The 70,853-nt window shown below is 43.1% G+C and overlaps 2 protein-coding genes across 4 annotated transcripts; one reads left to right on the top strand and one right to left on the bottom strand.

Moving 5' to 3' along the window:
- Positions 1–18,584: 18,584 nt before the first annotated feature.
- Positions 18,585–56,495, top strand: LOC134399012 (ATP-binding cassette sub-family C member 2-like). 3 transcript variants are annotated; one of them, XM_063126756.1, is made up of 28 exons: positions 18,585–18,664; positions 21,824–21,885; positions 22,885–23,026; positions 23,665–23,819; positions 25,499–25,676; positions 25,764–26,018; positions 27,185–27,250; positions 28,996–29,133; positions 30,258–30,404; positions 32,146–32,230; positions 32,334–32,400; positions 34,276–34,402; positions 35,455–35,631; positions 37,188–37,355; positions 37,771–37,957; positions 39,733–39,805; positions 40,974–41,016; positions 41,695–41,914; positions 44,810–44,964; positions 45,693–45,848; positions 47,623–47,822; positions 48,450–48,576; positions 49,626–49,727; positions 50,098–50,241; positions 52,078–52,236; positions 53,103–53,269; positions 54,876–55,070; positions 55,998–56,495. In XM_063126756.1, the coding sequence occupies exons 1-28, from the start codon at positions 18,596–18,598 to the stop codon at positions 56,119–56,121; spliced, it is 3,888 nt and encodes a 1,295-aa protein (XP_062982826.1). In that variant the 5' UTR covers positions 18,585–18,595; the 3' UTR covers positions 56,122–56,495. The 3 variants fall into 3 exon arrangements, with proteins under 3 accessions (XP_062982826.1, XP_062982827.1, XP_062982828.1); XM_063126757.1 differs by lacking the exons at positions 53,103–53,269; positions 54,876–55,070; positions 55,998–56,495 and adding an exon at positions 52,770–52,899; XM_063126758.1 differs by lacking the exons at positions 18,585–18,664; positions 21,824–21,885; positions 22,885–23,026; ... (12 more) ...; positions 39,733–39,805; positions 40,974–41,016 and adding an exon at positions 41,528–41,605.
- A 4,102-nt stretch (positions 56,496–60,597) lies between these two features.
- Positions 60,598–68,603, bottom strand: HSPA13 (heat shock protein family A (Hsp70) member 13). The gene is made up of 5 exons (XM_063126759.1): positions 68,424–68,603; positions 66,972–67,312; positions 65,748–65,961; positions 65,033–65,200; positions 60,598–64,682 (listed from the first exon to the last, which is right to left on the bottom strand). Exons 1-5 carry the CDS (start codon positions 68,446–68,448, stop codon positions 64,003–64,005), a joined length of 1,428 nt encoding a protein of 475 aa, XP_062982829.1. The 5' UTR covers positions 68,449–68,603; the 3' UTR covers positions 60,598–64,002.
- Between the last annotated feature and the right edge of the window lie 2,250 nt (positions 68,604–70,853).

The raw sequence follows: 70,853 nt of genomic DNA, 5'->3' as shown, positions 1-70,853 counted from the left end.
TGTCCTGCAATAAGCACTTCTCTCCCCCTGAAGGGAAGAATGGCTAGTAAAGTGTGGTGTCCTGCAATAAGCACTTCTCTCCCCCTGAAGGGAAGAATGGCTAGTAAAGTGTGGTGTCCTGCAATAAGCACTTCTCTCCCCTTGAAGGGAAGAATGGCTAGTAAAGTGTGGTGTCCTGCAATAAGCACTTCTCTCCCCCTGAGGGAAGACTGGCTAGTAAAGTGTGGTGTCCTGCAATAAGCACTTCTCTCCCCCTGAAGGGAAGACTGGCTAGTAAAATGTGGTGTCCTGCAATAAGCACTTCTCTCCCCCTGAAGGGAAGACTGGCTAGTAAAGTGTGGTGTCCTGCAATAAGCACTTCTCTCCCCCTGAAGGGAAGACTGACTAGAAAAGTGTGGTGTCCTGCAATAAGCACTTCTCTCCCCCTGAAGGGAAGACTGACTAGAAAAGTGTGGTGTCCTGCAATAAGCACTTCTCTCCCCCTGAAGGGAAGACTGGCTAGTAAAGTGTGGTGTCCTGCAATAAGCACTTCTCTCCCCCTGAAGGGAAGAATGGCTAGTAAAGTGTGGTGTCCTGCAATAAGCACTTCTCTCCTCTTGAAGGGAGGAATGGCTAGTAAAGAGTGGTGTCCTGCAATAAGCACTTCTCTCCACTTGAAGGGAGGAATGGCTAGTAAAGTGTGGTGTCCTGCAATAAGCACTTCTCTCCTCTTGAAGGGAGGAATGGCTAGTAAAGAGTGGTGTCCTGCAATAAGCACTTCTCTCCCCCTGAAGGGAAGACTGGCTAGTAAAGTGTGGTGTCCTGCAATAAGTACTTCTCTCCTCTTGAAGGGAAGACTGGCTAGTAAAGTGTGGTGTCCTGCAATAAGCACTTCTCTCCTCTTGAAGGGAAGACTGGCTAGTAAAGTGTGGTGTCCTGCAATAAGCACTTCTCTCCCCTTGAAGGGAGGAATGGCTAGTAAAGAGTGGTGTCCTGCAATAAGCACTTCTCTCCCCTTGAAGGGAGGAATGGCTAGTAAAGTGTGGTGTCCTGCAATAATCACTTCTCTCCCCTTGAAGGGAAGAATGGCTAGTAAAGTGTGGTGTCCTGCAATAAGCACTTCTCTCCCCCTGAAGGGAAGAATGGCTAGTAAAGTGTGGTGTCCTGCAATAAGCACTTCTCTCCCCTTGAAGGGAAGAATGGCTAGTAAAGAGTGGTGTCCTGCAATAAGCACTTCTCTCCCTTTGAAGGGAAGAATGGCTAGTAAAGTGTGGTGTCCTGCAATAAGCACTTCTCTCCCCTTGAAGGGAAGATTGGCTAGTAAAGTGTGGTGTCCTGCAATAAGCACTTCTCTCCCCTTGAAGGGAAGAATGGCTAGTAAAGAGTGTTGTCCTGCAATAAGCACTTCTCTCCCCTTGAAGGGAAGACTGGCTAGTAAAGTGTGGTGTCCTGCAATAAGCACTTCTCTCCCCTTGAAGGGAAGAATGGCTAGTAAAGAGTGGTGTCCTGCAATAAGCACTTCTCTCCCCCTGAAGGGAAGAATGGCTAGTAAAGTGTGGTGTCCTGCAATGAGCTCTTCTCTCCCCTTGAAGGGAAGACTGTCCAGTAAAGTGTGCTTTCTTGCAATAAGCACTTCTCTCCCCTTGAAGGGAAGACTGGCCAGTAAAGTGTGAAGGCTGGCAATAAGCATTTCTCTTCCCATAAGGGGAAGACTGGCTAGTAAAGTGTGGTGTCCTGCAGTAAGCACTTCTCTCCCCTTGAAGGGAGGAATGGCTAGTAAAGTGTGGTGTCCTGCAAAAAGCACTTCTCTCCCCCTGAAGGGAAGAATGGCTAGTAAAGTGTGGTGTCCTGCAATAAGCACTTCTCTCCCCCTGAAGGGAAGAATGGCTAGTAAAGTGTGGTGTCCTGCAATGAGCTCTTCTCTCCCCTTGAAGGGAAGACTGTCCAGTAAAGTGTGCTTTCTTGCAATAAGCACTTCTCTCCCCTTGAAGGGAAGACTGGCCAGTAAAGTGTGAAGGCTGGCAATAAGCATTTCTCTTCCCATAAGGGGAAGACTGGCTAGTAAAGTGTGGTGTCCTGCAGTAAGCACTTCTCTCCCCTTGAAGGGAGGAATGGCTAGTAAAGTGTGGTGTCCTGCAATAAGCACTTCTCTCCTCTTGAAGGGAGGAATGGCTAGTAAAGAGTGGTGTCCTGCAATAATCACTTCTCTCCTCTTGAAGGGAAGACTGGCTAGTAAAGTGTGGTGTCCTGCAATAAGCACTTCTCTCCTCTTGAAGGGAAGACTGGCTAGTAAAGTGTGGTGTCCTGCAATAAGCACTTCTCTCCCCTTGAAGGGAGGAATGGCTAGTAAAGAGTGGTGTCCTGCAATAAGCACTTCTCTCCCCTTGAAGGGAGGAATGGCTAGTAAAGTGTGGTGTCCTGCAATAAGCACTTCTCTCCCATTGAAGGGAAGAATGGCTAGTAAAGTGTGGTGTCCTGCAATAAGCACTTCTCTCCCCCTGAAGGGAAGAATGGCTAGTAAAGTGTGGTGTCCTGCAATAAGCACTTCTCTCCCCTTGAAGGGAAGAATGGCTAGTAAAGAGTGGTGTCCTGCAATAAGCACTTCTCTCCCTTTGAAGGGAAGAATGGCTAGTAAAGTGTGGTGTCTTGCAATAAGCACTTCTCTCCCCTTGAAGGGAAGATTGGCTAGTAAAGTGTGGTGTCCTGCAATAAGCACTTCTCTCCCCTTGAAGGGAAGAATGGCTAGTAAAGAGTGGTGTCCTGCAATAAGCACTTCTCTCCCCTTGAAGGGAAGAATGGCTAGTAAAGTGTGGTGTCCTGCAATAAGCTCTTCTCTCCCCTTGAAGGGAAGACTGTCCAGTAAAGTGTGCTTTCTTGCAATAAGCACTTCTCTCCCCTTGAAGGGAAGACTGGCCAGTAAAGTGTGAAGGCTGGCAATAAGCATTTCTCTTCCCATAAGGGGAAGACTGGCTAGTAAAGTGTGGTGTCCTGCAGTAAGCCCTTCTCTCCCCTTGAAGGGAAGACTGGCCAGTAAAGTGTGAAGGCTGGCAATAATAGGTCCCCTCCCTCTGATGGCTGTGCTTTCCTCTTTCGTCTTTACAGCAGAACTTCCAGGCATCCCTTCTTTGGCACCTGCATTCACTTTCTCTTCAATCCATCCAGCAAGTGGACAGCAGAGAAATGGCCAGGGAAGTCTTGGTCTTTGATTTCAGAGGTGCAGCAGACCATCATCCTGGGACAGAGGACTGAAAATCTACATTTTATTTATTAATTTATTGCACTTATGTACCGCTCCCATAGCTAGGGCTCTCTGGGTGGTTTACAAAAATTCTAAAATTAAGGTAAAAACGAGTATACAAAATTTTAATTCTAAAACACAGAACATACCAACATAAAGCTTTAAAAACCATTAATATACAAATGAAAGGAAAACAAAACACAAAAATAAGTGCAATCAAAGCCAGTGTAATGTATTGCTTAGAGAGTTGGACTGACTTACCTCGAAGGTTTTTTTTGAGGATAAGTTGGAGAGGAAGATGCCGATGTAAGATGCCTCGCTTTCCTTGGAAGTATTAAAAAGCAAAGCCCACCCAATGAAGGGGAGTGAGGGGGGGGACACTGGCCAGTAAAGAGTGGTGTCCTGCAATAAGCACTTCTCTCCCTTTGAAGGGAAGACTGGCTAGTAAAGTGTGGAGTCCTGCAATAAGCACTTCTCTCTCCTTGAAGGGAAGACTGGCTCGTAAAGTGTGGTGTCCTGCAATGAGCTCTTCTCTCCCCTTGAAGGGAAGACTGTCCAGTAAAGTGTGCTTTCTTGCAATAAGCACTTCTCTCCCCTTGAAGGGAAGACTGGCCAGTAAAGTGTGAAGGCTGGCAATAAGCATTTCTCTTCCCATAAGGGGAAGACTGGCTAGTAAAGTGTGGTGTCCTGCAGTAAGCACTTCTCTCCCCTTGAAGGGAGGAATGGCTAGTAAAGTGTGGTGTCCTGCAATAAGCACTTCTCTCCTCTTGAAGGGAGGAATGGCTAGTAAAGAGTGGTGTCCTGCAATAATCACTTCTCTCCTCTTGAAGGGAAGACTGGCTAGTAAAGTGTGGTGTCCTGCAATAAGCACTTCTCTCCTCTTGAAGGGAAGACTGGCTAGTAAAGTGTGGTGTCCTGCAATAAGCACTTCTCTCCCCTTGAAGGGAGGAATGGCTAGTAAAGAGTGGTGTCCTGCAATAAGCACTTCTCTCCCCTTGAAGGGAGGAATGGCTAGTAAAGTGTGGTGTCCTGCAATAAGCACTTCTCTCCCATTGAAGGGAAGAATGGCTAGTAAAGTGTGGTGTCCTGCAATAAGCACTTCTCTCCCCCTGAAGGGAAGAATGGCTAGTAAAGTGTGGTGTCCTGCAATAAGCACTTCTCTCCCCTTGAAGGGAAGAATGGCTAGTAAAGAGTGGTGTCCTGCAATAAGCACTTCTCTCCCTTTGAAGGGAAGAATGGCTAGTAAAGTGTGGTGTCTTGCAATAAGCACTTCTCTCCCCTTGAAGGGAAGATTGGCTAGTAAAGTGTGGTGTCCTGCAATAAGCACTTCTCTCCCCTTGAAGGGAAGAATGGCTAGTAAAGAGTGGTGTCCTGCAATAAGCACTTCTCTCCCCTTGAAGGGAAGAATGGCTAGTAAAGTGTGGTGTCCTGCAATAAGCTCTTCTCTCCCCTTGAAGGGAAGACTGTCCAGTAAAGTGTGCTTTCTTGCAATAAGCACTTCTCTCCCCTTGAAGGGAAGACTGGCCAGTAAAGTGTGAAGGCTGGCAATAAGCATTTCTCTTCCCATAAGGGGAAGACTGGCTAGTAAAGTGTGGTGTCCTGCAGTAAGCCCTTCTCTCCCCTTGAAGGGAAGACTGGCCAGTAAAGTGTGAAGGCTGGCAATAATAGGTCCCCTCCCTCTGATGGCTGTGCTTTCCTCTTTCGTCTTTACAGCAGAACTTCCAGGCATCCCTTCTTTGGCACCTGCATTCACTTTCTCTTCAATCCATCCAGCAAGTGGACAGCAGAGAAATGGCCAGGGAAGTCTTGGTCTTTGATTTCAGAGGTGCAGCAGACCATCATCCTGGGACAGAGGACTGAAAATCTACATTTTATTTATTAATTTATTGCACTTATGTACCGCTCCCATAGCTAGGGCTCTCTGGGTGGTTTACAAAAATTCTAAAATTAAGGTAAAAACGAGTATACAAAATTTTAATTCTAAAACACAGAACATACCAACATAAAGCTTTAAAAACCATTAATATACAAATGAAAGGAAAACAAAACACAAAAATAAGTGCAATCAAAGCCAGTGTAATGTATTGCTTAGAGAGTTGGACTGACTTACCTCGAAGGTTTTTTTTGAGGATAAGTTGGAGAGGAAGATGCCGATGTAAGATGCCTCGCTTTCCTTGGAAGTATTAAAAAGCAAAGCCCACCCAATGAAGGGGAGTGAGGGGGGGGACACTGGCCAGTAAAGAGTGGTGTCCTGCAATAAGCACTTCTCTCCCTTTGAAGGGAAGACTGGCTAGTAAAGTGTGGAGTCCTGCAATAAGCACTTCTCTCTCCTTGAAGGGAAGACTGGCTCGTAAAGTGTGGTTTCTTGCAATAAGCACTTCTCTCCTCTTGAAGGAAAGACTGGCTAGTAAAGAGTGGTGTCCTGCAATAAGTACTTCTCTCCCCCTGAGGGGAAGACTGGCTAGTAAAGTGTGGTGTCCTGCAATAAGCACTTCTCTCCTCTTGAAGGGAAGACTGGCTAGTAAAGTGTGGTGTCCTGCAATAAGCACTTCTCTCCCCTTGAAGGGAAGACTGGCTAGTAAAGAGTGGGGTCCTGCAATAAGCACTTCTCTCCCCCTGAAGGGAAGACTGGCTAGTAAAGTGTGGTGTCCTGCAATAAGTACTTCTCTCCTCTTGAAGGGAAGACTGGCTAGTAAAGTGTGGTGTCCTGCAATAAGCACTTCTCTCCCCTTGAAGGGAAGAATGGCTAGTAAAGAGTGGTGTCCTGCAATAAGCACTTCTCTCCCCCTGAAGGGAAGACTGGCTAGTAAAGTGTGGTGTCCTGCAATAAGTACTTCTCTCCTCTTGAAGGGAAGACTGGCTAGTAAAGTGTGGTGTCCTGCAATAAGCACTTCTCTCCCCTTGAAGGGAAGAATGGCTAGTAAAGTGTGGTGTCCTGCAATAAGCACTTCTCTCCCCCTGAGGGAAGACTGGCTAGTAAAATGTGGTGTCCTGCAATAAGCACTTCTCTCCCCCTGAAGGGAAGACTGGCTAGTAAAGTGTGGTGTCCTGCAATAAGCACTTCTCTCCCCCTGAAGGGAAGACTGACTAGAAAAGTGTGGTGTCCTGCAAAAAGCACTTCTCTCCCCTTGAAGGGAAGACTGGCTAGTAAAGTGTGGTGTCCTGCAATAAGCACTTCTCTCCCCCTGAAGGGAAGAATGGCTAGTGAAGTGTGGTGTCCTGCAATAAGCACTTCTCTCCCCCTGAAGGGAAGAATGGCTAGTAAAGTGTGGTGTCCTGCAATAAGCACTTCTCTCCCCCTGAAGGGAAGAATGGCTAGTAAAGTGTGGTGTCCTGCAATAAGCACTTCTCTCCCCTTGAAGGGAAGAATGGCTAGTAAAGTGTGGTGTCCTGCAATAAGCACTTCTCTCCCCCTGAGGGAAGACTGGCTAGTAAAGTGTGGTGTCCTGCAATAAGCACTTCTCTCCCCCTGAAGGGAAGACTGGCTAGTAAAATGTGGTGTCCTGCAATAAGCACTTCTCTCCCCCTGAAGGGAAGACTGGCTAGTAAAGTGTGGTGTCCTGCAATAAGCACTTCTCTCCCCCTGAAGGGAAGACTGACTAGAAAAGTGTGGTGTCCTGCAATAAGCACTTCTCTCCCCCTGAAGGGAAGACTGGCTAGTAAAGTGTGGTGTCCTGCAATAAGCACTTCTCTCCCCCTGAAGGGAAGAATGGCTAGTAAAGTGTGGTGTCCTGCAATGCGCACTTCTCTCCCCCTGAAGGGAAGAATGGCTAGTAAAGTGTGGTGTCCTGCAATAAGCACTTCTCTCCCCCTGAAGGGAAGAATGGCTAGTAAAGTGTGGTGTCCTGCAATAAGCACTTCTCTCCCCTTGAAGGGAAGAATGGCTAGTAAAGTGTGGTGTCCTGCAATAAGCACTTCTCTCCCCCTGAAGGGAAGAATGGCTAGTAAAGTGTGGTGTCCTGCAATAAGCACTTCTCTCCCCCTGAAGGGAAGAATGGCTAGTAAAGTGTGGTGTCCTGCAATAAGCACTTCTCTCCCCCTGAAGGGAAGAATGGCTAGTAAAGTGTGGTGTCCTGCAATAAGCACTTCTCTCCCCCTAAAGGGAAGAATGGCTAGTAAAGTGTGGTGTCCTGCAATAAGCACTTCTCTCCCCCTGAAGGGAAGAATGGCTAGTAAAGTGTGGTGTCCTGCAATAAGCACTTCTCTCCCCCTGAAGGGAAGAATGGCTAGTAAAGTGTGGTGTCCTGCAATAAGCACTTCTCTCCCATTGAAGGGAAGAATGGCTAGTAAAGTGTGGTGTCCTGCAATAAGCACTTCTCTCCCATTGAAGGGAAGAATGGCTAGTAAAGTGTGGTGTCCTGCAATAAGCACTTCTCTCCCCTTGAAGGGAAGACTGGCTAGTAAAGTGTGGTGTCCTGCAATAAGCACTTCTCTCCCTTTGAAGGGAAGAATGGCTAGTAAAGTGTGGTGTCCTGCAATAAGCACTTCTCTCCCCTTGAAGGGAAGAATGGCTAGTAAAGAGTGGTGTCCTGCAATAAGCACTTCTCTCCCCTTGAAGGGAAGAATGGCTAGTAAAGTGTGGTGTCCTGCAATAAGCACTTCTCTCCCCTTGAAGGGAAGACTGTCCAGTAAAGTGTGCTTTCTTGCAATAAGCACTTCTCTCCCCTTGAAGGGAAGACTGGCCAGTAAAGTGTGAAGGCTGGCAATAAGCATTTCTCTTCCCATAAGGGGAAGACTGGCTAGTAAAGTGTGGTGTCCTGCAGTAAGCCCTTCTCTCCCCTTGAAGGGAAGACTGGCCAGTAAAGTGTGAAGGCTGGCAATAATAGGTCCCCTCCCTCTGATGGCTGTGCTTTCCTCTTTCGTCTTTACAGCAGAACTTCCAGGCATCCCTTCTTTGGCACCTGCATTCACTTTCTCTTCAATCCATCCAGCAAGTGGACAGCAGAGAAATGGCCAGGGAAGTCTTGGTCTTTGATTTCAGAGGTGCAGCAGACCATCATCCGGGGACAGAGGAGTGAAAATCTACATTTTATTTATTAATTTATTGCACTTATGTACCGCTCCCATAGCTAGGGCTCTCTGGGTGGTTTACAAAAATTCTAAAATTAAGGTAAAAACGAGTATACAAAATTTTAATTCTAAAACACAGAACATACCAACATAAAGCTTTAAAAACCATTAATATACAAATGAAAGGAAAACAAAACACAAAAATAAGTGCAATCAAAGCCAGTGTAATGTATTGCTTAGAGAGTTGGACTGACTTACCTCGAAGGTTTTTTTTGAGGATAAGTTGGAGAGGAAGATGCCGATGTAAGATGCCTCGCTTTCCTTGGAAGTATTAAAAAGCAAAGCCCACCCAATGAAGGGGAGTGAGGGGGGGGACACTGGCCAGTAAAGAGTGGTGTCCTGCAATAAGCACTTCTCTCCCTTTGAAGGGAAGACTGGCTAGTAAAGTGTGGAGTCCTGCAATAAGCACTTCTCTCTCCTTGAAGGGAAGACTGGCTCGTAAAGTGTGGTTTCTTGCAATAAGCACTTCTCTCCTCTTGAAGGAAAGACTGGCTAGTAAAGAGTGGTGTCCTGCAATAAGTACTTCTCTCCCCCTGAGGGGAAGACTGGCTAGTAAAGTGTGGTGTCCTGCAATAAGCACTTCTCTCCTCTTGAAGGGAAGACTGGCTAGTAAAGTGTGGTGTCCTGCAATAAGCACTTCTCTCCCCTTGAAGGGAAGACTGGCTAGTAAAGAGTGGGGTCCTGCAATAAGCACTTCTCTCCCCCTGAAGGGAAGACTGGCTAGTAAAGTGTGGTGTCCTGCAATAAGTACTTCTCTCCTCTTGAAGGGAAGACTGGCTAGTAAAGTGTGGTGTCCTGCAATAAGCACTTCTCTCCCCTTGAAGGGAAGAATGGCTAGTAAAGAGTGGTGTCCTGCAATAAGCACTTCTCTCCCCCTGAAGGGAAGACTGGCTAGTAAAGTGTGGTGTCCTGCAATAAGTACTTCTCTCCTCTTGAAGGGAAGACTGGCTAGTAAAGTGTGGTGTCCTGCAATAAGCACTTCTCTCCCCTTGAAGGGAAGAATGGCTAGTAAAGTGTGGTGTCCTGCAATAAGCACTTCTCTCCCCCTGAGGGAAGACTGGCTAGTAAAATGTGGTGTCCTGCAATAAGCACTTCTCTCCCCCTGAAGGGAAGACTGGCTAGTAAAGTGTGGTGTCCTGCAATAAGCACTTCTCTCCCCCTGAAGGGAAGACTGACTAGAAAAGTGTGGTGTCCTGCAAAAAGCACTTCTCTCCCCTTGAAGGGAAGACTGGCTAGTAAAGTGTGGTGTCCTGCAATAAGCACTTCTCTCCCCCTGAAGGGAAGAATGGCTAGTGAAGTGTGGTGTCCTGCAATAAGCACTTCTCTCCCCCTGAAGGGAAGAATGGCTAGTAAAGTGTGGTGTCCTGCAATAAGCACTTCTCTCCCCCTGAAGGGAAGAATGGCTAGTAAAGTGTGGTGTCCTGCAATAAGCACTTCTCTCCCCTTGAAGGGAAGAATGGCTAGTAAAGTGTGGTGTCCTGCAATAAGCACTTCTCTCCCCCTGAGGGAAGACTGGCTAGTAAAGTGTGGTGTCCTGCAATAAGCACTTCTCTCCCCCTGAAGGGAAGACTGGCTAGTAAAATGTGGTGTCCTGCAATAAGCACTTCTCTCCCCCTGAAGGGAAGACTGGCTAGTAAAGTGTGGTGTCCTGCAATAAGCACTTCTCTCCCCCTGAAGGGAAGACTGACTAGAAAAGTGTGGTGTCCTGCAATAAGCACTTCTCTCCCCCTGAAGGGAAGACTGGCTAGTAAAGTGTGGTGTCCTGCAATAAGCACTTCTCTCCCCCTGAAGGGAAGAATGGCTAGTAAAGTGTGGTGTCCTGCAATGCGCACTTCTCTCCCCCTGAAGGGAAGAATGGCTAGTAAAGTGTGGTGTCCTGCAATAAGCACTTCTCTCCCCCTGAAGGGAAGAATGGCTAGTAAAGTGTGGTGTCCTGCAATAAGCACTTCTCTCCCCTTGAAGGGAAGAATGGCTAGTAAAGTGTGGTGTCCTGCAATAAGCACTTCTCTCCCCCTGAAGGGAAGAATGGCTAGTAAAGTGTGGTGTCCTGCAATAAGCACTTCTCTCCCCCTGAAGGGAAGAATGGCTAGTAAAGTGTGGTGTCCTGCAATAAGCACTTCTCTCCCCCTGAAGGGAAGAATGGCTAGTAAAGTGTGGTGTCCTGCAATAAGCACTTCTCTCCCCCTAAAGGGAAGAATGGCTAGTAAAGTGTGGTATCCTGCAATAAGCACTTCTCTCCCCCTGAAGGGAAGAATGGCTAGTAAAGTGTGGTGTCCTGCAATAAGCACTTCTCTCCCCCTGAAGGGAAGAATGGCTAGTAAAGTGTGGTGTCCTGCAATAAGCACTTCTCTCCCATTGAAGGGAAGAATGGCTAGTAAAGTGTGGTGTCCTGCAATAAGCACTTCTCTCCCCTTGAAGGGAAGACTGGCTAGTAAAGTGTGGTGTCCTGCAATAAGCACTTATCTCCCCCTGAAGGGAAGAATGGCTAGTAAAGTGTGGTGTCCTGCAATAAGCACTTCTCTCCCCCTGAAGGGAAGAATGGCTAGTAAAGTGTGGTGTCCTGCAATAAGCACTTCTCTCCCCCTGAAGGGAAGACTGGCTAGTAAAGTGTGGTGTCCTGCAATAAGTACTTCTCTCCCCTTGAAGGGAAGACTGGCTAGTAAAGTGTGGTGTCCTGCAATAAGCACTTCTCTCCAACTGAAGGGAAGACTAGCTAATAAAGTGTGGTGTCCTGCAATAAGCACTTCTCTCCAACTGAAGGGAAGACTGGCTAGTAAAGTGTGGTGTCCTGCAATAAGCACTTCTCTCCCCTGAAGGGAAGAATGGCTAGTAAAGTGTGGTGTCCTGCAATAAGCACTTCTCTCCCCTTGAAGGGAAGACTGGCTAGTAAAGTGTGGTGTCCCGCAATAAGCACTTCTCTCCCCTGAAGGGAAGACTGGCTAGTAAAGAGTGGAGTCCTGCAATAAGCACTTCTCTCCCCTTGAAGGGAAGAATGGCTAGTAAAGTGTGGTGTCCTGCAATAAGCACTTCTCTCCAACTGAAGGGAAGAATGGCTAGTAAAGTGTGGTGTCCTGCAATAAGCACTTCTCTCCCCTTGAAGGGAAGAATGGCTAGTAAAGTGTGGTGTCCTGCAATAAGCACTTCTCTCCCCTTGAAGGGAAGACTGGCTAGTAAAGTGTAGTGTCCCGCAATAAGCACTTCTCTCCCCTGAAGGGAAGAATGGCTAGTAAAGAGTGGAGTCCTGCACTAAGCACTTCTCTCCCCTTGAAGGGAAGAATGGCTAGTAAAGTGTGGTATCCTGCAATAAGCACTTCTCTCCCCCTGAAGGGAAGAATGGCTAGTAAAGTGTGGTGTCCTGCAATAAGTACTTCTCTCCGCCTGAAGGGAAGAATGGCTAGTAAAGAGTGGTGTCCTGCAATAAGCACTTCTCTCCCCTTGAAGGGAAGACTGGCTAGTAAAGAGTGGTGTCCTGCAATAAGCACTTCTCTCCCCTTGAAGGGAAGAATGGCTAGTAAAGAGTGGTGTCCTGCAATAAGCACTTCTCTCCGCTTGAAGGGAAGAATGGCTAGTAAAGTGTGGTGTCCTGCAATAAGCACTTCTCTCCCCTTGAAGGGAAGAATGGCTAGTAAAGTGTGGTGTCCTGCAATAAGCACTTCTCTCCCCCTGAAGGGAAGAATGGCTAGTAAAGTGTGGTGTCCTGCAATAAGCACTTCTCTCCCCTTGAAGGGAAGAATGGCTAGTAAAGTGTGGTGTCCTGCAATAAGCACTTCTCTCCCCTTGAAGGGAAGAATGGCTAGTAAAGTGTGCTGTCCTGCAATAAGCACTTCTCTCCCCCTGAAGGGAAGAATGGCTAGTAAAGTTTGGTGTCCTGCAATAAGCACTTCTCTCCCCTTGAAGGGAAGAATGGCTAGTAAAGTGTGGTGTCCTGCAATAAGCACTTCTCTCCCCTTGAAGGGAAGAATGGCTAGTAAAGTGTGGTGTCCTGCAATAAGCACTTCTCTCCCCCTGAAGGGAAGAATGGCTAGTAAAGTGTGGTGTCCTGCAATAACCACTTCTCTCCCCCTGAAGGGAAGAATGGCTAGTAAAGTGTGGTGTCCTGCAATAAGCACTTCTCTCCCCTTGAAGGGAAGAATGGCTAGTAAAGTGTGGTGTCCTGCAATAAGCACTTCTCTCCCCTTGAAGGGAAGAATGGCTAGTAAAGTGTGGTGTCCTACAATAAGCACTTCTCTCCCCCTGAAGGGAAGACTGGCTAGTAAAGTGTGGTGTCCTGCAATAAGCACTTCTCTCCCCCTGAAGGGAAGACTGGCTAGTAAAGTGTGGTGTCCTGCAATAAGCACTTCTCTCCCCCTGAAGGGAAGACTGGCTAGTAAAGTGTGGTGTCCTGCAATAAGCACTTCTCTCCCCTTGAAGGGAAGACTGGCTAGTAAAGTGTGGTGTCCTGCAATAAGCACTTCTCTCCCCCTGAAGGGAAGACTGGCTAGTAAAGTGTGGTGTCCTGCAATAAGCACTTCTCTCCCCTTGAAGGGAAGACTGGCTAGTAAAGAGTGGTGTGCTGCAGTAAGCACTTCTTTCTCCTTGATGGGAAGACTGGCTAGTAAAGAGTGGTGTGCTGCAGTAAGCACTTCTCTCCCCTTGAATGGAAGACTGGCAAGTAAAGTGTGGTGTCCTGCAATAAGCACTTCTCTCCCCCTGAAGGGAAGACTGGCTAGTAAAGTGTGGTGTCCTGCAATAAGCACTTCTCTCCCTTTGAAGGGAAGAATGGCTAGTAAAGTGTGGTGTCCTGCAATAAGCACTTCTCCCCCCTTGAAGGGAAGACTAGCTAGTAAAGTGTGCTTTCTTGCAATAAGCATTTCTCTTCCCATAAAGGGAAGACTGGCTAGTAAAGTGTGCTTTCTTGCAATAAGCACTTCTCTCCCCTTGAAGGGAAGACTGGCTAGTAAAGTGTGGTGTCCTGCAATGAGCTCTTCTCTCCCCTTGAAGGGAAGACTGTCCAGTAAAGTATGCTTTCTTGCAATAAGCATTTCTCTCCCCGTGAGGGGAAGAATGGTTAGTAAAGTGTGGAGTCCTGCAATAAGCACTTCTCTCCCCCTGAAGGGAAGACTGGCTAGTAAAGTGTGCTTTCTTGCAATAAGCATTTCTCTTCCCATGAAGGGAAGACCGGCTGGTAAAGTGTGGTGTCCTGCAATAAGCTCTTCTCTCCCCTTGAAGGGAAGACTAGCTAGTAAAGTGTGCTTTCTTGCTATAAGCATTCCTCTTCCCATAAAGGGAAGACTGGCTAGTAAAGTGTGGTGTCCTGAAATAAGCCCTTCTCTCCCCTTGAAGGGAAGACTAGCTAGTAGTGTGCTTTTTTGCAATAAGCACTTCTCTCCCCATGAAGGGAAGACTGGCTAGTAAAGTGTGGTGTCCTGCAATAAGTACTTCTCTCCCCTTGAAGGGAAGACTGGCTAGTAAAGTGTGGTGGCCTGCAATAAGCAATTCTCTCCCTTTGAAGGGAAGACTGGCTACTAAAGTGTGAATGGTGGCAATAAGTGGTCCCCTCCCTCTGAAGGCAGCGCTTTCCTCTTACGTCTTTACAGCAAAACTTCCAGGCATCTTTTCTTCGGCACCTGTATTCACTTTCTAGTCAATCCGTCCAGCAAGTGGATGGCAGAGAAATGGCCAGGGAAATCTTGGTCCTTGATTTCAGAGGTGCAGTAGACTATCATCCTGGGACAGAGAAGTGAAAATCTACAATTTATTTTTTTATTTATTGCACTTATATACCGCTCCCATAGCTAGGGCTGTCTAGGCAGTTTACAGAAAACTGCCTAGACAGTTTTATCTTTATTAAGATAAAAACGAGTATACAAAATTTAGAATTCTAAAACACAGAACATACACATATAAAGCATTAAAAACCATTAATCAACAAATGAGAAGGAAACAGAACACAAAAACAAGTGCAATCAAAGCCAGTGTAATATATTGCTTAGAGAGTTGGATCCAGTAAAGTGTGAAGTCCAGGAATAAGCACTTCTCTCTCCTTAAAGGGGAGTCTGGCTGGAAATAAGTGTGAAGGCCAGCAAAAAGTTTTGCTCTTCCCTTAAAAGGGAGTCTGGCCAGTAACTGCGAACTCCAGAAATAAGGGGTCCCCTCTCTTTGAAGGCAGTGCTTTCCTCTCACATTGTTATATCAAAATTTCCAGGCAGCCCTTCTTTGGGAGCTGCATTAATTTTCCATTCAATCCATGAAGATAAGATGAAGAGGAGAATGACAATGATGCAAGCCACCTTGTTTTCCCTGCAAGAAGAAAAAAGCATATATACGTATGTAAACACGTAATTCAATACAGCAGTGTCAAAACATTCAGCTCCATTTTCAGACATTGGAGGTTTTATACCTCATAGCTCAACCACCAGTTAAAATATCTTGACAATATACCAATATGTGCTCATTATATTGTCTGAATAATAATACATAACTTGTTAAATTAGAAATACGTTAATTCTTCCTTTTAAAACTTCATGGTAATAACCCAGAGCAACAACAACAAAAGTTTAAATCTTATATCACATATCTAAAGCGGAAAGAGTTATAATCATATATATTCTTATGCTTTTTCTAATACTATATTAAACTTTTTAAAAAAATTCTTACGATATTTTTCTTTGCTTCCAACAATTTATCAATAATTTAGTAAGGCTAATTTGACAGCTTGATAATAGAATACAAGATAAGAAAAACCCATATCCCCTCTTCCTATATTGTTACAACTTTCCTATCTCATATAAAATTTAAGCTACCAGCCTTTGTTTCTTCCTGATTAAAGGGATTTTTAGTGCATCAGAGAATACTACTACTATTTACTTTGGGGTTTTCAAAAGACGGTATTAATTCTTAAGGAATAGAGACAATGTTGCTACTAACTATAAGCCTTAATGACTTATTTTACCTCAGGACTTATTCCCAAACCTTAACCTTAGATATACACCCACATCTAGCTCTAGCTCTTGGATAGTCTTCTTTTGACTCCCAAAGCACCTCCTGTTGTATTTCTGGCTGCTTGGACAATTTATTTGAGGTTTTGCTGCCTGCTTGTTTAACCCTCTTCTGGCAAGATCTCAGGGCCTAAGGAACTCTCTGCCACTGTAACTCCAAGTTCTACAAGTGGACCCCCCCCCCCCCCGCCACCAAATCTCTATAGAATTTCCTGTTATAAGAGGCTTTGGCATAAGGGAGTCTCCAAAACTAGAGCCATGACGAACTATTAAACAATCCTATGCATGTTTAACCAAAAAAAGAAAAAAAAAAGTCATAAAACTCCCAGTGATAATTCTTAAGGACGCTGTCCCTATTATAAGCCTCTTAAAGACTACGTTTACCTCAGGAAAAAAATCCCTTACTCTAACCAAATACACCACACAGCAGTCTTCTTCTGAATCTCAAAGCTTCTCCTATTGTATTTCTGGCTGCTCATGCCATTTATATGGGTGTTTGCCTCTGCCTGCTTGTATAAGTGTCTTTTACCTCAGGGGAAAAGAATCCCTAACCTTTACTCTAACCAAATACACCACACAGCAGTCTTCTTCTGAATTCCAAAACTTCTTCTATTGTATTTCTGGCGGCTTGGGCCATTTATCTGGGTGTTTGTTTCTGCCTGCTTGTATAACCTTCTTTTACCTCAGGAAAAAACACCCCTAAACCTTTAGCCAAATACACCCCATAACAGTCTTCTTCTGAATCCCAAAGCTTCTCTTATTGTATTTCTGGCTGCTTGGACCATTTATCTGGGTGTTTGCTGTTGCCTGCTTGTATAACCTTCTTTTACCACAGGAAAAAACTACCCCCTAAACCTTTAGCCAAATACACTCCATAACAAGATTCTTCTGAATCCCAAAGCTTCTCCTATTGTATTTCTGGCTGCTTGAGCCATTTATCTGGGTGTTTGCCTCTGCCTGCTTGTATAAGCTTCTTTTAGGGCAGCTTTCTGGCATAATACAGCCACCCTACACCTGACCTTCACTAACTACCCACGGTTATCCCACAGGAATAGCTTAATATTCGAGGGGAATATTCAACAGAACCCTTAGTTTCATATTCAAGCCTCGGCTGTTGAGTTTCTCCTCAGTTTTCTTTCTGAAACTTCACCTACCAAAGAACACCCCTTCCCTCTCGCTGTCAAATCTCAGACTGACTGACTCCAAATGTCTTTTCCCGCTCTTTCCCACCTCATGGGAACGCCCAGCCAATCAGAACTGAATTTACCTGATCCAAGCCCCACCAAGAAATATTCAAATTATTTGTTTCTCTCTTCCCCCACTTCAGAACATCAATAAATAATTACTATAACAGGCTTTTGACAGAATATATATATATATATATATATATATATATATATAATTTTCCAAAAGAAAGTCAACCAGAAGTATGAAAAAGAAAAGAAGTAAATAAAAAAGGGGAATATATTGAATTTAAATAAAATTATCCACAGAGGGTAGTACATAACATCTTTTAAACGCCTCCTGAAGACATGCCTTTTTTACACAGGCTTTCCCTGTTTATTTAATGTAGCTAGTTTTATACTGCCTTTTTTAACTTCTTAATGATTTAAATTTATACTTGTTATAGTTTATGTTTTTTAATTGTGCATTGCTCAGAGAGCTTCAGCTGATGGGCAGTATAAAAATGTAATAAATAAATAAATAAATAAATTTAACCTCTATTCATATTTTTCATTTAGCATTACAGACCAAACTATATGAGGAGTTCATGGGCTGCTTAGAAGTTTCCTTTTATCATTCTTCTCTATATCAAACTAATATTTAGTCTCTTTTCCATAATCTGAGGAAAGGGTTCGGCATTTACTACTGTGCATGATCCTGCTCAGTATATAAAATAAAATCCTGTCATGTTTTATAAAAGTCAGGTATTTTGAGTTTGGCTAATTTTATGGCATTTTTTTCTGTCATGGCTACGTGCTATAATTTCATATACCATGATTTCAATGTATTCCTACTTTGGGTTATGAGCCTGTTGATTTGAAGATGGTCCCTAAAAGGATTTCCTAAGACCATTTGGAATGAACCAAAGTGTTTCAATGACCACTCAATGTCCTTCATTTTAGTATGTCCCCAGGGCACATTTTCCCTCAGTCAAGCAAGCCCTTCAATATGAAAGGAAACTGCATTCCAGCATCTGAGGAAGGCACATTATTATTATTATTATTTATTTATATAGCACCATCAATGTACATGGTGCTGTACAGAGTAAGTACATAAAAGGCACTCCTCCATTTAGCTGGTTCTGGCATTTAAAAACATTGGACAAGGAGCAAAGGCTGGTTCTAGTGGGACAAATGTCATCTCAGCTTTAATGTCATGCGGATGGGGAAGTCGTTTTTGTGGGAGAAGTGACACAGAGCTAGTCTCGTGGCTGCTCCTTAAGCTATTTGCTGAGCCCCAGCATCCTGCTCCTCACAGAGGCCAACCTTACCAAATGACTTCAGGAAGACCCCAAACAGGGCATGATAATACAATAGTCCTCTTCTGCTGTTGCTCCCCAGCAAATGGTATGCAGAAGCATGTATCCTATTTAGGATCAGGGTGCTGTTCTCACGCTAAAAGCCATATTTACCATTGCCTGCTTCATGTAGCAGTGATGTAAATAATCTGAAGAAGTATTTTCTTGACATATAAGCAGTAAATTATGCTCATATGTATATATACACATATCACTAGAATTTTAGGGGGGAAATAAACAGATTGGAATAACATTTCAGAACTTTTTTTTTTTTGCTGTCACAGCAAGTCTCTGCAAAGCTTGATTCAATGGCATAGTTTTAGCCCTAAAATATTGTTCCCAAGTGTTGCTAACACATGCCACTGTTTTTGGTATGGTTTTTTAATATAATGGGGTCGTTCCTGCCTGTTCCGCTCCGTTCCGGCTTTTACACCGTCCCTTTTTAACTGTGCAACAACATTGCCTCGTTGGGGTGCGGTGCTGTTTTCTTATCACCGTAACGCGGCACCGCTGACACCTTAGAGGCAAAACTGCGCTTCGAACCTAGGGCATTGGGCGTGCCTGCAGGAAGGTGAGCCGACGTTTCCTTTGGGTAGTGTTTGCTTTTACCTTTCCCTATCCGCGTGCCTGCAGGAGCTCCGCCCGGGTTTGCCCACTCCCGCCGGATTGGCTGGCCTCAGCTTTCGCGCGGAGGAGCTCCGTCCTTGCCGCTTCGCTGTGCTGCGGTCCGAGGCTAGCGGCTGCTGAAACGACGCGAGGGAGCCGCCGCCGCCGCTCACCGCTGCCGCGCCTTCGGGAAGCGCCGCGGACATGGTGGGGCAAGAAGCGTGGGGCGTCCAGGGAGGCGCCTACGAACGCCTCCGGCCTTTCAGCCGAAAGGTAACTGCGGCCAGTTCGGGGTTCCCTTAGGTCGATAAGGAAGGGGAGAAGTGCAGAGCCGAGGCTCTCGTCATCCAGCGCTACAGATTTAGCTCTGATGTGGAAACCCTGCCCCCAGCCACAGATGGGTGGGATATAATCGTGTTACTCAGTATATTCTGTATATGCTCAGAGGTAGTATCTCCTTGCTTGCCGTTCCAGGAAGGAAGCGTGGGATAGAACCATATCTTGATGCTAAGAGAAGGGAAATTCAAGGGGGTTGGTTAGATCGCAGGACGCGTTCCGTGCTGAAGCTGCGTGTTTCTGCAGGCTGCCTCTTAGTTAAGCAGATGAGAGGTCAAAGGTGGCGCAAGAAAAGGAGCAGATTTTCTCAGCCCTTGGCTGGCCTGGTCCCAATCCAAACAAGTTTAGACATGCTTGAACCACGGCCTCAAGTGGCTTCCTGTTTAGGTTACGTGCATGTGATTTGCTTTTTGAAGTTCTCCTTTAGTGTTACCATTGAAAGCCTGCAATAAGTATAAAGATGCATTGTGCAGAAGCTTTAGTTAATTTCAATGTTAGACGTGGTGTTAGTTCTGCTGACTGCCTGGACAGTACACCCTCAGAATCTTCCCTAAAGATTCCTGTCTGGGCCATGAGATTAGGTGGGGAGTGGATGATGCACTCTGCATGTCCTTAAATGCACTGTTGTTTACTTTCACATTGGACACAGAGGGCTAAAACAGACGTGATAGATAAATGTGGTAGGATTTGCATTACACACACACACACACACTTGAAAGCAGCAAGTGTGGATTGAGGGAGCAGTGCTGTTGGAGGTGTTTAGTCCTTTACCCCCAGGCCTTTTTCCTGTTTAAAATGTGTGTACATATGTATACATGCACATGTCCCAAGCTGCTATTAGCTGTGCTGGCTAAAAAAGACAGGCACCTATATTGTCCCTGTTTCCGTGCCTCCCTCCCCAGAGCTAATTGCACTCATTGGAGGAAATAGCACAGGACAAAAAGGTAAAACGCCCCCTCCTGGCGCAGCTGCCCTGAGCCAATTTGTGCTCCACTGAAGGCAGTTTATAAGTTAAAAACAAAACAAACAGACAAAAATCTACATGCCTTTGAGCCTGTCTTGTGAAATTTGTGCCCAGGCCTGCATCTTAAAGAAGGATAGAAAGAGAGAGTGATTTTTAGAAAGTAAAAACAACAGGTAGCCCTGTTAGTCTGTTGCAAGAAAAAGTTTTGTGGCTCCTTAAAGGATGAATACATTTATTCTAGCATAAGCTTTCATGGACACTGTCCATTTCATCACATGTTAACATTCAATTGGCAGATCTATATACACATGCTGGGGGGATCTAAGTTGTGTTGTCAAAGGGTACTGAATGCAGAATGTACTTCCAATGTGAGGTTAACACTTCATGCATCTGATGAAATGGACAGTGTCAATGAAAGCTTGTGCCAGAATAAATGTGCTAGTCTTTAAGATGCCACAAGGCTCTTCATTGTTGTTGTTGTTATTACAATTAAAATGTATAATTTCTAGACCATTAATTCCAAAACTGTGTCACAAGATAATACTTAGTATGCCATGGTAAGTAACTTACAGTGCTGTCCTATGCATATCTACTCAGAAGTAAGCCCCACTATTTTTTTCAGGGAAGTGTGTATAGGATTGCAGCCTTAGTTAAGAACTGTTCAAATCCAATAAAAATATATGTAAAGTTGAGGGTTTTTTTTTAGCCCAATGTGCATCACATTGATTTGCTTACACTGAATCTCATTTGCCTTTTTTAATGGAGTTTGGTAAGATCCTCTATGGCCCCATTCAGAAGACACCTTAAACCATGACTTTAACCATGCTGAGTAAAGCATAAAACCTTATTCACTGTGGTTAAAGCCATCATTTAAGGTGTCTTCTGAACACAGCCTGGCTTTCTGGTTTAAACACCGTGGTTAAAGCCATGGTTTAAGGTATCTTCTGAACAGGCCCTTTGAGTTCTTAGGTTTTACCATCCCAAACAGGAAACTGCCTTATGTTGTGTCCATTCAGAAGACACCTTAAACCATGGCTTTAACCACGGTGTTTAAACCAGAAAGCCAGGCTGTGTTCAGAAGACACCTTAAACCACGGCTTTAACCACAGTGAATAAGGTTTTATGCTTTATTCACCATGGTTAAAACCGTGGTTTAAGGTGTCTTCTGAACACAGCCTGGCTTTCTGGTTTAACCACCATGGTTAAAGCCATGGCTTAAAGTGTCTTCTGAACATAGCACGGCTTTCTGGCTTAACCACCATGGTTAAAGCAATGGTTTAAGGTGTCTTCTGAACAGGGCCACTGAGTCAGATCATTGATCTGTCCAGCTCAGTATTGTTTACACTGACTGGCAGCAGCTCTCAGAGTTTCATACAGGAATCTTTCCTGCATCTACCTGGAGATAGTAGGGATTGAACTTGGGACCTTTCACATGCGGAACATGTACTCTACCACAGAACTCCGCCTCCTGAGCCCCTTGGAAGTAGTACAGCTCTTAAGAAGAACATAACTTAAGAACATCAGAAATGCCCTGCTGGATCAGACCGAGGGTTCGTCTAGTCCATTACTCTGTTCACACAGTGGCCAACCAGCTGTCGACCAGGGACCCACAAGCAGGACACGGTGCAGCAGCACCTTCCCACCCACGTTCCCCAGCAACTCGTGTATATAGGCTTACTGCCTCTGATACTGGAGGTAGTACATAACCATCAAGGCTAGACATCCAAGGGAAAGATTCATAAAGGAGATAGATGCTCAAGCGAGGAACAGAATCAGAAAGTTGAGAACACACCTCACAAAATTTCTAGGGAAAAGAGATGCATGCTATATAAACATAAAAGAGTACTTGGGTCCATGGATGGATTGTGGGCACAGTAGCTTTGGCAGTATATTTGATTATTTATCTATGTCTTTTTAGATTACATGAGACAATAAGGCATCTAGGCAGCTACACTCAGTAAAATCCTATGCATATTGATGGTGCAGTAATAATAGTAACTAATAAAAATAAAAATGCAAATTAAAATGTGTGTGTAAATTTTACATCATATACATCCAATAGCAAATGTAAACTAGGCTAGTGACAGAGAGAAACCTTTGGTCTAGATTTCTTTCTGTTTGTTTTTCTACAGAAATGCAGCCCTGAAGAAAGTGCGTCCTTTCTCAGCAAGATAACATATTCCTGGTTCAGCAGGTACAAAAGCTATGCGTGTTGTTCTTTTAAAATGAAATGCATAATCAACTTTAAGGTAAATTAATGAAATCAAATAAATTAACCTGAATCTGAGAAGACAGGAAAGTTTTTAAGCCTTTGATTTATTAAAGGTTATTTCTTATCACACATACCCTAAAACAAATCTACATAAGCACACACATGTACTAGGTCCGGAGGTTTAGTAATGACAAGCAGGACATAGCGGTTTTTAATGTTCATTGTTTTAATCTTTGTAATCTGCCCAGAGAGCTTCAGCTACGGGTGGTATATAAATGTTAAAATAATATAATAATGGTTCTTTGGTTCCTGCCCCCCCTTTTTTTTGTTCTTTTAGGCTGGTTGTGGGATTTCAGGAGTTGTGGGACTTTTTTCTGCCTAAACATGCATAATATTGCACCCTTACCCTCCAAATTGTGAAGAGCAATGCTGACCGAAGGGGTGGAGCTCACATGATTCTAAATTAGATGGGTGACTAGAATGCCCAAACAGGGCTGGTGCTATCCAGTGTAGAAAAGGTATAGATCTGACAAATTTTATGCATAAGCCTGCTTCTCAGTATTAATTCCTCAGGCCTGCTTCTGACATCAAACATGTGTTGCTCTGCTTTCTGACATTGTCAAGCCATTTCCCTAAGTGTTTGAGGTAAGGTATGTTTGAATCAATGGAAGGAAAGATGGAAAGCAGTTAATGTTTCCATATTATTTCTTCCGTTCACTTTACTTCATAGTTGCACAACTTGTCACAGGACAGATGGCAGGAGTCAAGTAAGCAACTGTTTACTTTGGTGGCTATGGAAGCATAATATATGAGGCTGGGTTTTTAACCCTCCAGTCACTTTACTTTGCTGATCCCACAGTATTAGATACATAAGAGAAGCTGTGTGGAACAACAATCTGGATTTTCTGCCATGTATGGTGGTATTGTTTTGGCTTTGTATTGTTTTGTAATGAAATTGGAGTTTTGTTTGTTTGTTTACAGAGTTATAACTTCAGGCTATAAGAAACCATTGGAAAGGGAGGACCTGTTTGAGCTAAACCAAAGTGATTCAGCCTATGTTGTATGTCCAGATTTTGAAAAGCAGTGGAGAAAGGAAATTTTTAGGTCAACCAAGGACATACAGGTAATTCTGATGAAAATAAATGCAAAGGTTAGATCTGTAAACCGAGCCTTGGAAAACTAGAATCATTTTTCATCTCATAAGAATTCCTGTGGGACCACGGACACACTTCTTTTTACCTCAGTGCTTTTCTTCTCCCCCTTACCGAACCTCTCTTTAGATTGCAATGTCTGTGTGTGGCTTTCACCAACGATTTGCCTGCCCAAAAGCCTGATCTCTGTACTAGACAGCTGTTGGAAGGGCCTCTGGATGGGAATTCATTTACCTCACTGGGATTTCCCTCGTCATGTGACTAAGTGCTGAACTCTTTCCTTGTCCAAGGCTGCTTTCGCAGCAGTTTGCATCTCCCCTCTCCAGCTGTGCCTCATGACAACACCAAAGACTACCCACATGATGTTTCTGGAGTAGGTCAGCTGACGGAAGGTCAGGCCACCCACACAATACTTCATAGGCTATGAGGAGGGACATTTCAGATAAACTTTGTAGTGCCTTGAGGCTGTACCTGGTTGCACTTCAACCTTTTCCAGGATAATAATCCGTTCCATTCACGTTCTCCCAGTTTTCTAGACTTTTTACCCCATTTACACATTTAGTGTTCTTTGGATACTGAGCATGCTTCCTTTTGTCTATCTAATCCACAGGCTCCTGCTTATAAAGATGTTAGAGAGACGCCAGTTTCTCAAAAGCCATCTCTTCTTTCCCCACTGTGGCAAACATTTAAATTTTTATTGATCAAAGTCACTCTTCTCAAAGTTGCAGCTGATATGTTGGCTTTTACAAGTCCACAGATTATGAAGTAAGTTTGCAAATCTGCCTAATTATGTATTATTTTGTGAAACAGAGTGCAAATAGTAATATTAGGTTGGCAGATCTTAATACCTTGTGTTCTTGCTGAAGACTTTGTGTGCATGAAATTCAGTGCAACATTCCACAAATATATCTCTGCATTGCAGAATTATAGGTTCTCTGAGAGAGAGAGAGAAAGTAATTCAAACGAAGTGCACTATGTCAGGACAGGTCTAGTCTCCTTGTTGTGTATCCCAACTTGGGCTCAGAACCAGAAGAAGACCAGCCAAGACAGGAAGCTGGTGAGGAAATTCTCCCAAGACTCTCCAGGAGTCAAGGGGGAATCTTCTCAGGAGCTTATCAGATGGGAGGCCCAAGCTCAGAGATCATCCTCTCTGGGAACTCAGTCTTTGTCAGAGGGGAAGGAAGCATTGGAATTGACAGATCTCAGAGTCTGCCGCAGGGTCAAATGGGTGGAGAGAGGAGGTGGGAGGTGATCCACTAGGCTAGCCACTCTCCAGAGGTTGCAAATTGAAGACCCTCCTTGAAGGGGTTCGGTAAAAGTCTGTCAGTCACAGCGGGAAACTGTTCATTTAGTTGATAGGCAACCGCCTTGCTTTGTTAGGCTAATTAAGTTTAGAGGATAGCTCCTAGCATTCACTTTCCCTTCCGTTGGGAAGAGATATCAACTTACTGAATAAAGCTTTATGGATTGCACAGCAGACCTCTTTATTGGCTCACATCTCTGCGAGAAGGCTTGGAATCATGACACACTATTAGTCACCCTGTAATCAGCTAGGGACTTGCAGAAAAACACTCTATTCTAAAGCTTCCTAGTGATGGGCCTGGAAAAACTGAAGGTTTAATGATTCCGAAGGGTCCTCAGTAGTGCCTGAGCTAATGTCTCTAACTATTGCACATTGGCTACAAAGTCTGAACTCTGCTGGCTGTTTGATTACACACTCTTACTGTATTTGTGCTATTTGGAAAAAAAAAGTTCTACTAACTGCTCACTGCATGTTGATACATTTTCCACGTTAATGAGCTACAGGCAGAATTTGGATAGTCTGCTGAGGTCCGGTATATAGCTTAAGTTAGGAATAAGGTAGACGCCATCTTATATTATAAACAGAGATGTAATTTTCTGGCACTTTCTAAACAGGAAACAAGAAATGCTAAATGGAAATATGAATAGAATTAATGTACTTGCCTTCTTTCAGCATGTAAGCCAGGCTTCCCCAACTGGTTGCTTTCCAGATGTTTTGAACTTCAATTCCCATCAGCCCTAGCCAATGATCATGATGGGAGTTGTAGTCTAAAATATCTGGAGGGCACCAGGTTGGGGAAAGCTAATGTAAACAGAATGAAGATTGGTTTGGCTGGTTGTTTGATCAAGTAGATCTAATGAAAATAGGCCTCTTTAAACAACACACTAAGCCATGGTTAGGCTGCTAAACCTTTTGCAGCAAGTGGTTAGTGAGCGTGTTTAGACCGTAATTATGTAGCCACCATGGTTAGGAATAGTTCCCATGACACACTAAGTCATGGTTCATATATACGCTCAGCCATAATGTTTAGCTCGAAACATTTAACCATCACTTAGCATGTTGTCTGAAAGGGCCAACGTATAGAGTGTTCTAAAAATGACGAGTAATAGGGGCATAATATATATATATATTTTCTTTGCAGAAAGATGATTCTACAGTTTGAGCATCATTCTGGTTCATACTGGAATGGTTATGGGTATGCAGTTGGTCTTTTTCTTGTGGTTGCTCTTCAGACACTTATCCATCAGGTTTATCAACGTTTTAACATGCTTACCGCTGTCAAAATTAAGACTGCAGTTGTTGGACTTGTATACAAAAAGGTATTATGTTTGCATATCTCAATCGCATGTCTACTGTAAAATACGTTTTAAAAATATTCATTGTATTTACCCTCCGCTTGGGTGCAGGCCTTAAATTTATCCAGCTCTTCGCGACAGAAATACACAACTGGGGAAATAGTTAACTTGATGTCAGCCGATATCCAGCAACTCATGGAACTGACCCTCAACCTGAACCTCTTGTGGTCAGCCCCATTCCAGATCCTGCTAACCATCATCTTCCTTTGGCAAGAACTGGGCCCTTCGGTGTTGGCAGGTGTTGGCGTGCTACTTTTGATTCTGCCTATTAATGCTTTTGTGGCTGCCAGAGTGAAGCAACTCAAGGTGAGGAATTTCAGCTAAAGTATCTTAGCACATTGCTGTATTATATAGAGGCAATCATTTGAATGTGAATGGGTTGTGGGGCAAGTCCTACAATAGTCCTACAATAATGGAATGTTGGGGAGGAGGACGATGGACAGGAGGACAGTTCAGAGGCAACTAGGAAAGGGGGAGGAGTTAATCCTGGTCCTGTGAAGAGGGTGCTGTGTTGGTCAATGGGACAGGGAAAGAACCAGATTTGGAGAGAATGGCATGGGTTGGAACTGCCGTGAGGAGCAGGTCAATTGGGAGGCCTGCAGCTAAAGTATGAGACAGAGAAGGACACAGATCACCTGCTGTCTTGAAGAACAAGATACAGATCTTCAATGACCAGGAAAGCCAGAAAGTGAACTGCTGCAATAGTTAAAGGGTTATTAGAGATTACAGGGATATTAGAGTGCTTTTGATTTTGCTGTTAATGTCCATAAAATTGTAATTCTCTTAACATTTATAAATATTGCTAATGTTTGTCAGTGCCTGCCGGAATTTGTCCAATAGTTCTTTCAGATGGTCCTATAAAGAGCCATCGCAGTTGTATCCTCTGTGACTTGTGCAGTGGAGGTTTCCCACCTCCTGCTCCCCATTGCAGCCTCCCTGTGCCCACCAAAAAGTCTCTTGTGAAGGTTGGGAGTCTCTCAAAAGTAAGGCCTAGAACGTGCAACAGGGAGTTGCAGTCGTAGACGGGCATTGGGAAACAGCAGGCGCAGGCTGATAAGTCCATGGATTGATCTTAGAGAACACCACCTTCTTGGTGGTGGCCCCCAGATTATGGAATGTTCTCCCCAGTGAGGTCCACCTGGTGCCAACGTTGTCGTCATTTCAGCACCAGGTTAAATCTCTCCTCTACTCACAGGCATTTGATAGCATACTCCCTAAAACAGTATTGATTGTGTTAGCTTTAACAATGGAACCAGTTATCTAGGGAGGTTGTGGGCTCTCCCACACTAGAGGCATTCAAGAGGCAGCTGGACAACCATCTGTCAGGTATGCTTTAAGGTGGATTCCTGCATTGAGCAGAGGTGTGGACTCGATGGCCTTATAGGCCCCTTCCAACTCTACTATTCTATGATTCTATGAGAGCATATTTGGGTTATGCTGCTTCAAAGTGCAACCTTTACTTTTTTACCCAGAAAGATCAGATGAAGAATAGTGATCAACAAGTTAAACTCCTAAGTGAAATCTTGCATGGAATAAAGGTGAGACAAATAGATAATGAAACTGTGTAGTTATTTAATCAAATGTCTGGGGACAAAGGTGTATGATTCATCAAATAAGATTATGGATAGGCTGTCATGTTAACTGTTACATAACTTCTCTTCAATTGAAGGCTAATACAGTCTCCGCAGATTTCTTAAGTAACAATTCTGCTTCTGCTTTTGCTTTTTTTTAAAAGAGAAGTGTGGTATTTTTAATATGAAATGTTTGTGTTTATCTTTTTTTTATCCTACTTTAAAATGTTGCCAAATATGCTGCCAAGTTTCCAAGATAAATGATACAGTAGCTTCCAGGCAATATGAATAATAAAACATTGCAGCAGGGATTTTGATGCAAAGAGCGTGCCACAAGAAAAGTGGCATGCCTCAAGTTGGTACAAAGTAAGTGTATTCTTGTAAAAGAGAATCATAGGTAGCCCACTGAGTTTTGAGAAAATCATTGGAAGCAATGAGTTTGGGTGACCTTTCCCCTTGCAGAGTGATGTTTTTACAGAGGGCCTCTCTCCAAGCAGGTACAAAAAGCAACTGATCAGTTGCTTGCTGATCAGAGGATATAACATCAACTCTGTGCCAATTGTGCTGGAGGCCACTGAGTTTCCAGGCCCAATTTAAATTGCTAGTGATCATGTTTAAATATCTAAAATGTTGGGACCAGATTATTTGAATGATCACCTGCACTTATGTAATCTAGTCTAGGGTCTTTAAAATATGCTTGAAATATAGTTCATATTTTCTGACACATTTTCATGATTCTGCTTTAGATTATTTTGGAATCTAGAGCTAACTTGATAGCAGATTCCAGTGCCTCCAGTATCAGAGGCTGTAAGCCTATCTACGCTAGTTGCTGGGGAACATGTGTGGGAGGGTGCTGTTGTATCATGCCCTGCTTGTGGGTTCGTGGTCAACAGCTGATTCACAATTCTGTGAACAGTGCTGGATTAGATGGAACATTGGCCTGATCCAGCATGGCTCTTCTTATGTTAGATTATTAGATTGATCCAGTTTCCAATGAATAGCCAACTCCTATTTCTGAAGGAGCCTGGGGAGGAATGGACCCTCTGTGTTATTATGGAAGGGTGTCTGGTTGAGGTAAATTGTCTGACTGCAATGGATTACAAGAAATAGGTTCTTCTTTGGTTTTATGAAAAATGGATAGGGAGACATTGTTCTCCCTTTCCTATATTACTAGTACCTGGGATAAACTATTGAAGCTGATTGGTGGGACACTCAGGACAGATAAAAGGAACTATTTCTTCACACAGCATGTAGTCAAACTCTGGAATTCACTACCACAAGTTGTTGTGAGGGCCACCAATTTCATAGCTTTAGAAGTGGAGTAGACAAATTCATGGAGGATAAGGTTATCAATGGCTACTAGTCCTGATGGCTGTACGCTACCTCCAGTATCAGAGGTGGTAGAGCTTTGTGCACCAGTTTCTCTGGAACATAAGTGAAAGGTTGCTAGTGTACTCATGTCCCACGGGAGCTGATTGACTACTGTATGAACAGAAGGTGGATGAGATGGACCCTTGGTCTGATCCAGCATGTTTCTTCTGTTCTTATGAGGAGGTGCTACACCACCCGCACTTCACATGCATGCAAGGGGAGGAGGTTTGCTGCTTAATTTTTTTTAAATCCATCTGTCTATACAAAACGTTTGAACATAAGTTGTAATTCAGAATATTGTTTACTGTCACTGGTGTATCAAAACATTGCTTTCCGTTTAGATTCTCAAGCTATACGCATGGGAGCCTTCATATCAGAAAAAGATTGTGGAAATTCGGGAACGTGAAATAGATGTTTTGAAATCCTCTGGATACCTGACAACATTCTCCATGCTGACATTGACTTGTATACCTTTCCTGGTATGTTTTAATATGAAACTATTGGGTAACTACATAACCTGTGTTCTGTTAGGCATACTGGAAACACAGTTGATAAAGAACAGCCTTGGCATCATGAGGAATTAACAGTACATATCCAGAGTTTTATCACATACTGGTGCACAAACCATCAGTGTAGAAAGAAAGAATCTAGAATGAAATCTTCCTAAATTACTGCAGATGACATATGGAATAGTTTCTTTAAACTTGATTTCATGATAATGCTAAACATGGGATTTTATTTTCATGCTCAGATTCTAAATGGATGCAATAAGGCCGTAAAGGTTTTGAGTGAGGAAGTGCTGAAGAAGTTGTGGTTGGAGATGGGGTGGAATTGGATAAGGTTTTAGGAGAGGTTTGGGAGACCATGGCTTGAATTTTAATTTTCCTTCTATGAGTAGAACAGAGTTCATGTTTATGGATGAAAGCTCTCCTGTCTCCCGCTTCCTTCTGCACTCCTCTGAGAATCTCCTGGGGGTTGCTGGTCCTTGAGAATGGTGGAAGATATGATGCTGGGGATTGAAGAGGTTGATGGACCTCCTCGCATTTATATGAATGAAGAAACAACTTCGGATCCGAGCTATTCTATGACAGGGATGAGCAACACATGGCTCACAGCCTGCATCCTGTCCTCCTGTGTGGCCCCTGCTACCCTCCTCTACCAGCTGAATTTCTCCTCCTCCTCCAATAAAAGCATCCCTAGTGGCTACAGAACACCAATAAAGTTAAATTTAGCTTGGAAACAAGCTAAACTTAACCTTTGTAATGCGTTGCTGTGGTTTGCCACCGGATTTTGTTGGCAATGCAGGAATATTTTATTTTTGCTCTTTCTTTGTTTTGGGTAGTGCCCTGTGCACTGCTCCTGGGCCACATGAAGTTGCCCACCCCTGTTTTATCTGGTTTTGAATATGCAGGTTCCTTTCAGCCTTGCAGCCTGATCATGTTTGGCCTTTGGCTGCTGCTCAAGCCACGTCCTTTCAATAGCAGATGGTCCAGAACCAGGCATTACTTATAAACACTCTGACCATCAAGAACTTAAACTAATGCTGAAATTCCTACTGCTCTGACCTATGGGAAGGAAAAACCATCTCTTCTTTCTCTTAAAGGTCTCTCTGGCTACATTTGGAGCCTATTTTCTGTTGGACGAAGAAAATGTTTTAACTGCAGCTAAAGTTTTTACATCTATCTCTTTGTTTAATATTTTACGACTACCTTTGTTCGATTTGCCCACAGTGATTTCAGCAATAGCTCAGGTAAATATACATTTGTGCCATTTCATCTTTAACGTTGTGCATATTTTCATCTTTTAGCTAATGTTTAACATATATCCATCTTTACCACAGTTCATATTGTACAGGGTTTTTCTAAAGTCATTAGGCATGGGCATTCTTTGAAAACCATCTCTGTGTATCTTTAAATTTTCAAAGGAAATATTACCTATGCCAGCCTTCCTCCAACCTGGTGAGTTCCAGATGTTTTGAACCACAATTCCCAGCATTCTTGACCATTGACCATGTTGGCTGGGGCTGATGGGAGTTGAAGTCCAAAATTTCTGGAGAACACCAGGTTGGGGAAGTTTAGCCTATGCGGTAAAAGTTATTTGCATGATAAACCTCACAGTCCTACTTGAAAGCCAGGTTCAGTGAGATGTGATGGCAAAAGACTTGCTTGTTTCTATTTATTGTTTAATTTCATTTCTGAGACTCACTGTGCAGTTCACAAACCGCCACAAAAAGGGCAGTCCTTTTTACATAGAACTGCCCCAGTTATATGTAGAGCAGGAAGGGGAGGACCCCGGTTTTCAGAGTAAAAGGGGCGTGTGCGTGAGGGTAGCTGAACTCATCCGGCTCCTGCCACTCATCCATAGCCACTCCCCTTGCACAAATGTTGAGGGAGGGGAAAAACATTGGGCTGGGGGTGGGGCATAGAAACCAAACTACAGAGAGGTAAATCAGTACTGGTTGCCCATTTTTGGACACACACATACCCTTTAAACATGTAATTGAAGCAGACTTGAGTTTAAATAAATGGTTCTACCACTGTCATGTCTATCTTGGCCTTAAAACTTCCATTTTATGAGTATGTTGAATGAACCCTTGAAAAATTTTCGCCACCCCTCCCCCCCCCCCAAAATTACCATGTACGAATAAAAAATAGGATCCCAGTTTCATTGACCTGCTTCAAGATAAGGGCTGCAGCATGCGAGACCAGTGATAGCAAGTACAGCATCCCTGATTGTGGGCTCCCTCCCAAGAGAGGTTAGGTTGGCCCCTTCATTGACTATTTTTAGGTTAGGCAGTTAAGACTTCTTGATTCTGGCAGCTCCCTGCTTGTGAATTTGTCTAATTGCCTTGTTTTAATGCCCTCTAGGTTTTATACAATTGTGAACTGTCACGACAGGCTTTTGGAGGGCCCAAAGGCAATGTTAGAAATAAATAAACAGATAACCACTATGGCTTTCCAGTTGCAATGGAATTGGCTTATGCCAGCCTCCCCAGACCTGGGGCCCTCCAGATGGTGTCAGCTACAACTCCCAGCATTCCTGACCATTGGCCATGCTAGCTGGGGCTGATGGGAATTGAAGTCTAAAACTTCTGCTGGGCACCAGGTTGGGGAAGGCTGGCCTGTGCCATTGTGGTATCTTTACCTTTAGTAGTCAACACTGGTGCAAGCTGCCTATTCCACCAGCAGTGAACTATTCAAAATGAAAACAGACTACTCATGCAAGGAAGCAGAATGTGAGGTGTAAGCTTGGTTTATTAGACCACAACTCCCATAATTCTCAGCCAGTGTGGCCAATGGTCAGGAATCCTCAATGTTTAGTCCAAAACGTTTAGCTATGTTTTCAACCTCAGACTCTTCTAATCATAACCAGTAGAGGCCTAACTGCCCTTGTTTCTGGGAGTGGAAAAGAGCCTGTTGGGGAACTGGAGTCTCCTCTTCTGAAATCATTTTAAGAATCTAAATTAGCTGTGTATGCATCCATTTTCTCAGACAAAGGTTTCTTTGGGTCGTTTAGAGGGTTTTCTGTCTTCTGAAGACCTTGACCCTCAAAGCACGAACACAGACTACAGTGGAGGTAAGTTTATCAAAACTTCTTTAGTTGTATGAATAATGATTGAGAACTTGAGCTGAAGAACCTGCTTCTGTTAACTTCAATTGTTTTGTTTCTGGAACTCAAGATCATGCAGTTAAATTTGTTAATGCCTCTTTCCACTGGGAGAAGATTGGAGCTCCGACTTTAAATAAGTAAGGAACACAAATTATGATTACAATCTAATGTGCAAATGCCTTTTTCATCCACTAAGACAAGCTTCCCCAACATAATGTCTTCCAGGTGTTTTGGACTAGCTTTGGCCATGCTGGCTGGGGCTGATGGGAGCTGTAGTCCAAAACATGTAGAGGGCATCACTTTGGGAAAGGCTACACTAAAGGCAATGTCCTGGATGCTGGGTTGAGTACTAAAATGAAAACCAGTTTCCATGCATCTGATGAAAAATCTGGGGGTGGGAAGGGAAGGAGCCTTTAAAAGGGCAAATCTTTTGAGGATCAGGAAAAGACAGATCCCCAAGTGACATCACTGCTGGGAGCTCTGCATCTCTCATGCTCTTCTCCAGTAGTGGGGAATGTGTGACCCTCCAGATGAAGTTGGACTACAGCTTCCCTCACCTCTAGCCGGCATAATCAATGGTGAAAGATGATTGGAGCTGCAGCCCAACATCATGTGGAGGTCCACATGTTCCCCATCCCTGATCTGTACAGCAACAGGCAAAGGTGGTTGTGGCATCCGAGATCATGAATTGTGGAAATGGGACATTGGCCATGAGGTTGGCTTAGCTCTGAATCTTTTGGTTATCAAGCAGTGTCAAAGCTAAGCTCCCATAGGAGGAGAAAAACAGGTGCTTAGCTTCTAACCTGCTTGAGGACCAATAGGATTCTCCCCACTTCCAACAGTAGTTTTCTTTAGTATCTACAGTATATTATATACATGTATTCACAAATATGGAACTGATAGTTTCGGTGTGGGTGCTATTTTAAAACAGTTATTTGGGTTCAACAGGAAACAGAAAACATTTACCTAGGTTCAGAAGAGACTTGGCTCAGGGCTTAAATTAAACTTTATAAGAACAGAGGCAATGCTGGATCAGACTTAGGCCATAGCTAGACCTAAGGTTTATCCCTGGATCATCCAGGGGTCAAACCTGTTCATCTAGGTGACACACAGGGGATCCAGTGCTCAGGCAGGGGCGAACCCTGGATGATCCCAGGATAAACTTTAGGTCTAGCTGTGGCCTAAGAGTCCATATAGTCCAGCATTGTTTGTGCAGGGGCCAGGCAGCTGCCCACAGGAAAACCTGCAAGTAGGACATGAGTGCCACAGCAACTGGTATACATAGGCATACTGCTTCTGATAGTGGAGATAATATATAGCCATTATGGCTAGCACCCAGTGTTACCCTTATGCTCCATGAATTTGTCTACTTCACTTTTAAAGCCATCACCACAACTTGGTGGCCATCACTACATCTTGTGATAATGACATCCACAGTTTAACTAAGTGCTGTGTGAAGAAGTACTTCCTTTTAATCTTCTACCAATCAGCTTCATGGGATGAACCCAGGTTCTAATATTATGGGAAAGGGAGAAAAAGATCTCCCTATCCACATTTTCCACACTATGCATAATTTTGTACTCTATACATTCAGGTGAAAGATACTTGCCCCATAGTCCATGATAGCTCCTCTGACCTAATTTCACCCAAGAGCAAAAACTCTAGTTCGTGTTCCATTTGATTCATATGAGTGACGCAGACTTTTACAAGTTGAGGAAGGGAGTATGTCAAGGTAAAATGCTTTTGGTTGGGAGTGTCATTTTGGGAGGAATTGAAGGTGTCTCCTAGCCATGATACAAAATACCCTGAAGGAACACCCTGGGGCAGGGATAATCCTGGAAGCAACTGTTTGCCCTGGTGGGTGGGACACGTTTGATCCTTTTCCAATCCATGTGATCAGGAAGGCTGCAGCTGTTGGGTAAGGAGTGTTATTCTTTGGAACAGCCACATATTTTTGTCTATTTTTTTTGATAGGAAATACATTTGGCATTTGTTTCCTTAAATATTTCTAGACTCACCTTAGAGATTCCAGAGGGTTGCTTGGTTGCTGTTGTGGGCCAAGTTGGAGCAGGAAAATCCTCTCTGCTTTCTGCCATTCTTGGGGAAATGGAAAAAATGGAAGGAACTGCCCAGAGAAAAGTAAAGTGGACTTGCTTTTGTTTCAAGTTATTTTCATTTGCGAATATTTTACTGCAGTTGAAAGTGTGTTTTTCTGCTTACTGGAGCCTTCGAAAAGTTACTGCATTTTCATATTGCTTTTTTTGTTTTTGTTTTAAAAAGTTTGGTTATTTTCTTTCTAGGGATTTTGCCCAATCCCTCAAAATTTCATTCTCTCTCTAAAGCAGCTTTCCCCAAACTGGGTGCCCTGCAGAGGTGTGGGTCTGTCACTTCCATCTTTCTCATGGGGAGTGAGCATGATGCAAGTTGCTGTCCAACACCTCTGAGGGACACCCAGTTGGGGAAGGCTGCTCATCATGGGCTTGATCCAGTCCTTCTGTGGGCTGGGCAGCTGCACACAGAAGGATCCCCAGCACATGCACAAAGGCACTCAGCAACACACCAGGCCATTTATCAGGAGCTCCTGGGTTTGTGTCTAGCTCCCCTATGTGATGAACCCTGGACATGTAGGTGGCAGCCTTCTCAGCCAAATACCTTGAGCCCTGGATTGACTCCACTCATCCAGGTTGGCCATTAGATCTTTCTGGGCAGGAAGGGGTATAAAGGGCTTCCTGTTTCACCTGAGCATTGCTTGAGCAACACAAGTCTTCCTGAGCACTGACATGCTCCTGTATCTTTAGCTATTCCTCAGTCCTGCCTCCTGGTTTGCCGCTTGGTCCTGACTTCTAGCTGGTCCCACAGCTTCTGATTCCATACTCCAAGCTCACCCCAGACTGATGCCCACAGCACAGCCCTGATACCATTACAGGGAATGAAATACTAGCTCACGCCTCTCATATAGGTACCCAGCTTTCCTGTCTCCACTTATTGGTTGTACAATATTGAGGGTTCTCTTACACCATTTGTGTGCAAGTGCCAAGCCCAAAATAAGACTGAATTGAGTTCCAAATATATTTCAGTGTTAACATTAATCTATTGCTCTCCTGCAATCTCATCTTGCTCAGAACTTTGTACACTTCAGAGTGTGTTTCTTTTCTTCATTGCGTGTTTCCTCCCCCACCCCCTTCACTCAGGGTTCCGTGGCTTATGTGTCCCAGCAAGCTTGGATACAGAATTCCACGTTGCAAGAAAATGTTCTCTTTGGCTCCGAACTGAACACACACTATTACGAAAGGGTTTTGGAGGCCTGTGCTTTGTTGCCAGACTTGGAACAATTACCAATTGGGGATCAAACAGAAATTGGAGAAAGGGTGAGTGAAGACTCCCAAGTGTGCAGAGCAAGGCAATTGCATGACTTCTGAGTATTAAACTTTAAAAGTGGCAGAAGGACAATTGGGTTATATTAGGTGTCTATCCCAAGTAGTTCTCAAATAGTGTTCTTCAGAACCTTGGGGTAGCGATGTTTGTTTTCTGCTGAGCTGAAACTGCATATCGGTTACCCATGGTTTGTTACCAGGGTTTGTCTGGCAGACAACCAACCAAACAATTGTTTGTTTCTTCATCCCTGGGTTGTTTGCTTCCCTCCTCATTTATTTATTCCCTCCCTGTTTCCCAAATGCCTTTGTGGCACTGTGATACTGGCATGAAGAATAGTTGTTTTTACTATTCTTTCTCCACTACCTCAGTAGCCTGTGTAATCTGTACAGCACCATGTACATTGATGGTGCTATATAAATAAATAATAATAATAATAACCATAAACAACCAATAGTTCTGGGTTCACACATAATGACAGCCCATGGTTTAAACAACCCAGGGTTCACAACGAAGCAACAAACCATGGGTTCTCTTTCTGAGTTGTTCATTGATGACAAACCAGTGTATGTTACCATTACTGCATTTGCATATCATGGAAATCCAGAATTCAACAACTTACTACAACATGTAGTAAGAGGATGGGTCTCCTTTATTTTCAAGCTTGGAAGTTTAACATTTCAGTCTACATATGTTTCAGTTTTCTCAAATAAGATCCAAAAGAGCATCCCAGAAATCTTTGGGATAATATTGCATAAATAGCATAAAACGTATTGGAAATGGACTCTGGAATGAATTCATGGTTACTCATTGTGGACTGACTAGCATGGATACATGGACATCCCCATCCATGTCTCCAATGCAAAGCACTGCCACTTACATTTGGCTCAGTGGGAAAGCTTTGCTCATCTAAGAATTCCTTATGTTTAACTGTTAGCAGAGAACTTCTAGACTGGAATGTAAATATCTGCCATAGTCACTGCAGGCTTCTATGAAGGCCTTGAAAACATATTATTTTACCTTGGTCTTCTCTTGATATGACTGCTCTTGTTACTGTTATTTCCAACCTTGTTGTTGCTGGTGGTTTTATTGTTGACTTTTATTATTTATTCATTTATTACATTTTTATACCGCCCAATAGCCGAAGCTCTCCGGGCAGTTCACAAAAAATTGTTATTTTTACTGCCATTTTTCTGTGTCCATGTTTTTATCCCTTTTACCATTTTAACTTTTAAAATATATTTTATTGCTGTAAGCTGCCTTGAAAGGACTACTGCCCTGAAAGGCAGCCAATAAATAAATAAATAAATAAATAAAATTAAACTCCCCAACAGAGAAAGGAGAGAAGCTGGCCAACACACACATGCTTTTTAGCAATCAGAATCTGGTTTCTAGCCAGAGATACGAGATCGAGTATGTCATGTTTTATACGTTCAGTGTTCGCACGTTGCATTAAAAATATTTTGAAAGAAGAAAAAGTAGGCAACAATTTAATTTAAAAAAACACAGGTTGTTCTTTTGAACAGCATAGCCTTTTCCCTCTTCTTCCTAGGGAGTCAATATAAGTGGTGGCCAGAAGCAGAGAGTAAGCCTTGCTAGAGCTGTGTACAGCAATGCTGATCTCTACTTGCTGGATGATCCCTTGTCTGCTGTGGACATCCATGTCGGGAAGCATCTTTTTGAGAAGGTGATCGGTTCCTCAGGCTTGTTGAATAACAAGGTAGGCAAGAAGGCTGTCTTTGGAATTGGCATTCCTATTTTAGAGTGTAACACATGGGTGGGCAGAAAGTAGATCTCTGAGTAATTGGCAGCAAATTAGTGAAGGTTTCAGACTCCGAATTAGTTACTAATAGCAGAAACCAAATTAAATTATTCTGCTGAAATAAAGAAAGCTTGGGGATATCCAGGCATTAATCTGTGTGTGGAAGGACTGTGAGTTCCGTTTAGTTCTGATGCTCAAAACAAATTTCTGAGCTCAGAATTCTTTAATTGCATATGGATGTCTTTTACATCTGGTGCCAATTGGTGAATCTCTGGGTTCTAGTTAAGAAAAAGAAAAGAAAAGCAAAAAAGATCCCACAAGCCTGAAACCTGGTGTAAAATTTAAACATTGCTGTTTTTCTTTCTCCTCTGAGACACGTATTTTAGTGACGCACAACCTGACGCTCCTACCCCTGACAGATGTCATAGTTGTGATGGAAGGTGGTAGAATTATTGAAATGGGGAGTTATAAAGAGCTACTCTCTAGAAAAGCAAACTTTGCTGAGCTTGTTCTAACCTTTGGTGGAGGAAAGGATAATGAAGAGATGCCCTCGATGTCAAGTGAGCAAATAAAGTCAATTTGTAGATGCTAATTTGCATGATTCTGTTGTGTGAGAACTGAACCCTGTGCTCCAACTGGATAAAGCCAATCCAGGCGTGGCAGTACAGTTGTGCCTACCTGCACCCAGACACTCCTGCTATGCCTCGAAGCTCCATAGATTTGACTTATTTCCTATATCACATGTGGGGCCCTCTCCACCCCCTCTCCCCAACTTTTAAGAGGAAGGCTCACATATAATTTGTGTTATGCAGGTAGGAATCCATTACAATTTTATTCCATACCTTGCCTCTCCTCTTTTTTTTAATCTTTCCAACCAACCCTGAGAGGTAGGTTAGTCTGAAAGAAGAGTAACTGGGCCAAGGTCACCCAGTTTGCTTCATGGATGAGCCGGGATTTAAACCAGAACACACACACACCCAATTCAGTGTCCAGCAATTAGAAACTCTACACTGTGTTGACTGTCATCAGTCTCCTCATTTAGACATTACACAAGTATCATCTGAAGTGTTGGTGGAGGGGCTCCTGGGAAGGGTAATGTGCGATCCTGCACTCTTGACCATGTATTCAGCATGTCCAGGTTTCTGTGTTTGTATTATTACTTAAGATCATTTTTATATTGTATTTTATATTACGCTTTTATACTGGTTTTATATTTTGAATGGTTTTTGTGGTTTTAATTTTTGTAAACCACCCAGAAAGCTTCGGCTATTGGGCGGTATAAAAATGCAATAAATAAGTAAATAAATTTTCTTTTCTATTTTGGAAAGCACTTTGAGCATTTTACACTACTATGTCCCAGAGGTTATTGATTAGATCTGGTATTATTTAGTGAGGAAGTCCAGATATTTCAGCCATACCTTCTTTCTGGCTAGCCTGGGTTATTCACAGTAAATTGAGAAAGAATTCTATAAATTCTGTACCAGACGTTTCAGTACATTTGTGTCCACTAGAGAATGGATGACTGTAATAGTAATTTTAACACTGGGAGTGGTGGTGGAATCTCAGCCTCTTTATCGACATCAGTGGATAAAATGAATGAGTGGAGAAAGTTAACATCACATAACTTCAATGTGTTCAGTATCAGCAATTTGAGTCTCTGTTTTCATTGTGCTGAATTTTAATTTGACCACACTCAAAGATCCAGTTTGCATGTAATGACTGTGGGTTGTTTAACCCATTGTTAGTTGTGGCTGAAAGTGCTCCTCCCCCTGCACGCCTGTCACTTCTGCTTTCAGTCAGCTGCAATCTATAAACCATGGGTGATGGTTGGATTAACTCCTGGTTGTTCATCCCTGAACAACCCACAGTTCCTAGTCCAGATGTCAGAGTAACAACCCAGGAACGGAGCATTCCTGGGCTGTTGATTACAGCTGATTGAAAGCAGAAGTGATGCATGTGGGGGAGGCAGCATGTACACCTGCTGTTGCATGGCCCCACCAATTCCTGGGTGAAACAATGCAGGAATTGGTGTGATGTGTGGATCAGATCAATGTGGGATCCAGAGGTTCCCCTCCGCAAGCGCACAGCCTCCTCTGTGTGCAGAAGAGCTTTTTCTCACTTGGCTCAAGATCCTTGCATGAGAAAAGAACTGAAATCCAGTGATGCCTCCATTTGTATGAGGGGTTGCACGGTCTCTTCTGCAAGTTCTTGCACAGAACAATGCCACTGCTGGAATTTCTTCTGCTGGTGCATCTCTGGATCCAACCCAATATATTGTAGGTTTTTTAGTGGGTAATTAACATAACCAATTTTTAAAACTTTTTCCCCCCTGTAGAACCGAAAGGTGACACTAAAATAAAAGACCATATTATATCAAAGGAAACACAACCTCTGGAGCATAAAGAGAAGTAAGTACTCAAAAATAACTGCTAGAGCCAATTCAATTGGTACACAAAAGGCAGGAAAGCAGAACTGTAAATGCATCATGCTTCTTGTGTAGCATTCAAAGAGGGATCAGTAGATCTCACCTGTACAGAGATCTGTGATCTGCAGCTGGGCCTCATGGATCCCGTGGTCCTGGTGCCCCAAAACTGAAAGTCCACAAAAATAAGTCCCTGGCCTTACCCAAGCTGGGAGAATGTTTATGTGTTTGTTAGGGAAATTGGAAATGAAATTCTAAAATCTTTATTGCAAAAATGTGAAGTTCCTTGATGGTCAGTGTAGTTGGATAAAAAGATACTAGAACAATTTTGAAGCAGAGGGACCAGGGCAATGTACCTGAAACAAACCACCCACCCACAATATGCTCAGATTTTTCCCCTCAACACCCCACCACCACCCAATGTCTAGAGCGGGGAGGGAGAAACAGCTCTGAAATAGAACTTTTGGTTCAAGTAGTCTATGAGAATCACTGTCTAATGGCCATGGGTTCTCCCAATAGTGGGACACCCAATCAGCTCAATGTTTAAAATGAGTTGGGATTGTTGTTGTGCTTAATAAAACTGCTTCCTCACCAACTGGAATAATTTGCCTTGCATTTGGATTTGTGGGACAACCCTCTTCAGTTTGGATTTATTATACCAACATAAAATAAAATAAATAAAAATAAACATAGGGCAGAATCCTCACTTCCATGAGTGGAATGGGGCTCTGTCTCCAATTCTCCCTGCAGCTTTTTGTGCTCACGAAAAGGCTACTCTAAGGATTAGGAGAACCCCACCACCACCTTCCAGAACAGTATGGGATGTGAGGATGAAGAGAGAATTGATGGAGATCAGCCCCTTTTGTGCAAGTGGCAATGTGTCCTGTTTGTGTTCCAAACTGCAGTGTGAATATTAACTAAAATTAGTTGTTGTTACTCATATTCATACCCACATAGATTATCCTCTCCTACCGTCTCCACCTGTAACTAGCATGGGATTGGGCCACACCTGGCCATCACATCCTTTGGGGATGGAGTAGTCCCTGCCTACTCTGTGAAATTACTAATGATTTCAAAATGACTTATTTAGATGAATTCTATGCCTATTTTATTTCAATGTAAAATTACACTTTTTGTAATTCTTTTGATCAAAGGAGTATGTTCTCAATGAAGAAGGAAAAAGTTGCTACTGGTTCGGTAAGAATTTTTCAAAAATAATTATTTGCGTCTTTCTAGAATACGATGGGAAGTTAAAATAACTGAACGGGATGCATGAAAAACAAGAATAAACTCTACTATTTCGAGACAGGGTAAACGTCTTTTTGAGGATTGTGAATCATATTACAATATGCCAAATCTGATTTTATCAGTCTCCATGGTGAAGTATAGACAGCTTACAGAGCAAACCCAAGTGGGGATGGAGGAGTTAAGTGGCGGATGATTTACTATTCCAAAGCCTTTCTGGCTCATGCCAGCCAAGACAGAAGGGGTATGTGTGTGCGTGCGGAGTGGGTGGGGAGTTTTTCCTAAAAACAGGCTCAGCTGAACAACCCTTGCTCCAACTTTGCATAGTTGATGGGCCTGATCCTGGGACCTCTTGGGAGGGTCAAAGGGGCTTTGGATCCAAGGCTGCCTTTGCCTCAGCCCTGGAATGCCCTGTTTTGGGACCTACCACCAATGGCAGATCTTTGTCCATGGAGCTTTCTGCAGGCGTATCAGGGTCCTCCAGGAGAGGGACATTTCCGCCCCATCCATACCGCCCCCCCTTGAGGCAGCAGATCGTCAGGTTAGGATTGCACAGTTACTTTGCCTAATTAATTTCCCAAGAGTCTTTGTATATATATATAACTTTTATGTGTATCTCTTTATATTCAGATGAAAATGTCAATTATTTTGAAATACCTACAAGCCTTTGGCTGGTCCTGGATGTGGCTAACTATAGCAGCTTACCTGGGACAAAATGCAATAGCCATAGGACAAAACCTGTGGCTCAGCACATGGACAACAGAAGCAAAACAAATTAAAGACTTCACAGAATGGATACACTTAAGAAACCACAAGCTCAGTATCTATGGGCTCTTGGGTCTCATACAGGGTAAGCCTCTGTGTATGACTAAGTGGACTGCTATCTTTGGTTACCAAAATTTAATTGCCTCGGCATTCCTTAACCTGAATAGTCTCAGATATTTTCTAATGAAACAAGATGTATCGATCAGTTTTGAAAGAGGAAAGAATGCCTTGTATTAATACTGGAATTGATATGGTTATTGATTGATTGTATTTATATCTGCCTTTTTTTCCTCCAAGAAACCAAGGCAGTGTACATAATCCTCCTTTCCATTTAATCCTCACAACAAGAACCCTGTGAGGTAGGTTGGGCTGAGAGTCTGTGGCTGGCCCAAAGTCACCCAGTGAGCTTCCATGGCTGAGTGGGGACTACAACCCAGATCTTCCAATTCTCAGTTCCACACTCTAGCTGCTACACCACACTTGTTATAATGTTAGACTGGGGGTCAGTTTACACAGTCGTTTTGCAGGGCTTGGCCCTTCTTCCCCCACTTACAGATGGTAACAGATTGTCTGAACTGTTCGTCAAGGTCACAAAGGAGGAAAGGAACCTCTCGTGCAAGCACTGAGTCATTACTGACTCTTGGAGGGACACCAGCTTTCGCTGACGTTTTCTTGGCAGGCCTTATAGCAGGGTGGTTTGCCGTTGCCTTCCCCAGCTGTTATTACCTTTCCCCCAGCTAACTGGGTACTCATTTTACCGACCTCTGGAGGATGGAAGGCTGAGTCAACCCGAGCCAGCTGCCTGAAACCAGCTTCCGCTGGGATCGAACTCAGGCTGTGGGGAGAGTTTCGGCTGCAGAAACTGCTGTTTTACTGCTCTGCTCATGACAGTTCTTATAACCATGCCCCCAAGGAGAGTCCAAAAAATTGCAGGCAGCTGTGCTGAGCCTTATCAACAAACCAGTACTAGCAAATTTCATCTCTACCAGGAGCAGGACTTTTGTAAAGCTAATAGGTCATAATTGCCGATTAAAGACCAAGCCACCCCAAAATACTTTGCATTACAACAAGGAACAATATACTTTTGCTTGGAAAATGTATTTACAACCCCAACCCCACTATTGTGAGAACTGCAACTAAGCTAAAAGGGAACAGAGGACCCTAAAACAGCCTGCAACCTTAAAACAGCCCGTGGGTTCTGGGTGGTTTAACAACCACCCAACAACTCACCCTCCCCGGGTTCACATGTAACAATCTATGGCAGCACCCCCACCACCACACCCTGAATATTCAAAATGGTGGTGGCCAACGTGACGAGAAACCCATGGGAGAATTCACCCACAGTGGCTTCTTGTTAGGTGTGAACCAGGGTGTGTTTGTTTGCATGCTCTGTCACCAAAAGCTTACCAGCATGACTGAGCAGCTGCATGGGCCCATGAATATTTGAAGGGCCGCTGGGCTGCTCTGTACTGGGTGTAAACTTTACTCCATTATCTCTTGTTTTCTCAGCACTCAAGTGATCAACAGATTGGGTAGATTAAAGACCACTGGAGTGACACAACTGGTGCACTCATCAGGGCAGTGAGACTGCTGTGTGGAAGCAGTTTTCTATTAATCCTCTCTCCAAACATCCAGTGAGGGTGCACTGACCTGCAAGTCAACAGTGCATCCTCACTAGATGTCTTATCCTTTGCAGGACTCATTCCCACAAAAGGTTACAGCTGACATGACCATTATATTATTATTATATTATTATTATTTATTCAATGTATGAGTCGCCCTATAGTCAAAGCTCACAGGGTGACATATGTAATAAAAGTCTGGTGCAGTGGCTGGACTCTTGGACTGGGACTCAGGAGATCCTAATTCTATCCACACTTGGCCATGAAGCTCACTGGGTGACTTTGGGCCAGTCACCAACTCTCAGCCTAACCTACCTCATAGCATCGTTGTGAGGTAAAACGGAGAGGAGGAGGAGGATCATGTGAATCACCTTGCCTATGCGGCAGAGTCTTGCTATTTACTGTTTTACTCTGTACAGCACCATGTACATTGATGGTGCTATATAAATAAATAATAATAATAATAAATAATTCTTTGCAAGAAGAAAAAAGGTGGGATATAAATGTAATAATAAATCAAACAAAAACAAATATGATAAAACCAAGTCTAAAACACATTAAATTATTTTTAAAAACAACAACCCAACAATAACAATAATTTTACATAATTTTAAAGGGGTTAAATAACAAGCAGCTAAAACACAGAGAATGACTGTTTTAAAATGCAGCATTAAAACATATTAAAAATAAGCAGCAGTTAAAAGTTATTTTTAAAGGTCTTTATATAATGTTTCCATTCTCCATAAATAGTTCTATTCCACTGAGGATATATATATATATATATATATATATATATATATATATATATAGCACAGTTTGGTAGTAGGAATACATGATACAGCTGTATTGTAGCAATCCCCAGATGCAGGCCTGTCTAAGACCTTGGTAACTTTGGCATGGTGGATAAGCTCTTACACGACTTGGGGCCTTGGTACCTGAAGGAATGCCTCCTCCCCTTTGTACCTGCCCATACCTTAGGGTCATTCACGGAAGCAAGTATTTTTAAAAAAATATTTTAGTATTTTAAGCACTTTATTAATTTACTCTCTGCGACATGGTTTTATCTCTCATTCCTGATAGGATACTATATTTCTTATGCTGTGTTGGCACACTTGATTAGTTTTCTATTCTTGGTTGCTTTTCATTGGGATTTTATTTGTATCATTATTATAATGTTTTAAATTGTAAAGTGCCTAGAGAAATGTATTGTATGAGGTGTTTATAACAAATGAAATGAAATAAATTAAATAGACAGCTTGAATGGAGAGACTCCTATTGTGAGCCCTTTGAAATGGAATTGACTGGATTGTGGGCCCTTTGATAAACCTTAACTGTGCCTTCCCTATTATTCCCCCAAGGTTTCCTGGTTTGCTGTGGTGCCTACGTGCTTACGAGAGGATCTCTCTGTGCCTCTCGGGCATTGCACCACCAGATGTTAGACAGTGTGCTGCACCTTCCACTCCAGTATTTTGAGACTCATCCTGTAGGTCAAATCATCAACAGATTCACCAAGGTAAAGAGCAAATAATAATCACATTTTAATACCAACTTTGGAATGTGGATTAGGAGGTGCTGGCTGTGGGAAAATGACTCACCCTTCACTGCCTTCCCTTGCAAAGTGAATGGCTTTCATATCTTTATCAATGCAAGAAGCCACTGTCCCATTTCCCCTTCCAGTAGGGAAAAAGATACACGGGCAGGGCAGTACAAACTGAATTTCCCCCTCCATCATTCAAACCAGAAATGTCAATAAAAGACAGCATTCTAGCATGTTTTAAACTTGACTTTCTATGCTGGGAGACAGAAATATTGCATTATTTTGCCATCCCCATAAGAAGCTCTTGCCTTTACCAAACCTTCTCCTGGGCTGTATCTAGGCTGAAGCTGAAAGTTTTGGGTATACGAGGTGTTGGGACCAAAATTTGGAGGAGGAAGTGGCAGCAGCCAAGGAGCTTGGTATAAATCCCCTGCTGTACGTTAAGTGACTGTCTAAAACCTGTTTCTGGAAGGCAAGTGAGGGATGAATGCACTTAGAATGGCACTTAGAATTACTCTCCAAATGTTCTAGCATGTGTAGACAATGCCTTTTAATAGCATTTATCCAAGAAGTCAGGCTTTGATGTCAACTAGACTTTATTACCACTTCTGGTCTTGAAAGGTTTGACTTTTAGGACTGGAGCTCTACAAGCCTGTCGGTAGAGTGAGAATTGAGCATCTTCTTTTCGTTGCGCATTATCTTAGGACATGTTTATAGTTGACATACGTTTCCATTATTATCTACGGACCTGGCTGAACTGTACACTGGATGTTGTTGGAACAATCCTCGTAATTGTGTTTGCATCCCCGCTGTTCATATTGGTGGTGGTTCCACTTGGATACCTATATTTCGTCATTCAAGTAAGTTCACTAAACTCCAGGGAGGGGGAATTAGCCTTTTCATTCCTTTCTTTTCATGAACGATAGGATCTAACAGGAAGTGAAGGGAACTGCATTTCTCTTGGGCAATCAACTTGCATTTCATAATGCAGAGAAAAAGTGGCTATGCACAGCGCTAGGGCCATTTTCATCCTAAAGAGCGCTAGAAGGCCTTGTAAGAGCCTTAGAAGGTCTTCTAATCCACTTGTCTGATTTAATTCTTCAGACCAATCAGGTGGAAGCTGGCTGAAGGAGCTTCCACGGAGCAACTTCTCCACATAGTAGGTATAGTGTGGTTCGTCTCTTAGATCCCTCACATCCAATAGCAAAGTGGTAAATTTGAAAAGCAAGTGGTCATCATGACATTCCCTACACCATGTCTCCAGAGAGAATTAAAAAAATCCAGGCAGCTCTGTTGATCCATATCAACAAACCAGTTCTAGCAGTTTTCATTGTAGCCCAGAAGCAGGTCTTTTCTAAAGCTATTGGGTCCTAAATGTCCATTCCAGCCCAGAATACTTTGCATTACAACAGGGAACAATATCATTTAACTGAGAAAATTCATCCCTGCCCCCAGCTGCTATGAGGATTGCAGATAAGCTCAGAGGGAGGGAGGAATTCAGAGAGGGGTGGTAGGATGACCTCATTAGTCCCTGCTAATTAAAAACAACAACCCCGACAGACTGCCTCTTTGGAAAACCTGTCTCCACTACATCACTGCTCATCTCATATGATGATCCGGAAACTGTCCATGTCAACTACTCCACAGGGCAAGATCCTAAAAATTGCTTGTTTTATTTATTATTTACTTACAAAAGTTAAATGATCTCCTTTATTGTATTATATTCAAAAATATTTTGATTAAAATAAACTTTTTAAATAAATCCATTCCCTATTCCAATAAATTTGATAGGGCAATATCTAACGCTGCCTCTACTCCTCAGCTGTTTGTGCTGCACCAGCGGGACCCACCACCGATGCACCAGTAGGCCAGCGCTTCCTAGAGCAATCCTGGAAACTAGCTGAAATGCTAGTTTCCAGAACAGGACAAGTCCATGGAGCTCCCTTCTACAAATACTGCTGACTTGTTCCATTCTAGAAGTGAGTGTTTTGTCTCATGTTTGGTTGCTTTAGGAAGCGCTAGCTTCGCATTGCCCTGGCAGCGGGTACTGCTGGCATATGGGTAGCATTGGATACTGCCCAGTGTTCCCACATCTGATACTCCCCAAACTGCTGGATTGCACATAGATGTTTGGTTTTCCTAATGTCACAAATGCAGGTATTTTTGGAAAGCCTTGCCATTAACCATTGTTAAGGGATCCAGAGCCATATAATCCTATCAAATTTTGATAGTTTTGGCAGTACTATTTCTTCTGCAAACACTCTTCCATTTTGGGCAGCAATTATGTTACAGCTCAGGTTGTATGTCAATAAGGATAAACGAATAACTCCCCCCAATATGGGTCAAGGGCCAAACTAATCCGTCTTTACCTCTTGAACAAAGAGACCTAATGTTCCCATGGGATCAGTTGGCCTCATGACTCTGTGTGTGACTGAAATCCAAAGCCAAGGAAAAGGAGCCACACGAGGAATGTCAAACAGCCAAAAACAAAGGGATAGATGAAAAGGATATCTTATTCCTGTATAAAATGTATACCATATGTCATGATACCCCACTGCTTATGGCAAAATGTGGATTTCTCCAAATATGTATGGCAACTTCTTACTTGCTCTTTATTTTGTGTGGTTTTACCAGCGATACTATATCGCTAGTTCCCGACAAATCCGACGACTGGCTCATGTTTCACACACACCTATAATTTCACACTTCAGTGAAACGCTGTTAGGCGTTTCTACAGTCAGAGCATTTGGACATCAAGAAAGGTTTATTAAACAAAACAGAGATGTGATCAACGAGAACCTGGTTTGCTTCTACAACAATGTGATTTCAAACAGGTACCATCTTAACACTCTTTAACTTTGTGTACCTACTCAATGGTACTGTAATCTGTTCTGACTGGTGAACGTATGTTCTCAGTGCAGTCCTATGACTGCTTTTGTTCATAGATTTGCAGCCAACATTTCTGTACTCTTACTGGGGAGCAATGTCCTCTGAACGTGGTGGGACTGACTGCTGAGTAAACATGCATAAGCTTGCACTGCATGGGTATGATGTAACGAAAGTTAAGCACATTTAAGTTTTATTGGTTTCAGCGGGAGAGTTGAGTACCTTAATTCTTTACCACTTAAGATAGCAGAACTTAAAAGACTTAAGCTTTGGCTAGATAATTTCCTTAAATGAACAAAGTGTAATTTTATGCCTCTTCTCCCCTGCTCCCAAGTTGATCAATTGCATTTACCAAAGTGATATTCTAGCACTCAGTTTAGTAAGGGCTTGATTTTTTCAGAGTAGTTAAGAACTTGTAATATATAAATGCTTACCATGTGATTAGAAGTGGAAGATAGTAACAACATAGATGTTTAATATAGGCAACTTTATTTGTATACTGAAGATAAAATTTATGTAAAATAGATTTATTGAATGCATATCAAATTCTGTCTTTCTGGATACCTTTATGACAGATGGCTGGCTGTCAGACTTGAATTTCTAGGCAACTTGATGGTCTTCTTTGCTGCATTGCTTGCGGTGTTTGCTGGCAGCAACGTGGATTCTGCTACAGTGGGATTATCAATATCCTATGCATTAAATGTACGTAATCTTTCTCACCATTTTTGATGTGGTATTTGTGAGCAGGGTTTCAGGGCTCCTGGGTCATTCAGGTATGCAGGACCAGCAAAAATCCAGCCACTGAAGCTGCTGAATATCTAGTTGTCATGTAGCTGTTACAAAAGTCCTGCCAAGAAAACTGTTGGGAATCCTGTTTGAAAATGACAATATAATAGTGTTATTGTAGTAAGCCAAACAAACTCTACAGAAACCCATCAAATGCAAGAAGTGTCATTGCGTTTCTCACACATTGACCTGGTTTGCAAGAGTGGGAGTGAGCTAGTATGCTGAGCAGGCATGTCAGGTGTTTCCATTTTCAGTCAACAACATCCAGTTGGCCAGGTCATTTGGTTATTGAGCACTGGGTTATTTAGAGGCTAAAAAAGGCAGTAATTAAACCATGGTTGTTTTGCCCCTAAATAACTCAGCATTCCAGGTTTACACATCACGTTGTACAACCTACAACCTGACCAACTGCAGGTTGTGATTAAAAGTGGAAGTGAGGAGTACATTGGAAGCAATGCACTCCTGCTTGTGTACAGCAAATTGTTGGTTAATTACCGGGTCTATGGAGAGTTGTGATGTGCAAATTCAGAACCATGAGTTGTTTCACCAGGCTACAGAGGCAAGAGTGATGAATCTACCTACCCCCTGTCTGCTCTTTATGCCTGTACTACAGCACCGCAAAGGCATTTGGGAGACAAGGAGGGAGTGGCTGAAGGAGGAGGAAATTAAACAATCCAGGAATTGAAAAAACAGCCTATGCTCTCCATGATCATCTGGCAGACAAATCATGGGTAAATTCTGGATAAGGCATCAACCCATTACTCTGTGCTGTTGTTAAGAACGAACCAGGTCTCTATCTAGGAACTCTTTTTTTAAAGTATGTCTAATAGCTTGTGGATGTGGCATTTTAAGGATAAAAAAAGCACTTTGTCCTGTATCTTCACTTTACACAGTGACTTCCTGGAACATTACATATTTTAAGAAAGCTTTATCACTGCAGCGTGTTATATAAACATTTATTTCAGATAACTCAAAGTTTGAATTTTTGGGTCCGCAAAGCCTGTGAAATTGAAACCAACGGAATCTCTATTGAGAGGGTTTGTGAATATGCAAAAATGGACAAAGAGGTAAGCATTTTTAAAGGAATGAAAATAGTGTATGGACTGTTTTTAAACATCTATTTTTTTAAAGTGAAAAAGTTAGTGCTCCCTATTTAATGAGCCATGTGGATGCCTTTTTTCTTTCGTCTTTTCAGTTGGGCTCAAAAACTGCAAAGCTCAAAACTTTTCACAGGTTCACACTGCAATCCTATACACATTTACATGGGAGCAAGGCCCAGTGAATTTAATGGGGCTTACTTCTTAGTTGCCATATAGAGGGAATTTTATTGCCTATGTCTGTTCTGCTGTTGACTTTAGGCTGGGCCTTTCTTATGTAAGCCATGCTGTAAGAGCTGAACTTTTCTGAGCTGCATGCTTTGTCATTTATCTGTTTTAGGCTCCCTGGATACTATCCAACCGGCCACTTGTGGGATGGCCCAATGAAGGAATAATACAGTTTGTCAATTACCAAGTTCGGTACAGGTCAGATTTGGGCTTAGCTCTACAGGATATATCATTTCAAAGCTGCAGGGAAGAGAAGGTAAAGTGTACTGCATAAAACATAATGTGCTCATGGGACCCACTGCTCATGCAATGGGGCTTCTGGGCTTCTACAAATAAGTGTGAAAACAAGTGGAAATGCTAGTTTCTGGAATGGGGCAGGTCAGTAGAATTCAAAGAAGCATCTGCTGGTGTTGCCAATTTAAGTTATTGCCTATGGATGAATGGATAGGCACATTGTGCTTTACTGACTTTAAAAGGTTGGTCCATTGACTTTAATGGAGGGCTGTAACCTGTATGTATTAAATTGTACATTCCTCCTCTGTTGAAGTGAATGGAGCAGTTTGCATGTATTGCAGCTCATGCGCACATCACAAGATCCATAGAGCTATAGTTTTGGGCAAATGTATATCTCAACAAGATTGGCAGCCCAGTGTCCTTTGCCTGGTGGTGTAGAGGACCCAGGGCTCGCAGGCATGCAGCACCAGCACTTTTTTTTTATTAGCAGAGACTATGATGTCATCTGCCACCCTGCTACCCCCCTCAGAATTTCCCATTCTCTCTGAGCTTAGCTGGGATTGTCACAGGAGCTCAGGGAAACTGCAGTTGAGCTGAACTGCACACTGAGGTTAACTGCAATTGTCACAGGAGCTCATGGAAAACAAATTTTCTCAGCAACAATATTGTTCCTTGTATGCAAAGTTGTTTGGGCTGGCTGGGTCTTAAATGGGCACTTAAGACCTATTTGCATTACAAAAGATGAAAACTCCCCCAGGACTGGTTTGTTGATATGGATCAACACAGCTGCCTGCAGGTTCAGACTCACTTTGGGGGCAGGGCTATGGGGAGTGTCATGATGAGTGCCTGCACTTCAGAATTTTCCACAACACAACTGCCTTGACTAACTGAAAACCCATTCAATTCTTGGTTGAGATTATGGGGTACAATCCATATTCATGTGGATGAGTGTGCTCTGTTGAGACCTATGGCTCTCCCTCCATGCACAGGCACTGTGGGTGGGTTGTGAGCTTGGTATACCACAGCCATTGTTTTCTGCTGCTGTTGATCACTAACTTCCTGCTGTCCTAGAGGGGATCTACACAGCGTCCTGAAGGCGCTTGCGTGCGCCTCCAGTGCGCCCCGAAACTCCTTGTGTAGATCCTGCCTACCTGGCCAGAAGAGGCAGAGGCGGCGGTGGCGGCGGTGGTGGCGGCCCTTCTTCTTGCTGTTATCACGTTCCCCCAGCCCGCTCTGCCTCGCGTTGCCAGCCCCTTGCTTGCCTAACTTCACCTCCTCCTCCCACTCGGCCATGCTGCCGATCTGGGTTTGGGGCGAGGGTCTCCTGGCCCGCCCGGCGAACTCCCCTCCCTCAGCCCCCACAGAGGCAGCTCCCAGGGAGCCGGGGTCTCGCCGCCGCCGCATGGTTTCAGGCGCTGCCAACCGCCGCCGCACCGGGGGAAGTTCTCCCGGGCTGTCTGGGGCCTGGCAGATGGTGTCCCGAAGGTCGGAGAGCTCGGCGGAAGAAGCCGCCGAGCCCGGAAACTTTTCGCCCCGTCCCCGCGAGGGGCGATGCGGGGCCACCTCCTCCTCCTCCTCCGCCTCTTCTGGCCAGGTTAGGGGAGGATCTACACAAGGAGTTTCGGGGCGTACTGGAGGCGCACGCAAGTGCCTTCAGGACACTGTGTAGATCCTCCCCAGGTAGAACTCTCTTGTTTAAAGGCTTCTACTTCTAAAGAATGTTGTGTTGTTCATCTTGAAAATGTATAATTTTCTTTTACAAGTGTTGAAATAATTTGGTGAAAATTGTGTTATGGCTTTGACATCTGCATAAGTGAAAAACAATGTGAATATCTTTTGAAAAGGAATCTTGTTACAGATTGGGATCATTGGAAGAACAGGAGCTGGCAAATCAACTCTAACAAACTGTTTATTTAGAATACTAGAAAGAACCAGAGGCAAAATTATCATAGATGGCATTGACATATCAACAATTGGTTTGCATGATCTACGTGGCAACCTTAACATTATACCACAGGTTAGAATGTTTTATGCATATAGCTACATCATATAAGCAGTTAAATTTTCTAACAGAAAAGACTTTTGAGTCCCATTGTTGTTGTTGTTGTTATTTCACTGCAATAAATGTATCCGTTAGGTCCACCATGTAGATTTGACTTTGCTTTTAAAGTTCTGGTGGTAGAACTTTAGTTTGGGCCTACAACTCTCATCAGCCCCAAGCCAGCACCGCTAGTGATGAGGGGTCATGGAAGTTATAGGCCTAAATATCTGGAAAGTACAAGTTGCCCATCCTTTCTTAGTTACACAATTGTGGGAGTAAGAAAAGCAGGAAATAATATCTTAATAGGTATCAGCCATTGGTTACCAGGGATTCTTGAATAAGGCCTGGCCCACACCTGCTTTGTGAAGTGCAGTCAGAACAGAGTTTCATCCGATAGATCTAGGGATGCTTCCAAAGTTTTATGAGGTTGGGTTTGGAAACGAACTTGAGAGCAGGAGGAGCGCCTAAAAGTCTGTGTCCAAAAATATGGCTCGCTTTATGTTCCTCAGAGTTCCCTTCTGGCTTAGAAAAGAATTGCTGGGTCTCCCAACTCCTCTACTAGCATCCCTCCAAAAGCTGTTGCAGCAGCACCGAGGACAAGTATATCCTGTATGGTCACCTGGGTTCATCCCACAAGCACAATTCACTGTAAGATAGGAAACTATTGTAAGCAATTTTATACGTTTAATTCTCAAAATTATTGGTCACATTTATCAAAACTTATTTCCCCATTAAAGCATTTTTGCTACAATGTCAACATGAAACTCAAACTCTTCCGTTAATGCATTTTTAAAAAAACTGTCTTGCTTACGTTGAGATATTGCTGAAATGTTATTCCATAGGACCCAGTCTTATTCTCAGGGACGCTGAAGTCCAACTTGGATCCATTTGGAAAATATTCTGATCTTGAACTGTGGGATGCCCTGGAATTGTGTGACTTGAAGAATTTTGTACAGTCACTCCCAAAGAAACTTCTACATGAGATTTCGGAGGGTGGCGAAAACCTGAGGTGTGACTTAAACTGTATTAAGGGGTGGCTAAGTAATCTGAAGAATACTAACCTCCACTTGCTCATTAGCTGATCCACCTAGTCCTAGTGTTCTGAAATGCTGTTGTGGTGAATATGGCCTAGTGAAAAACCAAGGGCAGCATGTATTTTATGTCTTCCTGGCAAGCATCCAGTCCTGCAAACTCTGGTCAGTACAGCAGTGAAGGTTGCTCACAGACTGTGTACAGCACAACATTGCAGGCATTTATGCAGGGAGTGGGGAAGTTGAGGGGATGTGGGTCATTCCTGGGCATGGTCCCAGAGCCAGTGTTGCAGTGTGTTTCATATCTATATTTGGTTGAGAAGTGTACTCAATCCCCTGTGTCCTGACATACAGATGTGGGATGCTCAAGCATGCCAGTTTAGCTGCTTCATTCCTTTCCCCTTCCAACCTGTAAGGCATTGACACGCCTAGGCGCACCTGTACTATTCAGGTACAGGCTGGGTTTGCACCATCATGATGGGGGAAGGAACCATCGTGATTCCTGCCCTGCGTGACTGCTATTTGCATAATCTGAGACACAGCGGGGGTTGACTTGTTGTGTAAGCCGGTGCTGGGTGAAGTGACAATCACTTTGTAGCCACCCTAAAACCCACAATGTGCAATAAAGGTTCCAGGATGGCAACCAAAGTGACTACCACTGTGCAACATGCCCACCCTCAGTCCATCATGGGAGAGCACGGAAATGGCTGCACACGCAACATGCATGGGGGTGGGGGAAAGAACCATGATCATCCAAACCAAGTCACAGTATAGTAGTGAAACCAGGGCTGGCAAGCTCAAGTGCCTGCGATTTTTCAGGAGCAGGGTCGATAACATCATCCGCCCACCCCCTCTGCCAACAGGCTTTCCTGTTCCCTCTGAGTTTAGCTGCAATCCTCACAGTAGCTGGGGTGCGTGGAGGGTGGGGGATGGATTTTCCAGCAACAATATCTTGTAGAGAGCTATCCTTGCTATAATGTAAAGTATTTACATGCACACTGGCTCAGTTATGACCAGATAACTGTAGGCCAAAGTAAAAGACAAAGGAAGAGGCAAAATGTACCATTCAATATTCCGAGATAATGGTGTGATGGTAAATTTTGAACCGCAGATGTTCATCATGACGGTCCCATAGCCACACTTCCAAGGACAGTAAAAATACAGGCAGCTGTGTTGATCCATATCAACAAAACAGATCTTGCAGTTTTCATCTCCACCAGGAGCAGGTGTTTTGCAAAGCTCATTGACCACTCAAGACCAAGACACCCCAAAATGCTTTACATTACAGCAAGAATAGCTCACAACAATTTATTGCTGCTGGAAAATCCATTCCCCCCATCCCCCACCCAGCTACTGCGAGGACTGCAGCTAAACGTCTTCACTTTGAGCTCTCTTGAGCATGCAGATCACCAGAATATCCCATGTAGTCAGGGCTGCTGGATGGACGTTCTTCATTATTTTCATGCTCTCTCTTGCATTCCCATTCATAAGAAGTGAGAGCAGCCATCAACTGCCCATTGCCAAAGCGAGTTCCATGTTTTTTTGAGAAACCAAACAACCCCAAACCAACTTTTGTTTTAACAGCGTGGGGCAACGGCAGCTTGTTTGCCTTGCTCGTGCTTTGCTGCGGAAGACCAAAGTACTAATCTTGGACGAAGCGACAGCCTCTGTTGATATTGAAACAGATCATCTAGTACAGTCCACAATCCGGAAAGAATTTCACAACTGCACAGTGCTAACCATTGCCCACAGGCTGCATTCCATAATGGATTCTGATCGGTAAATTGTTATAACTGACTTGTTGACCCTCCACCCCTGGCCATACACATACTTCTTTATAACCATATAGCAGCTGAAAATCAACGATCAAAAACAGTGGTTTGTACCAGTACAATAGTGAAAAAGTGCACGTGCACGCACACACACGAGTTCAAAATGTTCTATAAACACGATTTTCAACGAAAAGACGTTGCCATCTACTGTCTACTGACTTCTAGATAGTGCCACTGAATTTGGTGGAACTTGCCCATTGTAATGTGTGAAGTTCAGTGCTGGCCCAAGAGATTTTGCTGCCTGAGGTGAAGGACAAGGTTGTTCCTTCCCCCCCATTCCTGGTACAGAAACCAACCAAACTGGCAATTGAATAGTACTTCCATACTGGGGATAGGACAGCATCCTCTACCACACCTTAAGGCAGTAGGGCAGACTACCTGGCACATACACCTGTCCTTTGACACCTTGTCACTGCCCCACGTCTCTCAGCATCTGCCACCCGAGGTGGCTGCCTCACTCTGCCTAATGGAAGGGCTGCCCCTGATGAAGCGTGGTGCTCACTTGTGTTTGCGGTATAGATAGAAGGATATTTGCTTGATAAAAAGGTAAGTTGAGGGTATTCTAACATGTTTAGAAATGTCTTCCGATCGTACCTGTCTTTTAAATGATGCTGCCCAGGATTGAACCTGGGCCCTTCTGCATGCAAAGCATGTGCTCTAACACTAAGCTGTTGTCCCCTCCCCATGAAACTACAGCTAGCCTACATAGTCTGGACAAGGCTTTCCCCAGGAAATCTTGATTTAATAAACACATGACATGCTCACTGTAAAAAGTTTTATTTTGCAAGTTGATCAATTCCGAGTCTTCCTTGTTTGAGTCAAAGCAGATGAACAGGGTTTCCCATTAATTTTTATTTATTTATTTATTTTGCAGGTTGCTTGTTCTTGACTCCGGAAGGATTGCTGAATTCGATACTCCAGAGAGATTGTTACAACAGAAAGGCATGTTTTATGAAATGGTATTAGAAGCTGGAATACAGCAAGAGATGGACAGCTAACTTACAAACACTGTGTACATATTTCCCCCTGAATTCTGCTATGAAAATAGTGTAAATATTTGTTTCCTTTTATAATGAAGTATACGATTTTAAGGAGGGGCAAGTAATTGACTGAACTGTCAGCAGTAAATACCTTTAATACAAGGTGTATGTGCCTTGACCAATCATGCAAGTTGTATTGGTTAGAATGATTGTACTAAATCTATAGCACTGGGACGTTCATGGTATATCTTTAGTGAGTCAGATTAAGAGTTCTGGACCATCTGCTATCTTTAACAGGTCTGTATCGATTTCAAGTACATAATATATCTATATATTATGTACTTGTTATCATGATCGGTCGCCTGTGAGGAATGTACAAAGTGTTCTAGAAGAATCAGCAGAAACCTGTCGGGGCTGCACTTTGGGTGTGAGGCAGTAAGCCTGTGTGCACCAGTTGCTGGGGAACATGGGCAGGAGGAGGCTGTTGCACCCATGTCCTGCTTATGGGTCCCTGGTTGACAGCTGGTTGGCCACTGTGTGAACAGAGTAATGGACTAGAGGAACCCTAGAACCAGGGGACATCCCATGAAGCTGATTGGTGGGAGATACAGAACAAATAAAAGAAAGTACTTCTTCACACAGCGCATAGTTAAATTATGGAATTCACTACCACAGGATGTAGTGATGGCCACCAATTTGGATGGCTTTAAAAGGGGGTTGGATAAATTTCTGGAGGTGAAGGCTATCAGTGGCTACTAGACCTGATGGTTGTGTGCTATCTCCAGTATTTGAGGCAAGAAGCCTGTGTGCTCCAGTTGCTGGGGAACATGGGTGAGAGGGTGCTGTTGCACCATGTCCTGCTTGTGGGTCCCTGGTCAGTGGTTGGTTGGCCACTGTGAACAGAGTGCTGGACTAGATGGACCCTTGGTCTGATCCAGCATGGCTCTCCTTACGTTCTTATGACATGTGCCAGAGTGAGGGCAGAAGTAGATCAAGCAGGGGGCAGGGCCATCCCCTCCTCCAGGCATCCATACATGCACTTGATACCTTGGGCATCTTTTGAAACTAAATCCAGCTGAATCTGGTGAGATCAGCACTTTCAAAGGACTCTTCTCTTCCTGCTTTGGCGGGGAGGAGGTCATTCACTCCCACCCAGGCAGGGCTGCCATTTGAAAGCACTTTCTGGATCTGGCACAAGCTCAGAAGCCTAGTCACTGCATGCAGCACTTAGATCATGGGTGGGGAACTACTTTCAGTGGAAGGACTGAGTTCAGTTTTATCAGCATAAGTAACTGAGCCTTAGGAGAGGCGTTTCAGCCTTTTAGAATTGGGGGAGGAGGAGCTGCACAAAAACTGGGAAATCACCAAATGATTGGCAGTTGAGGGACAGGGGGTGGTACCATCTGGGGAAAGCTTGAAGGCCAGATTTAGCCCTGAAGGGTTGCCCACCCCTGCCTTAGATCACTTCTAAAGACAGTATATATTATTTAAAATGATTTTCAGACCACCTTTAAGAGTAGAACCTTTAGCTGCCGTACAGTTTAGCCTCTGAGCTCTTGCATGACACAAAGAGCACTTTCAGAGGGCAAGTTTGCAGATGCACATCCCCACCAGACTTTTTTCCTCCTCCTCACACTGATGGGAAATCCAAGGGCTACATTAAGAGAGCCACATGTGGGTCACAGGTTTGGGCTCAGGTCCAGCGTCTACTCCCCCCTCCTTCAGTCACTTTTTATTTATACATGCATATAAATGGTTTGATTTAAACTTGCCTGTCTTCTTAGGATAGCCTTTGAGGAAATGAACAATCATTCTTGGAAGGGGTTTGTTTAATCCGTAGTGTTGAAATTGGGTTTTTCTGAAGTACATATTAAGAATTTGGGGGTGGAGCTTGCCAAAAAATGTCTGAGACAGAGACTGTAATGATTTTGACAGGAAGAAAGGAGGCTTAGTGAGTTCTCACAAGTCTGTCCAGTGTACAAATATATATCAATATTCTCTCTCTATATATAATGCATTTGTGATCATATTATGCATAAATAAGAGCTAGTATAATCAAATAAAGTGAGCAACTTTTAGTTGCTTCTAATAATTTCTAATTTGCTTCAAATAAAGTGAGCAACTTTTACTTCAAGTAGCTGAAGTAGGCCTTTGGGGCAGCAAAGCTCTCTGACCTTTTCCTAACCCTGGCAATTAGAGTCTGGCAACTGCAGTCACTATCTCTTGTCACTACTCTCAGTGCTAAGGGTGCTGCGTATTACTGCATCTCTTAACCCGGGAACTTTCTTCCCTTCACTTGGGAAAGTTTTCCCTGCTAAAGTAAACAGTACGTCACTTCCCAGGGCAGTCTGAAATGTCTCAAAAATCTATATAACCTGGGGAACAAAGGGATTTCGCTGGTCTCGCTTTAGCAGGAGTGGCTCTCTGGCCTAAAGAAACTGCTTCGGTCCCCGAAGAGAGGCATTCCATATGTCGTTGGGGACCCTGGCATACAACCACATGTACAATGGCTTTGTATCCTGGAGGGGCGTGAGCTTACTTCGTTTATTCTTTCTACCTCCATATATCCATACCATATTCTCGTCACCCTGGAACCTAGGGTTAGATGGGAACCAGATCAATGAGGCTCCCATAAATTAAGCAATTTGAGTCAGACTGACTGATGTATCCTTACAGATGGACAGAGCAACTAGTATCAGTTTCTAAAATGGCAGCAATATATAAGAATTTTCCTTACACTCCTTTTTTCTACTTCGGTATTTAAAAGGTTTGCATTGACTTAGGTATATGATGGCCTTGACTAAAGCTCTGTTACAACTGTTGGAAGGAAGGTACAGAAATAGGCCATATTCTGCACATATCTATTCTTGTGGCTTAAAACAGGTGGAAGATCTTGTGCATATTATGATACATTGTCCTCTGTATAATGTGCTGAGGGAATACTGTTTGGATTTCAGAGATATCTGGGGACATTTGTCTGTGAGAAAAAGATAGATACCCAACTACAAATTCTGCACATTTTCTAAATACAGTAATTGGTGGTAGGAGAAAATTCTTAAAAGGAGAATGCTGTGCCTTATCATGGAGATTCAGAATTTTTAAATTCATGCATGATTCTATATAGGCTAGTGTAAATTTTACTTATTTTAGCCAGAGATCAATAATGCTAAGTATTCTGTATGATCTGGGGTTTGTTAGTTTTATGTAAACATGTTATCTTTGTATTGGCGTCTGGTATCTTTTGTTAAATATCTGTTTTGTAACGGTCTGACAACTATGTACAATAAACAAATCTGAATCGGTCTGTGACACTGGCCCTTCATTTTCCTTCGTGGTGGAAGTCAGCGTCATGACAAGAAGTTGCTTAACACTCATATTTCTGGACTCCCATGCTCATCTGTTGCAAGGGTTAGAAATTGCATTGCTCATGAGGAAAGCAAACCCTTTGCCAGTTGGAAGGCCATGCTAAACAGGACAGCTGGCCTAAGGGCTCCAGTGTCATATGAAGGAAGTTTCTCACAACCTTCACACCTCATTGTGTATCTGATGACTAGTGTCTAATCTGTGTCAGGAAGACACAGATTAGACACTCGTTCTTATCACAACTTAAGTAGAGAGAAGTGAAATCAGCACAGCTGCTTAATTTTGTATTCATATTGTATGCATGTAATTGATTTTGTAATATGTTGACTGGCTTATGTACGTATTTAACAATTCCAGTAAGACTGTTGAATGTTAATGTTTAGTTGTATGTTTAATCGAATTGATACATTTGCTTAGGGATTGTTTATGAATCTACAGCTGCTGGGGTAGTGGAGCACTGATATTGTATGTCTGCCTATAGGGGGCATTTTCATTTTCACTCCAATATTCCAGTGTTAGCTAACTTTAGTGTGAATTTTTAATGGAAAAAGCCACAGCTGAAGCAATTGTCCCCCCACCTCATAACTATTGACTGAGCAACAGTTGATATTGAATTCTGAAATTTAGGAAAAATCCCCATTACTAGACAGCTTATAATGACATTGTTCCATTTACCTTGTAACCCATGGTTAGAGAGCTATAGTTTATGTCTTGAATTTCAAAAGCATAATAATTCAAATTGTTTAGTTTGGCGATTTGCCTTTACAAAGAACGTAATACATTTTTTTCCCAAACACTGTTACCTGGTTCTTTGAGGTAAGCCGTCACTCTAATTTTAGGCCTTCATTTTTTTTTAAAAAAAAATGAATTCCTTTGCATGGAATAAATATTCAAGTTGATGAATATTAAGTTGTAACCAATTCAGAATATCTGAATCTCTGCAAGTGAACTTGCTAACATGGTATGAACAGGACATACATGGGATTTCCCCCCCTCTAATATTCTTTTTGATATAATAGGATGGAAAGTTTGTCTAACAAAACTAAACAGAACTAATGAAGCAGACATAACTTAACGAATGTACAAAGTGAATTCATATTTAGAAATGATTGTCACAAACGTCACCCTGTTTCTATTGCCCTGCCCTAATTTACAATGATTAGTCTTATAAGTGCCATAGACACTATAAAAAGTCTTTTATTTTGATAATACAAAAAGAACATTTGTAAATGCATTCTCCAAGAAAATTGTTTCATCCAGAAAAGCTGTTTCACTTCAGTCTGCAAACCATTTTATGTGCCACAATCCAGAAGGAACAGTAGTAATAGCAGCAAGAGATAGCAAGGATTCAAATAAAGACATATAAGGGAGTAGAAATCTTGTTTTCATATATTAATTTTATAGAAACCCACGATAACAATTTGAATACATAATGTGTTGCCATTTAAAAGCCATGTCAAAAATATGGTCACATGTTTGTTTCAGAAACTGCTATCCTAAGTAATGCCCAAAATATATTTTCTTCATTGCAAAACAACACTTTCTAAACCTTCAAGTGAATCTCAGCCTCTTAAAACTGGTCAGATTCTACTAGGTTCGGCACTAGCACAGCACCTCAGAAGCTGGGAAGCTGCCTCCAGCCCCACCTAACCATAAGGATGAAGGGAGACTATCAAGTCTGTTCCATTTACCAAGCTCAGAGGTCTGCTTTAATTCCACCCGTACAAGCTGCTATTTGCACCACAGCAGTTAAAACAGTCTTTTGGAATCAGACCCACCAGAGATCGCTTCATTTTTGCTCTTCAAAAACTTCTAGAAGCTATTTTGGTCCCTGACCAATCTGAATTTGAGAGGCAAAAAATTATTCCAAGGCTACAAGTCTGAAGTATGCTTCATCTTTTACCTATACTTGATCCAGTTTTGTATAGTTTACCCTGTACCTTGTCTTGCTACATAAAATCCTCACTTGACAGCTCAAGGTTCTAATGAAATTTTAAATAAAAATTGATTGATAAACAGCATTTACAATAAGCTCTGTGAGGCAAAGCTTTTTTCTTCTTGCTAAGTTGAGCAAGAAGTGTAATCCTGACCCCCATTAATATATGGAAGCATGGCTTCCAGTTCAGAGGCAACAGGAGTTGGCCGTGCATTGGCAAGATTATAAAAGGTTAGATGCATGTTTCCCTCATCATGAGACAAATGCAGTTCATATTTCTATCCACAGATACTGTAAGGAGAGCCTCCCAACCGGAATAAGTTATGTATTTCCTTCGGTCCCTTTAAATAATCTGTGATCTACATTCTCCTTTTATTTCGCTCCCCTCTTGGTGCTATGCACCTTTTACAAAATTAGGTCCTTTTAAAATTAAGGACTTGGCTACTTATATAGATCCTAAATAAGACAGGAATGCCCCAAATCCATTGAGCTATTTAGGTTCACACAAGGGGTAGTAGAATCTTTGGTATTTTTTTCATCAAATAGCAGACACCCATGAATTCAGAATACCCATGATTTATCGCAAACTGATTTTGAAAGTCTCCCAAATTTTAAAAGCAATTTGCCTTGTAGAATGGGAACTGATAGTTGAAGGGAGAGGGGAAACTCAAATCCAAAGCTTGTTGGGCTCTTGGAACCAATTTCTTTGGATCTTGGTGAAGTATTTGATGGCCCTGCTAATACCAATCCACTCTGTAGTATCTACACAAAACCTATGGGTAGATCACAATATCTAAACAATAACAGTTCCAGCTACCCCTTTCCAATAATCAGGAAATTCCTCTTCAAACCATCACCACCAATTCCTGAATCATCAATGGGGTACCTAGGTTTGACCAATGTGCTCATTCTATACAATAAGTTTTGTTCTACACAAAAGTGGTCCTGACAGTCTTTTGACAAAGTGCCTATGTGGACAAACACCATGCATGAACTGGGCAGTCAGAGATACGTTTATTATACAAATTATGTGGCACGTTTTCCAGAACGTACAATCAGGAATATTGCTAATGGTCGTATCTCAGACTGCCTGGTTCGCACTGTTGTCTATGTGGATGAACACCCGGGAACACTCCACATTGCTTGCATTTACAGTGCAACACTTTGTGTGATTCCCCCCCACCCAATTATTTAGATTACAGGTTAATTGCAAACTTGGAAGCAAACTTAAAACGAGCAGTAAACAATGACATGTTTACTACAATACTGCTGACTAACATCAGCAGTTTGAAAATACCAATATTGTTACTAACAAGAATGGAGTGTTCTCTTTTCAAAAGTTTTTCTTTTTAGTATTTTCTACCAAAGCTTTGACTAATTTTGTTATTTCAAAGATTTTGAATGAGATGGTTAGAAAGACTGCCTCCGATGTGCATGAACATTAAAACTAAAGCATGGATAGAGTTACCTCCATTATAGAAAAAAATACCCTCTGGCATGGCCAAACATGGACAAATTCTGGTTTACTGAAACAAGCTAACTTCAAACAATGGTTTATGAAGCTGGCTTGTTTCAGTAAACCATTATTATGATTAACCACAGTTTAGAGCTCAAACATTACAGTAAACTGTGGTTAACTGAAAATGGAAGCCAAAGCTTTGAATGTTCTTCTCATGGCCTTACTCAAGGAAGAGAGGGGAGTGTACGAGTCAAGGCCCACTCATGTTACAGTAATCAATAGTTTAGCACAGTCCTCTCCAACTTGGTTTCCTCCAGATGTTTCAGAATACAACACCTATCATCCCTGATTATTGGCCTTGCTGGCTGGGGCTGATAGAAGTTGAAGTCCAAAACTTCTGGAGGGCACCAGGTTTAGGAGGGCTGGTGTTAGCATTACATTCAAATGAAGTTAAGTCACACAATCTCTGAATTTCCAGTTGATAACATGCATACAGCTACTAGCATCCATCTCTACATGGCAAGTCACCATACATAACTACTGCTTCTTACTACCTCAAACTGAGAAATATTAAGAGGTCTCCAAAAGTGATGATTCCCCATGGCTACTGCTGTTAAGGAACATATTAGACAGGAAATTTTGACAATATCTAAAGCATATTGAAGCTGGAACACAACATTGAGAAAAGTGCTCTTAAACACCATTTAAGATGAAGTTCAGCTGTGCTATCTGCATTAATACTGCTACATACCAGGCCAGCATAGTTAATACAAGCTCCTGGGAAATTCCAGGATACAATGTCAACACTATATCCATCATTACTCCAAAATTGTTTTGTTTAATTTTCAAGTAATGAAGTCCTGAGGTTTTGTTGATTATTAAATTAAGGGGGGGAATAAAATTATGCTTCAGAAGCAACGCTTCTGATCATTGGCATTCATTCACATAATGAGCATATGTTTTCCTGCAGCTCAAGTAGAAACAGAATTCCCTCAATTTCCAATTTCTAATCCCTTAAGGAAAAAAGTACCAATGTATACTGAACAGTCCAACAACATGCAAATGGAATTAAGTTAAGACAAACAGAACTTTGCTTAGTCATGGATCTACAAATAATGGAAAGGGATACGAACACTGAAGCTCAGTTGAAATTAGTCTTTCGTAAATGCCTATTTGGGATTTCTACAGCACTAACTTGAAGAGGCCAAGATCCCCCAACAATTCCTGCTTGTATAGCCACCCCTATTACAACTGCAAGGTCTGGATCAACAGATGTGTTGGGTTTCTTCCCAAAGAATTCTGTAATAACTTTACGTATTCTTGGAATTCGAGTGGATCCTCCAACTAATACAATCTCATCTACTTCTGTCTTGTGTAGATGTCCTTCTTTCAATACCTGCTCAATGGGCACAAGGATCTTTTCAAAAAGGTCCTCATTTAATGTCTCAAAAAGTTTTCGGGAAATTTCCGTTTCAAAGAGAACTTTCTTCCAAGCATTGCTCTGTGTTTCTGAAAAGCTGTCCCTCCTATTCTCTTTCATCCCAGGTTCTGTTTCTAAAGGTACATTTTCATGTTCACTGTAATCCTTGTGCTCTTCCTGCACATCTTCAATCTGGTCATTCTTCTCTGGCACAGTAAGAGAAACTCTGATTGAGGAAGAGCTGTGAATTGTCAAATTTAGTTTGATGGCTTCTACAGCCTGTCTGAGCCTATGTATTTCTTCCTTTTTGGAGGGCAGAGAGCCATACTTGTGATAGATCACATTATACAGGTATTGCATCAACCTCTGATTGAAGTCCTGTCCCCCAAGCTTATTGTTACCTAAAACATAAAGACAACATATATCAGAAAACTCACAGCACTGGAGAACAGTGGGATATATAGCCTGAACAGCACATAATACTTGGGAAGGGGGCTCAGTAAAATACACATTGTCAGTACTTAATACTCTATGAAAAGCGTGCACAGCAAGTACTACATCCACCCACAGCAGATTATATAGTAATCAAGTATAGGTCCATCGAGCGATATAAAAGCGTACAAACCCACCCACCCAAATCATGCAGGAATCAAATGACAAATCACTATACTAGAATTGCAATCTAAAGTGTGTTGCAGTATTTTGTAAACTAGCAGGGCACATTATTAAGAAACAGAGGCTTTCTCTTTACCTGCCATGGCTCGTGTCAGAAACATTCCTCCTTGCTTGTTGAGCAGAGAAACATCCAATGTTCCTCCACCTAGATCTACTACCAGAACGTTAGACACATCAACCTTGTGGAGCCCATACGCCATTGCTGCAGCAGTGGGCTCATTAATGACCCGCAGGATCTCCAGACCTTCAGAAAGCAAAACAAGTCAATATTAGCACTGGGCAAAAGGCAGGATACAAATAAACATAATAATAATAATTCCATTTTTTATCTGCTGATGTACATTCAACAGAAGATACATTCAAATGGTCCGTTAATAGTCCAAATACAAAGGTTGAAGCTTTTGGCTCAGCCTTTCCCAACTTCTTGCCCTCCAGATGTTTCGACTATAACTCTCATCAGCCTCAGCCAACATGGCCAATGGCCAGGGATGATAGGAGTTGTAGTCCAAAACATCTAGAGGGCACCAGATTGGGGAAGGTTGTTTTAGACACATCTACTGGGAAACTCTTTCTTGGGCAACAAGTTGTATTTTATTTAAAGTAAGAATAGTTAGGTGTAAATGACTATTTCTCCCCTGAAATCTTACAATAGTTTATTTTAACCTCTCCAACATTTTTTTATCTTCACTGTTTCAACAGGTAGAAGCTACTGCGTCAATGTTGGCACATTATACACATTCCAAATATGATGTTATGAATTTAGTAACAGTAGCAGTTAAAATGGGTGTCACCTGCAAGGCTGGCTGCCTTAATTGTGTAGTTTCGTTGTCTTTCGTCAAACTCGGCTGGCACCGAAATCACTGCTTTGGAAACTGGCATTCCAAGGTACTCCTCTGACATCTTCTTTAATTTCAAAAGAAGCTGAGAACCGATATATTCTGGTGTTACATTATACGTGTCGTTGGTTGCGACAGAAAATTCAGCAGCTCCCCTGTTGTTAAGGATCTGGGGATGGTGAGAAATACAGCAGAACCTTTAAGTGTGAAGTACAGCACATTTCATAGGCTGGGACCCCATGCTTACCAGGGAGTGGGCCCAACTGTACATAGCAAGATTTACTTCCAAGTAATCATACATAGGACTGTGCTCTTAATAAGCAAAATTCCTTCTATGTAGGATCTACGGGCAGAATCCAACAGGATGCTTATGCCCCGTTGATTCTCTTATGCCCTGCCAATTCTGTTGCACACATGGTCCTCACTGCTTGCACAATGTTGATTTAGTATTTCTGGGAACACTCATTTCTGAAAGGAGGCAGGTTGGGGAAGGTTGGGGAAGGCAGGTTATATCTCCTTCCAGATATAAGCATTTCTGCTCATCTTGTGGTTTCTCCTAGAAAGCACTAAATCTCCCTTGCATAAGCAGTGGGTCCCACTTGTGCAACGGAATTGGTGGCACCCACCACTTGCAGAAGGGAATTGGCAGGGCAGAAAGAAACCAGAAGAGGCTTTAAGGTGGGGGTGGGGAGCTTTAAGGTGGATTCCTGCATTGAGCAGGGGGTTGGACTCGATGGCCTTATAGGCCCCTTCCAATTCTACTATTCTATGATTAGCACACCATTGGATTCTGCCCTATTTGATCACTCCAGAATTTATCCTGGAAGTTTTATTTGACAATTAAATTTTCCTTGTCTTCCATGGATTAACATGATGCATAAAATATCATCTATACCAAAGAATGGTGTAGCAAAAATTAGGCACTCCCAGAACCACTAATATATTTCAATGAAACAGAAACGTGAAAACATGCTCATCACGGGCTGAACACTTCTCACCACTCAACTTCATCAATTCCTAGAAACAAATATACAAAAAAATGGACTCATTAGACTTGCACCCCACCTTTCTACCAAAAATGGCACTTAAGGCAACTTCTAATCTGTTCCACAGAAAGGGAAATTAGGGCTATCAGATACACCTTGTTAACTAGTCTGGTAAACAAAGTTTTGAGCTCACCTTAAATGGGTATCTGCTGCTTTCACTAATCAGTTCCTCTGGCGTGAAGATCTTCCCTATAAATCGCTTGGCATCGTACACAGTGTTCTGTGGATTGGCATCTGCCAGCTCTAGCCCATCGTATCCCACATATACATCTGTCTCAGTGAATGACACTATGCTCGGGATGCTGTTGTGCCCATTTTCATCAGGAATCACTTTCACCTGCCCTGTGCCAGGAAGGAACACGCCAACTGAACAGTACGTGGTGCCAAGGTCAACCCCTATTACTTTTGGGGTGGGCATAGGTAAATACTGTTGGGCCAGATATCCAGCTAACAAGAGCGTCAAAACAGCAGAACCTAAACAAGAAAGAGACAGAGAAAGAGTGATTAAAAAGATCAGAAGAAGTAAATACACTTGTTCTACACTACATAATTTTATAAACTTCTATCGTGTCCTCATATTAATCCCCACCCTCCCCCGCAACTAAATAGTCCTACCTCAGTTTCCTCTTGCAGGGAAGATCCCACAACTCCCTAATCATTTTGCCTCTGTTCCAGTTCTATTTTTGAACTGCATACAGAACTATGCCTTCTACAAAAGGGCTGCACCACAGATTTGAATAAAAGCATTTTGAAACTAGCAGTTTTGTTTTCAATCCCTTCCCTAATAACCCAAGCATTTGGCTTTTTCACAGCCTGCTGCACAATGCTGATGCTTTCACTGAGCTGCCTACACAAAGCGAGAATCTATTCCTCATTCGTCACTGCCAGTTCTCTGGAACAGGTGCATCAGGTTTTTCCCAGTGTTAGCAGATGGGGCACACACGATCTGTGCAACACACTCCATAACAGGAAATGAGAGAAAAAGCCTTGTGACTACAGCTGGCAGGGGGAGGTTGAGAGTTGCAGACCAACACATCTGGAGGTCATCAGGTTGAGCAAGGCTGTCTCAGGTGCTGACCACTCCTTGTCCTGTGGCCTTACCAAACACAGGCTAACATTGGTCACAGTCCATCATTAGCTACTAGTCCTAATGGCTTTATGCTGCCTCCAGTATCAGAGGCAGTAAGCCTCCGTACACCACCGGTTGGGGAACATGGGCGGGCGCTGATGCACTCATGTCCTGCTTGTGGGTTTCTGGGGGCAGCTGGTTGGCCACTTTGCGAACAGAACGCTACACTAGATGAAGCCTTAGTCTGTTCCAGTACGGTTCTTATAAGAGCAGGGGCTGGATCAGTCCAAAAGCCCACCCTGCAACTGCCGCTATGAACAAAAGGTACACTGCTACTGACACCGGAGGCTCCATTCCCGGCTATTCCGCTTTTATTTCTGTTTCCCCTACTGCGATGCTGTGAGCCGGCTTTCAACGCGGGTGCCGGGACTGAGCCCCGTAAGGAGGTGAAGGCGAGGATGTCTGGCAAAGGCTCGTCCGCCCAGTATTCTCATCGGACCCTCATCGCACACTTACCAAGCACCGTCATTTCCCCAGCCATCTCCGGCAACGTAGCGTCCTGGCCCGGTCCTACGAAGTCCCGGCTGCTACTCCGTGCGTCCCTAGCCGGCTTCCTGGGTCGTTTGCCGGTTTGCTGACTGTACCTTCGATTTTCATGAGCAGCCTGGAAAACCCTCGCGCCTCTGGAGGCATGCTGGGAAATGTAGTCCTGCTTTGCCTAAACGCCAATAGAGGCCGGTGGGGAAATAAACTACAATACCCATCAGCCGACGCGGCGCACCAAGGCGCGTTCTTACGTGAAAGGTTAACCTAAGACACGTCCCCTAAACCGTGCGAAGGGGCTGATGGGACGGGGAGGGGCTTTCTAGCGACGTCGGAAATGAAGGGGGCGGGGAAAATGTACTGTTATGACGTATTTCCTGCGCTGTGCCTGCTGGGAGAGGTAGTTTGGGTTTCTTTGCTTAAGCGAGCCAAGTTGCGTAGTGGTTTACCTGGCTGCTCGTGTTGTATGTCTTTCTAATCTCAGGTACTTTGGGTAAGTTCTTATAACCACTCCAGTGGTGCAGTGAGGCAGTTCTACGCTCTGGACTTAATGGTGTTATCAGGCCCCGCTTCAGATGGTTGTGTGTATTGCTTCGCTTTTCTCCAGACAGCGCCTTTGGGGGCTGCTGCCTTTGGGGGCTCATGCTGTTGACGGAGGCCCTGGAGTTCTGTCCCAAAACCTCGGCCTGAGGGCACCACTGAGCTTCCCTCCCGCCTTCATTTGATGATAGCTCACCACACTTTAAGGGCTTGGGGCTGATAATGCTCTGTTCCCCCTCTCTTCCAGCAAAAGACAGCTGGAATAAAAACAGTACACAGTCAGGCTTGGACTCTGATGGGTCTCTGAGGTAAGAGAATTCCAAAGGTGAAGGGCAGTTTGACACACACACACACACACACACACACACCCCGCGGTTTGGACTTCCTCTCCATGTGCAGAGTAGAAGGGAAGACCGGGATTGTGGCCACATATGCCATCTCTAGCCCCTACCTGAAAGCGGTAGACTCTTCCATTAAATTGTGAGTCCTGATCAGACTGGGTCCCCAGTCTCTTGAAAGAGACTACCTACAGAGAGCTGTATGCATCTTGGAATACTTTTTCAGCCCTTACACTGAAAGTGTGGAGGTTGGGATGATAAGAGCAACATTTAAAAAAAAAAAATGGAAAAGGAAAGGAACCTTTCGGTAGCAGGTTAAAACTTTTTTGTTCCAGCAGGCCTTTGGAGAATAATCTGGCCCTCCATCTATGTTAATGTCTTATAATTTTGTTGTGTATTTTAAACTTATGGTTTTCTCCCCGTCCCCGTCCCCCATGTATGTTTTAAACTTTGTAAGGCCGCCTTGAGGCCCAGCATTGGGCAAAAGGCGGGATACAAATATAATAATAATAATAATAACCTCTCATGCAAGCACTGAGTCATTACTGACCCTTGGAGGGACGCCAGCTTTCGCTGACGTTTTCTTGGCAGGCCTTATAGCGGGGTGGTTTGCCATTGCCTTCCCCAGCCATTATTACCTTTCCCCCAGCTAACTGGGTACTCATTTTACCAACCTCGGGAGGATGGAAGGCTGAGTCTACCCGAGCCGGCTGCCTGAAACCAGCTTCTGCTGGGATCGAACTCAGGCCGTGGGGAGAGTTTCAGCTGCAGAAACTGCTGCTTTACTGCTCTGCGCCACATGAGGCTCATAAAAAAAAAAAAAAGGACAGGCATAAAAAATAATGAGTGCATAGATTTGCATAGAATTTGCATATGCTGATTTGGAAGGATTCATGCACATTTAGAAATAAACACTGGATTGTGTCCAGCGTTAGTACTACTTAGAATAGACCCATTTATATGAATGGGACAGGTTAGACTTGTATTGGATACAACCCATTTATTTTAAAAATACAATAATCTCACCATCATGTTGAAGACTGCAACCAACCTGTAAACCTGCTCAGTGCACGTACTATCTGTTGACAGGCAACGTCAAGGCCCCTGCTCTCCCTTCTTCTAGTTCTTTAAACTCCATGTATATTGGACAGCCCTTCAATTAGAGGACTTTCCTCTATAAAGTAGGACACCTGGTTATCCTATTAGATTTATATAACCACTCATCTCTGCTTAATTGACAACACAAGAAGTAAAATACAACATTAAAATAGAAGTTAACATGTTCAGTATATGCATGGAGGGAAAGTAGGAACAGGGCTCTTCTGGTCTTGTCCTTTGAATGGACACAGAAATGTTCCTAGTTGATCTTAAAAACTCTGAAGGAACTTTATTGTCAAAGCATTCTCTTAGCTATGTTGGACCTCAGCCATTCAGGACTTTTATAGTTCATCAGCTGCACTGGAAGGCAATTAGGTGGAGTCTGCAAAATTTTTGGATCTGTAGGCACATTTGGGAATTTGAGAAA

The sequence above is a fragment of the Elgaria multicarinata genome, chromosome 5 (genome assembly GCF_023053635.1).
Source record: "Elgaria multicarinata webbii isolate HBS135686 ecotype San Diego chromosome 5, rElgMul1.1.pri, whole genome shotgun sequence".
Classification (NCBI taxonomy): domain Eukaryota; kingdom Metazoa; phylum Chordata; class Lepidosauria; order Squamata; family Anguidae; genus Elgaria; species Elgaria multicarinata.
The sequence above is the reverse complement of the archived record's forward strand: the minus strand, read 5'-3'. Positions and strand labels throughout refer to the sequence as shown.

Bases quoted from the DNA above. Each gene is read 5' to 3' on its own strand.
- LOC134399012 (XM_063126756.1), top strand. From the start codon at position 18,596: ATGGTGGGGCAAGAAGCGTGGGGCGTCCAGGGAGGCGCCTACGAACGC. The intron at 23,027-23,664 runs GTAATTCTGATG...TCTAATCCACAG, and splicing joins GGTCAACCAAGGACATACAG to GCTCCTGCTTATAAAGATGT. The intron at 49,728-50,097 runs GTAAGCATTTTT...TATCTGTTTTAG, and splicing joins ATGCAAAAATGGACAAAGAG to GCTCCCTGGATACTATCCAA.
- HSPA13 (XM_063126759.1), bottom strand. From the start codon at position 68,448: ATGGCTGGGGAAATGACGGTGCTTG. The intron at 67,313-68,423 runs GTAAGTGTGCGA...TTTCTTGTTTAG, and splicing joins TGGGGAAATGACGGTGCTTG to GTTCTGCTGTTTTGACGCTC. The intron at 65,201-65,747 runs GTGACACCCATT...TGCTTTCTGAAG, and splicing joins TAAGGCAGCCAGCCTTGCAG to GTCTGGAGATCCTGCGGGTC.